The 69,367-nt window shown below is 52.4% G+C and overlaps 5 protein-coding genes and 1 pseudogene across 11 annotated transcripts; 1 reads left to right on the top strand and 5 right to left on the bottom strand.

The window, feature by feature from the left end:
* Nucleotides 1–1,728: 1,728 nt before the first annotated feature.
* Nucleotides 1,729–3,893, bottom strand: LOC103652366 (receptor-like protein 2). The gene is given in 3 exon segments (XM_023302101.2): nt 1,729–2,668; nt 2,670–2,893; nt 2,895–3,893. Coding segments are annotated over 3 exon segments (2,163 nt in total).
* Nucleotides 3,894–12,755: 8,862 nt separating this feature from the next.
* On the top strand, nt 12,756–17,272 carry LOC100501448 (uncharacterized). Its single transcript, NM_001362580.1, has 9 exons — nt 12,756–13,275; nt 13,970–14,026; nt 14,115–14,205; nt 14,294–14,454; nt 14,532–14,659; nt 14,765–14,902; nt 15,481–15,573; nt 16,754–16,859; nt 16,948–17,272. The coding sequence occupies exons 1-9, from the start codon at nt 13,104–13,106 to the stop codon at nt 17,079–17,081; spliced, it is 1,080 nt and encodes a 359-aa protein (NP_001349509.1). The 5' UTR covers nt 12,756–13,103; the 3' UTR covers nt 17,082–17,272.
* A 573-nt stretch (nt 17,273–17,845) lies between these two features.
* LOC100192546 (uncharacterized) lies at nt 17,846–19,276 on the bottom strand. Its single transcript, NM_001361515.1, has 4 exons — nt 18,856–19,276; nt 18,369–18,485; nt 18,171–18,256; nt 17,846–18,065 (listed from the first exon to the last, which is right to left on the bottom strand). Exons 1-4 carry the CDS (start codon nt 19,207–19,209, stop codon nt 17,996–17,998), a joined length of 627 nt encoding a protein of 208 aa, NP_001348444.1. The 5' UTR covers nt 19,210–19,276; the 3' UTR covers nt 17,846–17,995.
* LOC112268477 (uncharacterized) lies at nt 18,971–21,838 on the bottom strand (annotated as a pseudogene). Of its 2 annotated transcripts, NR_154995.1 has the most exons (4): nt 21,581–21,733; nt 20,778–20,892; nt 20,643–20,698; nt 19,110–19,398 (listed from the first exon to the last, which is right to left on the bottom strand). The product of NR_154995.1 is annotated as an uncharacterized protein, transcript variant 2 (transcript). The 2 variants fall into 2 exon arrangements; NR_154994.1 differs by lacking the exon at nt 20,778–20,892 and having other exon boundaries at nt 18,971–19,398; nt 21,581–21,838.
* A 1,087-nt stretch (nt 21,839–22,925) lies between these two features.
* Nucleotides 22,926–26,357, bottom strand: LOC100274520 (Amino acid permease 2). Of its 5 annotated transcripts, none has more exons than XM_008674316.3 (6): nt 25,739–26,357; nt 25,488–25,629; nt 24,615–24,848; nt 24,396–24,489; nt 24,076–24,290; nt 22,926–23,961 (listed from the first exon to the last, which is right to left on the bottom strand). In XM_008674316.3, the coding sequence occupies exons 2-6, from the start codon at nt 25,621–25,623 to the stop codon at nt 23,156–23,158; spliced, it is 1,485 nt and encodes a 494-aa protein (XP_008672538.1). In that variant the 5' UTR covers nt 25,624–25,629; nt 25,739–26,357; the 3' UTR covers nt 22,926–23,155. The 5 variants fall into 5 exon arrangements, with proteins under 5 accessions (XP_008672538.1, XP_020405191.1, XP_008672539.1 ...); XM_020549602.2 differs by having other exon boundaries at nt 26,023–26,357; XM_008674317.2 differs by having other exon boundaries at nt 26,118–26,357.
* Nucleotides 26,358–31,073: 4,716 nt separating this feature from the next.
* LOC542019 (MADS16) lies at nt 31,074–33,461 on the bottom strand. Its single transcript, NM_001111666.1, is given in 7 exon segments — nt 31,074–31,489; nt 31,741–31,785; nt 31,902–31,931; nt 32,031–32,130; nt 32,303–32,364; nt 32,490–32,556; nt 33,178–33,461. Coding segments are annotated over 7 exon segments (630 nt in total). The 5' UTR covers nt 33,366–33,461; the 3' UTR covers nt 31,074–31,351.
* Between the last annotated feature and the right edge of the window lie 35,906 nt (nt 33,462–69,367).

Genomic DNA, 69,367 nt, shown 5'->3' with positions numbered 1-69,367 from the left:
TTCGTCAGTCCGTCCTCCCGCGCGACCACCCTCCTCGTATGAGGGCCCTGGACCTTCCTTTTATAGATGTAAGGAGAGGGTCCAGGTGTACAATGGGGGTGTAGTAATATGCTAACGTGTCCGCAGAGAGGAGCCAGAGCCCTATGTACATGCCAACGTGGCTGTCAGAGAGGTGCTAGAGCCCTGTGCATGCGATGTCGTGGCCGTCGGAGGAGCGCTTGAGCCCTGTAGAAGCACAGTTGTCGGGGCTGCCGGGACCTTGCTGACGTCTCCTTGCTTCCGTAGGGAGCTAAGAACCGCCGTCGTCATGGGCGCACGCGGGGTGCCATCATTACTTGTTTACCGGGGCGAGCCAGATGGGACGCGGGTCTTGTTCCCCGTAGCCTGAGCTAGCTAGGGGTAGGGTAATGATGATCCCCCTTGTGTCATGGTCGGTCCGAGCCCAAGATCGGACGAGGCGGAGACTCCTCCGAGGTCGAGGTTCAGGCCGAGCCCTGGGGTCGGGCGAGGCGAAGATCATCCTCCGAGGTCGAGGTTGAGGCCAAGCCCTAGGGTCGGGCGAGGCGGAGACCATCCTCCGAGGTCGAGGTTGAGGCCGAGCCCTGGGGTCGAGCGAGGCGGAGACCATCTTCCGAGGCCGAGGCGGGGGCCGAGCCTTGAGGTCGGGCGAGGCGGAGACCTCCTATTGCGCCTGAGGCTGGACTTAGCTGTTGTCAGCCTTGCCCTGGCGGGTGGCACAGCAGTCGGAGCGGGACAGGCGGCACTGTTTTCCTGTCAGGTCAGTCACCATCTTGCGCGAGAACCCTGTTAACGTCACTATTCACCCCCGTTGGATCCCCTTGCAACAGAGAGCAAGTTCCAACAGGGCGAAGTGACTGCGGTCACTTCGGCCCTGCCAACTGAGGAACGTGCGTCAGGATAAGGTGTCAGGCGATCCTCGCATTGAATGCTCCTGCGATACGGTTGGTTGGCGAGGCGATCTGGCCAAGGTTGCTTCACTGCGAAGCCTGCCCGAGCTGGGCCTCGGGCGAGTCGAGGGTGCGCCCGTTGCTTGAGGAGGCCCTCGGGCGAGGCGTGAATCCGCCTAGGTCTACTGTTCCTGCCCGAGGCTGGGCTCGAGCGATGCGAGATCGCGTCCCTTGAGTGGACGGAGCCTTGACCTGAATTGCGTCCATCAGTCTCTGCAGCTTGTGCTGATGGTGATTACCAGCCGAGTTTAGGAGTGTTGGGGGTACCCCTAATTATGGTACCCGACACTAAGCACCATAGAATCTAACAACAACAACATCATTACTGAGCAGTCATAAGATCTTGAACATAGTAAATGAAGAAAAATCTACAGACGAAGTTTTAAAACTCTAACATATCTAAGATTACCTACTATACTAAGTACTAATACAACATACAAAATAAAGAGGTAATGATTACGGGAAACAGGAGTTCATGTAAAGAGTCAGCCCGTGACATTTATCCATCACCATCAGGTTAGACACCAACTAATACACAAGCCTCAATCTTAGTCTCCCAAAGTATATTCTCACTCTTTAGAAAAAATAATAACCTTGTCGAAATAATACTACTAAATTAATTACAGGACTCGTGTATTCAGATAACTCCGGAAGACCAAAGAAAACTGATGCTCCTTGGAGATTTTATCTGTACATTCATGCAAATCTCTACTAATCCTTAAGACGATAGTGTAGACCAGGCACAACCGTGCCCCCGCCTCTATCCCGACCGTCCGATTGCGTCCATCCCCACCGTCCAATTGCGATGCCATCCTCGCTCGCGAGTCGCGCCTAGCGCCGGATCCGCTCCCGCTCCCGCAGCCGCCTCCATACCCGGGTTCCCCGCGAAGCTAGAGCTCGGGAACGTGCAGAACTGGCCTCCTACCGGAACAGGCTCGTCCAAGTCGTTGTTGGAGACGTTGAAGTAGGAGAGGAAGCGGAGGCTCTCCAGCGCCCTGAGGATCTCGCCCGTCAGGCGGTTGCTGGACAGGTCCAGCACCTCCAGGTTCATGAGGTTGCCGACGGCCTGCGAAACCTCCCCGCGCAGGCTGTTCAAGCTCAGGTTGAGCTGCGTGAGTCCCTTCAGGCGGCCGATCTCCGGCGGCACCGCGCCGGTGAGCCTGTTGTCGCCGAGGTTCAGCAGCTTAGGGCAGTAGTTCGCCCTGTGGTACTGGAGCGACGCGGCCATGTAGACGGGAAACGGGAACGTGGCCTGGCTCGAAGACCCACCGTGGTCGCCCACGGTCGTCTCGGACCTCAACATCGGTAGACCCGCCAGCGCTGTTGGGATCTCCCCCGCGAGGCTGTTGTTGGACACGTCCAGAACGAACAGGAGGCTCAGGCCGCTGACCCAGGCCGGGATCGGGCCGGTGAGCCGGTTGCTGGACAGGAACAGCTCTCGCAGGTTCTCGAGCCCTGACACCCAGCGAGGGATTTCTCCTGACAGCGAGCAGTCCGCCAGGGACAGGACCTGGAGGCTCCGATAGCCGTCGTTCGTCTCGTCCTTCGGCATCGCCTCGCCTCTGAAGTTGACGCCGATCAGCAGAGTCGTGAGGCTCGGAACGCTCTTGAGGACCTGGAGCGCGTTCGTGACGTTCGTGAACGAGTTGTTTGTCAGGGACAGGAACCTGAGCGACTTGAGCCTGCCGATCCCCGGAGAGCTGGCGGTGAAAGCCGTTGGAGGACAGTCGGAGCGCGATGAGGCCGTTGCACGAGTACAGGCTCCCAGGGACTATGCCGGTGAAGTTGTTGTCCATGAAATCTAGAACTTTTAGCCTGGGCAAGGAGGAGAAGTCGACGTTGTTCAGGTCTCCATGGAAACCGTTGCTCCGGAGAATGGCGGTTCTGAGACTCGAGCACCTGCTCAGACCCGGTGGCAGCTGGCAGCTCGCCGGACATGCTGTTGTGCTCTAGGCGAAGCTCCTCCAGCCTCTCGAGTCGCCCGATAGAGTCTGAGATGCCGCCCGTGATGAGTTTGTTCTCCGCGAGGTCGAGGACGACCAGACTCCTGAGCTCGGCTAGACGCTCGGCGCTGAGCGCTCCCTGCAGACTGTTGTTTGGGAAGGAGATGTGCTCGAGAGAGGTCACGTCGTGGAGCTCGTCCGGTAGAGTCCCGTGGAGTTCATTGTGGTTGGCCTTGAGCACTCGTAGCGCGGAGCAACGACCGAGGTCCATGGGCACGCTTCCGTTGAGCTGGTTGAAGCTGAGGTCGAGCGCCGACAGGAACGGCGTTCTGGCGCAGATGGTGCTGGGGATCTCTCCGGTGAGGCTGTTGTTGCTCACGTTGAGAGCGACGAGGTTGGTCATGCCCGCCAGTGTGAGCGGCGGGATTTGCCTCTGAGCTGGTTGCTTGAGAGTTGAGACGTTGAGTAACTTGATAGGCTGTCGTCCCTGTCCGGCGGACGTAGATGGTAGCTCGGGGAGATCACCGTTCAGGTTCTTGAAGCTGACGTCGAGGACGAGTACGCTTCTGGACAGCAGTAGCTCCGCGGGGAGGCCGCCGGAGAGGGAGTTGAGCGACAGGTTGAGGCGCAGCAGGCTAGGCATCTCACCGAGCGCCGGCAAGATGCGGCCCTCGAGGCCCAGGGAAGCCAGCGAGACTTCTGTGACAGCGCCGTCGGCGTCGCAAGTGATGCCCTTCCACGTGCACTAGTCTGTGTCGTTCCTCCAAGAAGTGGCGAGGCCAGAGTCCTGCGAGAGCCCCTGGAGAAACAAAAACTTGAGGAGGGAGACCCCGTCCTGCTCCGTGCTGCTCGCACAGCCGGTGGGAGAGAGCAGGGAGAGCAGTGGCAGCAAAGCAAGAGCAAGAGCAAGCGATCGTGCCGACCATGGTCCACCTGCTGCTCTGCTGTTGTTCCGTGAGGAGTGGCAGTGGAGTGGCCGCATGGTGTCTATCTTATTCTTCCATGGACCAGCCGGCACAGAGCTCAAAATGCTTTGATCAACTCCAGCATCTCGAAGCTCTAGCCGCACCCTGTTCATAGGTCGTGGAAGATGAGAGGAAGCAGGTTGGTTGGTCTTTCAATTATTGGATACCTTTTCTAAAGCGTGGATATTGTGTTATCGATGTCGAATCTGGATTCCCGATGCAGTCTCTGAGCTTTCACCACCATAGACAAGTTAACTTTTTCATCAGGTTCCTGTTTTCTTAATGATGTAACCTACTTATTTTTTTATAACCTACTTATTCTTTTTGTTAGACAGGAGATCTCACCTTCCATCAATGAGTCCTGTAATCTCGTGTGATTGATTTGGTGATTGATTTGGTTGCCCTCTCGGGTTCTATTTCTATAAACCGGGATGAGGCTTTGCCTATATAAATGTAACCTGTACGCATGATTCAATCAAGCAGTACTATTCTCCCACATATCTGTCTTCATGGTATCAGATTAGTTCTTTCCTCTCCTCGCTTCCGCTCTCCTTCCATGGCTACCGAAGTTCCCATGACCTCTGATGTCGTTGATGCTAGCACCACGTCACCTGCAGCAGCAGCAGGAATGCTCCCACTCGTCCCGGACAGCACCACGGTCGCCGCCGCGGCTGCTGTTCGCCAGAAGCTCCAGGACGCCATCGCTCGTCACGAGCGTGACCTCGCTGACGCACGTCGCCAGCTTGAGGAAGCTGATGCCGCTGCTGACGGCGCCTTCGACGGCGCCGTGGACGACGACGCTGCTCCACCCACTGGTGACGCCACCGCTGTCGCTGCTCTCCATACGCAGGCTCTCGGTATCCTCAATATCCGCGCCCTCGTCCCGGTCGTCCTCGACCTCGCCACGCCTTCCTTCTCCAAGTGGCGCCGCCTCATGCTCCTCGCCCTCGGCAAGTATGCGCTTGCTGACCACGTCCTATGCGATGCCTCGTTTCATGTTGTCCCGCACTGGGTGCGAATGGACCTCCATGTCTTGTCGTGGCTCTATGGCTCCGTCACCGGCGACCTCTACGAGATCGTCACAACACGGACTCCCTCTGCCCGCGGCGCCTGGATCGCTCTGGAGCAACAGTTCACCGGCAACCGTGAAACTCGTGTCCTTCTCGTGGATACTGAGTTTCGCACTCTTCAGCAAGGCGCCCTCTCCGTCTCCGACTACTGCCGTCGGATGAAGACCTTGGCGGATTCGCTCACCGAGCTCGGCGAGACCGTCACCGACCGCGCCCTCGCCATGAATGTTCTCTGCGGCCTCTCCGACCGGTTCAGCTCTCTCCGCCTCCTCCTCAAGCGCCAGCGGCCTTTCCCCTCCTTCGTCGAGATCCGCTCCGAGCTGCTGTTGGAGGAACTCACCACGGCGCCAACGTCGCTTGCCGCTCCTCCGACGGTCCTCGCCGCAACCACTGCGGCAGCGCCCTCTGCCCTCATCGCGGGGCACTCCACCCCGCCCCATGCTGGCTCTGGTGGCAGCTCCAAGAACCGCCGCCGTCGCAACCACAGTGGCCGTTCCGGCAGCGCAGGGCCCTCGGCTGGCGGCGGCGCCTCTGCATCCGGCCCGCGCCCTTCTGCCCTCGGCACCGGCGGGGCTGCCTGGCCCACGATGTATAACCCTTGGACCGGGACCCTTCAGATGTGGCCCGGTCCGGTCCAGGGGCCTCGCGCTACTGGATCATCTCGCCAGGCTGGGCCGCAGACTGCCTTCGTCGCTACTGCGCCAGGGCTGTGGCCTTCTCCCTGGTCCTCTCCCGTGGGCTGGCCCACCACTGGTGCCCCCGAGCCGGTCCCTCAAATGCCGCCTGCTGGTGGGCCGCCAGCTCCGCCCACGCTTGCCCCCTTACCACTGTAGCCCGTTGGGGGGGGTCTTGGGCCCTGGGACCAAAATGCTCTGGCGGGTGCTTTCAGCACTGTGTCTCTCACTCCTCCAGCTCCTTACGGTGATTGGTACATGGACTCGGGTGCCACATCCCACATGGCCACCCACCCTGGTATTCTCTCACTTCCCATCCACCCTCACCTTCCAGTCCATCTTCTATTATTGTTGGCAATGGCGCTCCATTACCTGTAACCACCACTGGCTCCGCGTCCGTTGGCCAACTTCGCCTGGATAATGTTCTTATTTCTCCCAAACTTATTACCAACCTTGTTTCCGTTCGTCAATTCACCATCGATAATTCTTGCTCTGTTGAATTTGACCCCTTTGGTTTTTCTGTGAAGGACCTCAGGACCCAACACGTGATCACCAGGTGCAATAGCTCTGGTCCCCTCTACCCGCTTCGCCCCTCAACAGCTGCCACTGCCTTCCTCACCACTGCGTCTCCAGAGCTCTGGCACCAACGCCTTGGTCATCCTAGTTCTGAAGCCCTCTCCCGCTTAGCCAGCACTGCTTCCATTACTTGTAATAAAAATATCAATAATGTTGACCTCTGCCATGCATGTCAGTTAGGTCGCCATGTCCGTCTTCCCTTTTCCTCTTCCCAGTCTCGTGCTCGGCACCCTTTTGATCTTATTCATTGTGATCTCTGGACCTCCCCAGTTCCCAGTATGTCTGGTTTTAAGTATTATCTTGCAATCCTCGATGACTGCTCGCACCACTTGTGGACATTTCCTCTTCGTCTCAAATCCGACACGTTCTCCACTATTGCTCACTTTTTCTCCTACGTTGCCACGCAATTTCGCACTACCATTAAGAGTGTGCAATGTGACAATGGTCGTGAATTTGACAATTCATCTTCACGCGCCTTCTTTCTCTCCCATGGTGTTATCCTTCGCATGTCTTGTCCATACACGTCCCAACAGAATGGCAAGGCTGAGCGTGTCCTCCGGACTATAAACAACATTATTCGTTCCCTCCTTTTTCATGCACATCTCCCTCCTGTCTTCTGGGTTGAGGCTCTTCATACCGCCACCTATCTTTTCAACCGTCACCCCACTAAAACCCTCTCCTTTTCCACCCCTTACCAGGCCTTGCACGGTACTCCTCCCGACTACACCCACCTCCGTGTCTTTGGCTGTCAATGTTATCCCAATCTCTCTGCCACCACGCCTCATAAACTTGCTCCCCGGTCTTCTCTCTGTGTGTTTCTTGGATACTCCAACAACCACAAAGGTTACCGTTGCCTTGACCTTGCCACCAATCGCATCATAATCTCTCGACATGTCACCTTCGACGAGTCCTCTTTCCCTCTCGCTACTGCGGCCCCCGCCCCAGCAGCTTCTCCCTCTAACCTTGATTTTTTGGATGAGTTTTCCACTGTGCAGGTACCTCTACGTATTCTCTCTAGCGCTGGGTCGCCTGGTGCTCGGGATCCCCCATCCCTGGCCTCGTTGACTCGGCCATCGGCTGGCAGTGCTGGGCCGCCTGGTGCTCAGGCTCCCCCATCCACGGCTTCAACGGCTAGGCCGTCTGCGGCCTCCCCTGGATCTGGCGCCAGAGCATCTGAGGATACCACACCTTCTGGGCCTCCGGCTGGGTCACCGCTCCAACCATCTTCACCGCCTACTGTGCCTGGTGTCGCTCCACTCGTTGTGGACGCCTGGCGCTGGGCCGGGGCTGGCCAGCGCTCTGCCCGTGTGCCTCGGGCACTCGACGTCGATACTCGTCTCCCTGTTGGCGCTCTACCTGCTGCGCCAGTCAATAACCTTCATGGCATGCGCACTCGGGCTAAGAGTGGGTTTCGGCAACCTCGCCTCAACCTTCAGGCGGTTGTTGTCTCCCCCATACCCACCTCTTATCGACGTGCCCTTGATGATCCACATTGGAGGCGCGCGATGGAGGACGAGTACCAGGCCCTCATCGACAATCATACCTGGTCACTCGTCCCGCGCCCTCCAAACACCAACGTCGTCACTGGGAAGTGGATTTTCCGCCACAAGCTACATTCTGATGGTACTCTTGATCGCTACAAAGCTCGTTGGGTCCTTCGCGGCTTCACCCAACAGCCCGGGGTTGATTTTGATGAGACTTTCAGTCCGGTCGTGAAGCCTGCCACCATCCGCATGGTCCTCAGCATCGCCCTCTCTCGCCAATGGTCAGTTCACCAACTCGACGTCAAGAACGCCTTCTTGCACGGTACCCTCTCCGAGACAGTTTACTGCTCCCAGCCCTTAGGTTTTGTGGATACAGCTCGCCCCGATTATGTCTGTCGTCTCCATAAATCTCTCTACGGGCTCAAGCAGGCTCCTCGTGCTTGGTACAGCTGTTTTGCCACTCACTTGCAGTCCTTGGGATTTCTCGAAGCTAAGTCAGACACCTCTCTGTTTGTCTACCGCCATGGCTCGCACACTGCATACCTGCTGCTGTACGTGGATGACATTATTCTCACTGCCTCCTCCGATGACCTGTTGTGCCGGATCATTGCTTCCATGCAGGCTTCCTTTCCTATGAAAGATATGGGACCTCTTCAGCATTTCCTTGGGATCGCCGTCACTCGCTCACCTGCTGGGATGCTGCTCTCTCAGCGACAATACATCATCGACATTCTCGACCGTGCTAGGATGACTGATTGTAAGCCGTGCAATACACCTGTTGACACACAGGCAAAACTCTCCTCGGATAGTGAGCCTGTCAAGGATCCCACTCTCTACCGCAGTCTTGTTGGAGCTTTGCAGTATCTGACGTTCACTCGCCCAGACATCACCTATGCAGTTCAGCAGGTATGTCTCCATATGCATGATCCTCGGGAGCCGCATCTCACTGCTGTCAAGCGTATTCTTCGATACCTTCATGGCACCGTTGATCTTGGGCTCTCCCTCAGTTGCACTTCACCCGTCGCCCTCACTGTCTACACTGATGCTAACTGGGCCGGATGTCCCGATACTCGTCGTTCGACCTCGGGCTATGCAGTGTTCCTCGGTGACAACCTCATCTCTTGGAACAGCAAGCGCCAACAAACTGTCTCCCGCTCCAGTGCCGAAGCTGAATATCGTGCTGTTGCCAACGGTGTTGCTGAAGCCTCCTGGCTTCGCCTGCTTATACAGGAGTTGCATCAGCCCGTGCAGCATACCACACTGGTCTACTGTGACAATGTGAGTGCCGTCTACCTCTCGTCTAATCCGGTGCAGCACCAACGCACTAAACACATCGAGATTGACCTCCATTTTGTCCGGGAGCGTGTGGCTGCTGGGGCTGTCCGTGTTCTCCATGTTCCAACGACTTCCCAATACGCCGATATTTTCACCAAAGGCCTGCCATCTTCTGTATTTTTGGAGTTTCGGTCCAGTCTAAACGTTTGTTCCACCGACGTTCCTACTGCGGGGGGGTGTTAGACAGGAGATCTCACCTTCCATCAATGAGTCCTGTAATCTCGTGTGATTGATTTGGTGATTGATTTGGTTGCCCTCCTGGGTTCTGTTTCTATAAACCGGGATGAGGATTTGCCTATATAAATGTAACCTGTACGCATGATTCAATCAAGCAGTACTATTCTCCCACATATCTGTCTTCACTTTTATATATCCAGACAATTGCTAATGTTGGTAGTGGTGTCAGCCTCCCTGATCTGTCCTGAAGCGATAAAATGAAGGACAAAGGCAAGCACTATTTCTAGGTGATGTTTTAGAGATTTATTTACTGACGATGTGTTATTGTTGCTAATTTTTTTGGGGTGTCCTTGAATCATGTTCTCAGAGATGTTATCAGAGAATCATGTTTGCCGGCTCTCTGTCTGGGACAGTGCAGAACACGCACTGGCAGTCTCTAGAGCAACCATGAATCTGTCCCATCTCCGGTCAGTTAGAATATGCAACATTGGAGACTGGCTCGTGCCTGCTCTTCTAGACTTACCTGTCCTTCGAGTGTTAGATCTAGAGGGATGCCGTGATCTGAGGATCGACGAACCTGACTGCATTCTAAGCTTGTTTCATCTGAGATACCTAGGTTTCCGCAGCGCAAGTGGTTATGGGCTGAACCAAACTCAAGCAACATCTTCACATAGCTTAAGTTCACAGAGCAACTTCAATCTCTCCAATGCATAACGGTCTGCAGCAGCTGGACCAAAGTATTTGCCACTGTATTTATTTCACGAAGGGAATGCTGGACCAAATGCATCATGATCCTGATCCACTCCTCGTGACCCTTCGGAACATATCTTTGATGTTCTTGGATCCTACCTCTGTCTTTGCTTTCTTCGCTGGCCTCCCTTTGCTTGACTTGGCACCACCATTCGCAGTCTTACTCTGTAGGGTCATCTTACAAGAGATTAGAGGTTATATATGGGCACTGAGAAGAGGTCAAGTGTTATCAAGGGGCTCACCTCAGAGGGGAGAGCAGGTGTCAGACAACTGTCCGCATAAACCGAAGCTTCAACAGTTTTGGTGGTCGCATCAACAGTGATCACATTGATATCCAGCCTGCAGCGAAATAGATTGTCTGGAGCTTGAGCAGACAACCAGAAACACATTTTGATGTAAAAATTAAAGGGTGAAGAAGGAAATCTTACTGCAACTTCTTGCATAGTAATCCTCATGTGGTCATGTATATATATTTATATTTATCCAGAAAATGTTTGGTTTTGGTAAACTGCCAAAGTACCATGAGGACCCTACAGCAGAAGAGTTAACAAAAACACTCGATTGTTGGCCATCAATGAACTATTATATTACGGCTTCATTTCAAATGTATTTATAAAGGTGTTGGGGGACTTCGGCTTCCGAAGGTCCTCAAAAACATGATTTAACAATGTTTCTGGAGTAAAATACATTAACAGGTATCTTCGGACTCGGATCAGAGCCACGGTACGAAGTAGCACAAAGAACACGAAGGTTGGCGCAGAGCCGAAGCTGTGTGTAGAAGAGCTTCGGAATAGCGGCGGAAAAGGAAACCGACTTAAAGATGAAAAGCCAGATTAGACCTCGAAGAATTATCATAGAGTTATTGATAAATGTAAAGGGCATTAATGTAATTTTGCGTGGGCTGCGACTCATGCCTATAAATAGGTGAACAGTATCCCCGTACTGTTCACGTTGATTTGGCATTGACTTTTGCGTCACACTTGTGCTTTTACCTTCTCACGAGCTGAAGGTACACTTATGATTTGATATCATTTTTATCTTTCCATCATAATAAAATGGAAATGAGTCGACAATAATACACAACTGTTTATGTTATCTTTATGTTTCATATGATTCCTTCTTCATTATTATATTTTATGCTGATGAAGGTATGTCCTTCATAACCTTCGTCCGAGAATCATTATATCCTTAGGGAAATAATGCTTTGAAGGACGAAGGATATTAACATTTATCATTTTGTGTTGCCTTGTTCTTGATTCAAAGCATTTGAGAACAAGTCCCCAACAAAAGGGCACTTCTTTGCAATCCTAATGACTGATATTTTATAGGTTCTTATGCCATAGAAATTCAACGGTTGCTACGCCCTTTTCGTAATAGATCATGGTAAAAAACACGTCACTTTTATTGTCTTTGCACCTATTCAAGATTGGTGTAAGCATATGTCATACAAGAGGTTCGCAGAAGCGATTATCATCGCCTCAAAGAAATATAATATTGCCTATAGCAAGAAACGTATTGGATGGACAGAGGATATTTTTAAGTGGCAACATACAATTCAACCTGGTGTTCCAATTGACTTAAAAGAGTATTTTCTCCGTACCATCTTCTTAGCAATTTCATTTTTTTCTATGATTTCTATTGTATATAACTTAGTTGGCAAAACATTATTCTATAGGCTTAACACCAGCTACCTTATCCTACAAGCTATGGCCATGTGGGGCAATGATAGTCGAATGAAATTTGTTAGGGTGAGTGGAGTACATTCCTTTCATATTCAAACATACATTCCAGTTACATAATAAAAAATTGATGTTTTGTTCTCTTATATGTCTTATGTGTAGGATGCAAAGATTCTTCGGAGGAACTTTATTATCGAACTGTTAAGTTACGAGAAAAATTCGTGCAAATATGTCTTCCCGGCAAATATACAACAGAGAGTTAACAATATTGTTAAAAAAGATTAGTTAGTGTACAAGGTGTCAACATATTTACTTATGATTAAACATTATATATTTACTCTTTAGAAATTATTTGTGTGATTCCATTTCAATCTATTTGGGTAGACATATTTATATCATTCTATATCTATGTTTAATAATCACATATTTTGCCGTCACTATTGTACTGACGCCGCCCGTCGCCACGGTCCTAAGTCCATTGGAGGGTCGCAATTTGTGTTCCGTGGCATCGCACGGACACGTAAAATGCAACGCAAATGGTAATGGTAATGGTTTCGGCTCGATTACTGGCGGTAACAAATTTGAATAGGCTGGTATCAAATTTTAGTGTGGTATCTGATTACGGTTGGACTAAAACAAACATGATTTAACGTTATCCGTTACCCATTACGTTACAAATATGTGAACCAAACGGCACCCTAGTGATTTCATATATATTCAAGCAATTCCGTAAAATGACAAAAAGTCATGGTTGTATCTTAGCTCAGTTCAAACCAAAAATGTATTAAACTGTTCCTAGTCCGTGTGAATATTGAAAACCGCACCAAACATCAATTAAAGCTAAAATGCAAACTGCACAAAATACTAAAACTAAATAAACTACGAATTTCGGTGTATGGTGTTTGGTTCGAGTGTTTGTTGTTTGGTAAATTTTTGCCCACTCCCCTAGTCGCACTACCCCCAATCGCACGTGAGACTTTTAGGTGCCGTTTACCAGGCGAGCAAATTCACCGACGCTCCGGCCCGTTGCCTCAATGCCAAGGAAGCCTCGAGTCGGGAGCCAGCAGCAAGCTGCAACTCGCTCGCCACCCACCCTGACCCAGAGTCCACACCGAAATATCCGCGTGGCGTGGACTCGGGCACCACTCTCCATTCCTGCATCCCATTCCCATCTCTTCTTCGCCTCCTCCGCCTCGCCGGCGTCACCGTCCGGCCCCGCCTCTTCCCCCCGCTCGAAGCTCGATCTCTCCTCCCGTTCTCCGCCCACGCAATCCCTGCCACCGCCGAATGCGGAACACTCGCCTTTGGTGACCGACTGACCTACCCTGCTTCTGCCGGGTTAGTTGAGTGTCCGCGCCTACCGGACCCCGCGCCGCGTCCGGATCTCGAATGCGCCGCCGCCGCCGTCGCGCGATCTAGCGGCTGCGCGCTGCCCCGCAGGAGGGTAGAGCTCCAGGGGCCCGGTGTGGTCAGGCGGCGGATATGGCAACGGAGGCGTCTACCTCTGCGGCGGGCGGGATCTGGGTGGAGGGGATGTCCGCGGACAACATCAAGGGGCTGGTGCTCGCGCTCTCCTCCAGCTTCTTCATCGGGGCCAGCTTCATCGTCAAGAAGAAGGGGCTTAAGAAGGCCGGTGCGTCCGGCGTCCGCGCAGGTGACTTGCTGCGTCTCGCCCCTTTCCATCCCCATCGATCATGTGTGTTGCTCCGTAGATCGTGGTGGCTTGGCTGTCTGCTGTTGCGTTTTCGCTTTGATCTTCGAGGCGCTACCTGAGCGCGCAGAGGGCTGGCCTCGAGGTTCGGTTTTTTATTCAGCGTGGAATCTCCTTTCTCGTTGAGCCTTGAATGCCGGATGCATGCCCCGGATCTGTTTTAGAGCGACAATTATACAGTGTATATCTGAAGTTAGTTCAAGTATTGTAATAAATTGTGTTGGCTAGGGAGTTGACCTGATTCGACGTAAGTAGCTGTGACTTGCGCGGCTGTTATATTCATGGTGTCACACTATGCATTGCATTTTGGTCATTTTTCTTATGCCATGCATTTGTTAGTTCAACAAAAGTTTGTTTAGTGACGGTTGCTTATCCACTGAGTACACAAATTCTCGATGAACTCCATTTCATGTCGGTTGGACTGTAGAAGGGTGTGTGGTACTGGATAAGGTGAAAAAATGGATTATTTGTTGGCTTGACTTTTATGAGGTTTCCGTTGATGGAAAATATGGCGGTGGATGTTCGACATGCAGTGCTTTTGAAGAGTTGGGGTTGAGTCACTCCATTTTAAGGCTGTAGCTCTGAGATTTATTTGCAGATGTTCTGTTCTCAGCCTTTGGCTTTGTTTACATTGCAGGTGTTGGTGGTTACTCTTACTTGTATGAACCATTATGGTGGGCAGGAATGATTACAAGTAGGTCACCTCTCATGTGAATAGGCCTGCTTTTGTTCTATTGCTGAATAATGTAATAGTATTGACGATTCTTGCTGCTATTTTCCAGTGATTGTTGGAGAAGTGGCTAACTTTGCAGCATATGCTTTTGCTCCTGCTATCTTGGTCACACCACTTGGTGCACTTAGCATCATAATTAGGTAAGAAATATAATTCATACTGTCTTGATGCTGCTTATATCAAAATGTCCTTTTGTTCCTTCTTTTTTCTAACATGCTTCTCTCACAGTGCTGCTCTTGCAGACATTATGTTGAAGGAAAAGCTGCATATATTTGGTATACTTGGGTGTGTTCTTTGTGTTGTGGGTTCAACAACTATTGTACTTCATGCCCCTCAGGAGCGCACAATTGAATCTGTAGCAGAAGTGTGGGATCTTGCTACTGAACCAGGTACCCTCCTTTTTTACCCTATCAGTTGTTATCAAATATCTCAGTAAGAGCTAATGTCATAAGTTTTGGTCTTGCAGCCTTTCTATCTTATGCTGCCATCGTTCTTGCTGCAACATTTGTCCTCATATACTACTTTATTCCACGATATGGTCAGACACACATCATGGTCTATATTGGTGTTTGTTCCCTTGTAGGATCTCTGTCGGTATGTGTTTTACACATTCACTTGGCACTAGTTCTCTCAATATGTATTTGTGTGAGTGATTATGCTCTAATTCTCTTTCCCTTCAAAATGTGCTGGTGTTGGCAGGTCATGAGTGTGAAAGCTCTTGGAATAGCCTTGAAACTGACCTTTTCTGGCATGAATCAGCTAATTTATCCACAAACATGGTTGTTCACCATTGTTGTTGTTGCATGTATAGTAACACAGATGAACTACCTGAACAAGGTAATACTGAATTACTGATTTTTCATTTTATTAATGGACAGTCCAATGGTGTGCATATATAGTGAGTATTGAGTACAGCAATTACTTTTGCGCCACATGTTTTTTCATGTTCTGCATGGAAGTAAGTGGCACTGTGCTGGCAGGAATGCAGGGTATACCCATGCTTATTGAACTTTTGCTTGTTACATGAGTCATAATGAACTGTCGATGTGAAACTACAATGCATATTGTGAATTTATCATACTTGGCCCGTTGAGTAGTTTGATACTTGGGTACCTTGATCATCTCCTGCTATTGTAATTGTTTTCTTTCTTGAGTTATCTTAAATGCAAAAGTTGTGGATGTACTACCAGATGTTTTCACATTGCATATTGTGGTTAGTTAGGTCTAATATACATCCATGCAATACCCATTGTTGTTACCTGCAGAGCATGCGCTATTACTACTTTCTATAATATGCCATAATAGACATTAACATGATGTTAGGATTAATATTTCTCAACACCTGATTCTACTTTTATAGAAATTTGGTGTGATACTTTTCAGTAAAGCAACTAAATTTAGTTTTTTTTTGGTAGGCTCTTGATACTTTCAACACAGCAGTTGTATCACCGATATACTATACAATGTTCACGTCACTAACCATTTTGGCTAGCGTGATAATGTTCAAGGTAACATTTGTTTTCTATTTTTGGTAACATTCAGTGCAATACATTATACATCTATTGCTTGCTTTTCTATGTGCAAGTTGTTTGAAATGGAATGGAATGTTCTTGTTTAGACTAAAAGTATAAATGGAAGCAGCTTCTAGTGGTTGTTACCTACAGCTTCTAGTGGCAAAATTAGATTATCCTATTCAAATTTTATCCTTATACTCAACATATCAAATTTTATGCTCAACATTTTTTCAAGTGTAATCTTCATGTACAGATAGAATAAAAGAAATATTACAAGGGATAAATGGGCCCTGTAAGGACAGGTAGAAGTTAGGAGTTGAATGGTTAAACACTTTGGTTGTTTCTCATTAATTTCTCAAGTCCTTCAATATTAACATCATATGCTGGGCCCTAGACCCCAGTGTCTTTCCACTTATCTGTAGTATGGCAGATCATGCTGAAACACTTCTGCTTGCTTCAATATGAACCTGCTACAGCTTTTTTTTAAGCTAGTGTGCACCTCATTTCCATTATCACAATGAAAATACAGAAGTCTGATACCCAGAAACAGATAAGAAAGAAACACAATGAAAGCTCTCCTAGAACTAATCTACCCGATTCAAGTGACCAGCTTAGGCCAGATGGTTGCTCGAACTTGTAACTGTGTTATTTTCTGGGAAGAGACTTGTGTGCACACCGAAAAGAAAAGGTGTTGGAATTCTGTTAATCTATATATGCTTGATTTCAGTTTGCCTTACTTTTTAAGAAGAGTACAGAAGATACTCTTCTTCAGGGTAGGACTTTTTTTTATATATTTGCTGCACGATGGCGGAAAGAAGGATGGTTGATGGAAATGTGATGTTAGTGGTAGTTGTTGATTGATGAAGAGGTCACAGCAGAGGATGACAGGGGTTTATGGTCGCTGGCGGAGAAATAGAGATAAGGGTGTGTTGGATGAGTCATGTGCTACTGTACTGCTGAAATTAACATGGTCTTCACAGATTGGTTACGAGATCCATTAGTTTGTGACAGATATTTTTAAGCTTGTGCTCCAATAAATGACCGTGTAACTTGAGTCATGTACTTATCCAGTTCAAGGCTTTCGGGCATGGTTGTCCGTATTCTCTCATACCGTTGTCATAGTTTCTGCTGTAACTTTCAACATTATTATTGACAACTGAAGTACTTGCATCAGGACTGGGATCGTCAAAATCCAACTCAAATTGTAACAGAGATGTGTGGTTTTGTTACCATTCTTTCGGGGACGTTTCTTCTCCACAAGACAAAAGACATGGTTGATGGTATGGCATAATGCTCTCCACTTTTTTGTAGTTTTACATGTGCCTAAAGCACACTAAATTTTTGTAACCTTTCACTCTGGTTTTACAGGCCTCCCGCCAACTCTACCTGTCCGGATTCCTAAACATGAGGACGATGGAGCTGAAGGAATCCCTCTCAGATCCGCTGAAGGCATCCCGCTCAGATCACCGAGGGCAACGGAATCGTTTCGATCAACGCTATAATGGTTGGTGATCCTTCTTCAAAGGCCATGGTCAGCCATTCTTTCATTTGATAACACACCTTTGTAGATTGTATTTTAGGATTCCAAAAGGTAAAGGCACCGCTCCCCATGTAATTTTTTTGAGACACCGGTGTAGAGTATTGGGGGAACTTATGTTATACATCTCGAAATGCCCAGAATGGGCTTAGATCCAGTTTTTGATACACACCAGACACCACGGTGGCATACAAGACCCGTTATCAGCGACACAGTTACTGTTGTATTCTTTTGGATAGAAAATTAGAAGATAGGGGAAGAATCTGAAGAAGGCTCCTCGAAGAAACTTCTTTACCTCCCATCCACATGTGGTGTTCTAGTTTCTGATATGCGTTTTTTTTTTGGGTTAATTCATTCATCTTATGTTCGTTGCTTCTGTGTGAGGGGAAAGCACTTCCTCGCTCTACTCGTGCGGAAGCGATCCATTCTTTCGTGTCCAACTCACACGTCAAGAATATCGAAATGTGGACCCTTTTCAGCGCGCTCTTTAATTCAGCTTACCTGAGCATCAATGGTGAAGGAAGAATGCAAGCTCATTGACCAAGGTGGCAATGATGTCGCCGATCCACAACGCGATGGAGACGAGGACAGTGATCTCGTGTGCCTGCGCTCTCGTGTTCGGCTGTGCGCCTGGGTTCTGAGAATCCTAAACGCGTCGCGGCCGTGAACTATTCACATGTATGGAAATCTGTACATGGTTCGCATTCTTTCTCTTCTGACACTCGTGCCAAAAAAATGTATGTATATCTTTATTAATTGCCTCTCTCATTCAGTGCAAAGCTGCAGGAATGGCAGGGAGAGATGTCCCAGAAGCAATTGGAGAGTGTAGCAGTAGCAGTAGCCAGTCTGGTAGACAACTAGCTAGACCTGCTTGCTTGATCATTCCTCCGCGTCCGGGTCCGGCTCGAGGCCTGCGATCTGCTTCAGTGGCTTCCAAACAAAGCTTCTCCTGCACGCGTGCAACAGGGCCACACGTACGTAATCAGGCCTTAGCCACAAGTGGTCCCGTGTGGGAAATTTAGACATGGAGGGAGGTAGAAGGAAGCGCATGTACCAGTTGCCGCATTCTGCGATCACCCTGACTTTGGGGCGGATGTCCGGGAGCATGGCCAGGAACTGCAGCTCAGCCTTGGACAGAACCTGCACGTAGACCAGACGAGAGGCCCGAAGAAGAGGTTCAGGAACAGAGCACTCGTCAGTGGTGTGCCGATCGATGGAGGCGCGTGCATGTAGATGTAAGCAGGCACCTCACCTTGGCTTCGATGATCCAGACGACGAGGCCTTTGGCGTCCGGGTGCAGCAGGCTGAGCCTGTAGTCCACCTCCGGCGGGAAGTACCACCGCGCCACCGGCTGCCTGCCGAGGCTAGGCTGCAGTCACCGCACCGCCACTCCAATCGAGTCAGTTCGTCGATCGACCGCTCGGTTCCCGCACGCGACGAAAGGACACGGCACAGCCACAGCAGCAACAACAAGCAAAGAAAGAGAGAAGGGAACGTATGTCGTGCTCACGTGATGTCCGTGCTCATGTGAGCACTTTAAATCGTGAGTGTTCTTTCTTAATCCAACGATTAGTGCTTTTTATTCACTTAAGTCCTCTCACCTTAACGATGAGTGTTCCTGGCCAGCAGCATGATCGTTAGATTAAGAAGGAACACTCACGATTTAAAGTGCTCACATGAGCACGGACGTCGCGTGAGCACGAGATACGTTCCCAAGAAACTAAAGGCGTGCTACGTACCGGGCAGACGGGGTGGACCTTGGTGAGCGTGGTCTCCGGGTCGCCGAGCCCCCGCGCGGAGAGGTCGAGGAAGTAGTAGCCCTGGTAACGGAGGCGGTTCAGGTAGCGGCCCTCGTAGCCGCCCTCGTGCGGCGGGTAGATGGCCAGCGCCTTGTGCTTCTCCACGTCGTCCAGCCACTTGCCCAGGTCCGGCCGCACCAGGTCGCCGCCCACGAAGTCCCACACCGTGCTGCGCACCGACACCGACCCCCGGCCGCCCCGCGACCCGCCGCGCCGGCCGCTGAGGAGCGAAGGCGCCGGGACTGGGGACACGGACACCGCGCGCGCCGCCGCCGCCGTTGCTGCCGACCACATGGTGCTGCTGCCTGCGGCCGTGCGTGTGGGTGGGTGGGAGTGGAAGTGGGACTGTGGGAGGAGTCGCTTGATTGCTTTTGAGCCTGTGGCGGGAAGATGGCTTGCGCTGAAGCTGAAGTGGGGAGGAGGGGTCGCGGATAAGTCTCCAATCCAGGCCGTAGGTTGGTCTGTCAGCCGAACTGCCCAAGACTGAAAGAGCAGAGTACATGTGTTACCACTTACCAATCTGTATTCAGATTCTACTCAGAGATCGCACACAGTACGGATACGTGAATTTTCTTTAGATCCAAACAAAATATTAAAATGCATTAAAAGTTACATAGATCATTAATCCTGTTAAGGCCTATTTTAGAAACTTTAGTTTATTCAGACCCGCCAATTCTGAAGGTGATTTGTGTTTCCAAAGTCTAAACTGTCCCAAAAGAATGTCATCAACTGGAAACCCACGTAAATGCATTTGTTTTAGAACGGAGGGAGTAAAATTTCGGTGTGGATCACGTTGACTTCAGAAGTTATTTGAAAAATTAAAATATAAAGAACTTAAATAAATATTTAGGCATATAACGATTTGAGGACACCAGCTTAAAAAACCTTTTAAATTAAACAGTTAGTAAAGTAGGTCACGCGCTCTTTTTGCTTTTTTTAAAGAAAGATGGATGTTGTGCATCATTTGTTGGGATGGTCGTGCTTAGTCTGTCCCAGCAGGGTTCCAAAATTTTATCCACTAAGATAATATTTCTAGTCTTTCACATCACCATTTAAAAGATTCTATCATGTATATTTTTCATGCCTTCAGCAGCAGCAACCTCTAAATTTTATCATCTATATCTCATCATCTATTTTTTTCCAGCCATATTAATGAGAAAAAATTCAAACGATATTTTTTCCATTCACCAATTGTGTACTCCCTCCGGTCCTGAAAAAGATGTCGTTTTAGACAAGGTTTGAGTGAAACATATAAAACTTTGACTATAAATAATAGTTTTGAAATCTAATATATATATACATATATATATATCTTAAAAATCACTTTTACAAAAGTATAAATATATTAAGAGTTTATTTGTATTTACAAAAATATTGGTCAAAGCTATATTTTGAAGACCGTGTTTATGTTCTAAATGACTAGCTTCTGTTGCATCGGACACTGGTCACTAGAAAAACAATCCTCTTTTAGTTTGTTCCTTATCCGCCACTAGGCAAGGCTATAGAGGAAGTTCGCGGTGGTGACAACATAAGAGGAAAAAGATGGCGCGCATGACAGGACGGTCGTGGAGACCAGTGGCGAACGCAGGATAAAATTATAGGTGGAGCAACATTATAAAAGCTAAATCACTAGATTAGATCACAACTCACAAGATAAAACTAGTTTTATGATGACAATATGGAGGATAAGTAATAATACTAGAAATGTTTCATAATAACATGCATACCGAAATTTCTCTCTTAATCTGCAGTGCGGCACCAAAATCACCGACAAAAATCCAATCTACAGTTAGAAAAGATGTATATTAGATGAACATCAATACAAGAAAAGTACATTGATGAAAATAGTGCAGTGAATATACCACTAAGTTGTTAATCTTGTAGTTATGACTCGAGGCAAGTGCATTCTTCTAGTTTTAAGACGCTGGAATCTTCTAGTAATAGTCTCATCATCAAGGGATTTGAATATCTCTTTGTCTGTATAGCAAACCATCAAATCATTCATCCAATCATCTTCAACTTTGTTACGCAATTCTCTCTTAATGATGTTCATTGCCAAAAATATTCTCTCAACACTTTGTTGAGACGGGTAATAACAAGGCCTCTTTAAAAGGCCTTGAACTTTGTCCATACTGTCAACAAGAGAAATCTAAACCCTTTGATTGGCATGGACCATTCAGAACATATGCCCTTCTCACTTGGTCTTGGACATCTTTATCATATTCATCAATTTATCTTTTTAAAGCGGGATCTATAACTATGTCATCCGGATTGAACGTCCCTCCAACAGTTGGTGTGTTATTCACATTATTATTAGCACCAGTGCCAGAGCCTCTTGAAAGTGGCTAGAAAAACCTTCGCATTTGCTGAAAATTATAGAAACAATATTTGATAACACACAACAGTTACCAGTTGTTAACTGAAATTCTATGGGCTGGTGTATTTCGTCGAACATCTTACGCGGAACAACAGACTGCTGCCCCCATTCGGCTAATCGGCTCTAAGAATCGAACTCTGCTTTGGTGCTACAGGACGCCAGGTCGCCAGTGCTAGCAGCCTGCAGCCTGCCTAGCTACAAGTGCGAGTGGGAGAGTGGCCGACGGGCCGAGCATAGAGCACAGAGCGAAAGCGGGAGAAAGAAGAAGGGGCAGGGGAGGGGGTTTACCTGTGGGGCGGTGCCGCGGTGGGATGTGGGGCGGCGGTCGGCGATGCGATGGAACGGTGGCCGATGCCAGCCGACGGAAGACCTGAGACTCCCTGGGTGAACAACGAATGGGTGGCCGCTGCTCAGACGCTGCGCTCGGCGGCTGAGATCTCCTGCTCCCTCTAATCTTCTATGGTATTATGAATATTATAAAATCTGAGGTGGGGTTATGACCCACGTTGCCCACACTGTAGATCCACCTCTAGTGGAGACGGCGATGGCAACCACGGAATGCGACAGGGTGGCATGGCTCGCGAAGACGGCCGGGAGACCGGGGCAAATTTAGCTAGGTTTGTCGGGATTAGCTGACCTTGATAAAATTTTTAAATCCTTTAACAAAATACTGTTAAAGTTTAAAAAAGTTTATATTAAATAGTAAAGTTAACACTATTGATCTCAATAATATTCTCGGTTAGATTTGCCACGAACGGAGAAGGCCTAGAGCCTAGGTCCGCCACATGCTCAGCAGCTAGAACGCGCCAATGCTCAGCTAAGCCTCGATCATGCTGACGGACAACAGAATCGCGCTGGCCTCGATGGCTCGATCCAATAGTGGAGCCATGGCCCATGGGCCTCTGATGATGCCAGCAACACACGCACCCAAGTTTCAAGCCTAGCCTTGAGTATGAATAGATGGCCAATAAGCACGAGGCTAGTGAGCCCGGCACGAAGCCTGCTTTTTAGGTCCGGTCCGAGCCCGGCACGGTACGAATAAGCGGGCGGGCTTGGACAGGAAACTAGGCACGGCGGGCTAAACCGGTCCGGCCTAAGCCCGTTAAGCCCGTTTTTTACACTAAAACGTGTTTACCTGCCCGTTTAGCCCGCTTTTCGGCTCGATTTTTTCGTGCTAAACGGGCCGGCCCGGCCTGTTTAGGCCCGCTGTGGGCCAGACTTGGACAGAAAATTAAGCCCGCGGGCTCAGCAGGCCCGACCCGGTTTTTAGCCAGGCTTCACCGGGCCCGAGCCGGGCGGCCCGTTTGGCCATCTCTAATGATAGTTGATACCGGGTCTACTACATGAGCCTCCGTTGTTGAAGATAGATACTATCGTTACGCTCTTCTGGATTATCAAGATTTCCAGATTTAAATGGAATATAAGCGGCCGCATGTCATAACTGTTCATCACATTTTTTCCCCCAAACGGTGAGACACTGTATTGTATTTGAGTGCTTTTCATGAGAATTTCTATCATCTTGATGTCTAATATTGAAGATCTATTTTTTCATCCTCCTTACGTTTTTTTACGTTCAAAATTATGCTCTCGTATTTTATATAACTTATATTTATACGAATTAAAAAAGCCCATGTTTAGCGACTATCGGTACGAGATCTTTTATATTTCAATATATATTGTGTTGCATCCTTTTCATATGTAATTGGGACTCATGAATCATGCGTATACAAGTTAAAAAAACTCGCGTTTAGCAATGATGCAGAGTCTGATTTAAGTACTTATGAGTTGCAACTCACGAACATGGTTGCTAGTATATGCCTATATACCACATGCTGCTGCGTCTCCCGTAGGCCGTGAATCTGATCAGTAGGACTTGAACGGGCGGTAGACTTTGAGGTCGGACGCGATGCCGGCGATGGACCCGGCTGCGGCGGCGATGGAGATGACGAGGCAGCCGAGGCTGAGCATCTGCAGGCACACCCACCGGGAGCTCCACCGCGGCACCTTCTTCTGCACCACGTACATCTCGACGGGGAAGTAGACGGTGAGCGGCCAGAAGCCGAGCGCGCCCAGGAAGCCCACCACGTCGTTGAAGAAGGGCAGCAGCATGGACACGACCGTCGTGGCCACGACGAACGCCGTCCGCCACGTCGCCCGGAACAGGTTCACCTTGCAGCACCGCCGCCGGCTCGCCGGGAGCGGGAGCGGGACCTCGACCTCCCCGGTGATGTACGCCGAGTCCGGCCACCGCTGCGCGGCCCACTTCTCCACGAAGGCGAACAGCGGCTGGCAGTAGACCTGGTAGGCGCCGACCAGGTGGACCACGATGGCGGCGTTGGCCACGTCCAGGAGCCAGAAGGGCTCGTAGAAGCCGAAGCCCGTGAGGAGGTTCCCGGGCGCGCCGTCGCCGAACGCCGCGTACCCCATGCAGCCGCACAGCATGTAGAAGAGCGTGGTGACCGCCACGCTCACCACCGTGGCGCGCTTCATCACCGTCGACTCCGACGGCGGCGGCGCCCGGATGGTGTCCTGGATCTCGATCAGGATGAGGGAGTAGGAGTAGGCGAAGGCGACGTCGCCGAACGCCTGGAGGCTGCGCCACACCTTGTCCATCGGGGTCACCACGCCGATGGTGATGCCGGTCAGGCTGCCCTGCACGCCTCTGTTCGCTGCGTTGCATCGCACTCATGGTAAGTCCTAGTGGCACTGCCTGCTGATGACCTGATGTTTGCCAGAGCGAAAAAAAAAGGCATCATGCGTCACGGCGTGTGCCTGCAGCGTACCGATGACTTGGACGACGCCCAGGCCGAGCCCAATGGAGGAGTAGGTGAAGGACATGACGGCGGCGAGGATGGAGAGCCAGGAGATCTGGTCGAAGTCCGGGATCTGCGAGAAGAAGATCTCCGCCACGCCGAAGATGATCATGTAGGGCGTGCTGGAGATCTTGCAGGGGTTGCCGTGTCCCTTCTGGTGGAAGCAGTTGGCCCTCCTGATCGCGCTGCATGCGGTTGCGGCGCACCAACACGACACCATATGTATATCAAGTCACAGGAGGTACGACATTCATGCATCACTGTCCAGATGAAAGGCTGCGTTCACTCACAGCATGCTAATGGAGGCAGCGATGGTGTAGCCGATGGCCACGCCCACGATGTTGGCGTACTGCAGGAACCCGCAGATCTGGACCTTGATGCCACCTGCTCGACGAAATTCCAGTCCACGGGATGCACAGAGTAAGCTCTAGCTAATGGGTCTCCAACTCTCGCAAAGTCGCAATGCAGAGACGTGGGAAGGAGGGGGACGAAGGCGGAGGGGCACGCACTGAGGTTCGCGTTGACGGCGTCCATGTAGGTGTAGTTCCGCTTGCCGGTGCTGGGGTCGCCGGAGCGGTAGCAGTCTGCGAGCAGCGACGAGGTGTAGTAGGTGACGAGCGAGAAGAGCAGCATGACGACGGGTCCGGCCACCCAGCCGAGCTGCGCGATGGCCCACCCCAGCGAGAGCACCCCGGAGCCGATCACCGCCGTGATGATGTGCGCGCTCGCCGTCCACATCGTCCCTGTAGCACATGCATGCAGCCCAATACGTCGGAATGCACATCAGCACTCAACGTTAACACGGCAGCAAGCGGGAAAAAAAATCATGGTCCCTCCCAGGGCGTGCATCCGCTAGACGCCTAGACCCGAGATGATTTGCTGACACGTCGACGGACGTTCCCTCGCTAGCCTACGGGCCGTGCAATCGAGCGAGCCGATTTTATTAAATTGGAATTGTTCGGTGTGCGCCTGCAGCGGGAAAATTTCCATCGTAGAATAGCGGCACTCCGGTCTCCGTTCCCGCGGGGAGAAAAAAATTTCGTCCAATTTCGCAGAAACACTCAAGCATGTTTAGGAGCAAAAATACCGAAGAAATTTGATGGACAAAAATTCTCTTTCTATTCAGTTTTAAATAGCACGAGGATTTTAGCTCCTTTGACCTCCTCTATATTTAGAAAATTAGAGGTAAATACAAATTAATTGTACCAAATCGATATAAATTGAACAAACAATATTTAAATTTTTAAGAGACATTCACTTTAGAGTTCAGTTTAATATTTTAAAATAGACTATGCATTGAAATTAGCAGGATAATAGACACATCACGAATCGAATGGAGCCTACATCGTTACCTCCAATTAGTTGAAATCAAACCTACGTACCATTGCGCTTGGGGCGGCCATCGTCGTCGAAGCACTTGTCGGGCTTGCCCTGGCCGAGCTCCGCGCCGCAGACCTCCATGGCCGCCGGCGCTGCCGTCGGGTAGTAGTACGTGGCCACGACGTTGTTCTCCGCCATGTCAATCTGCGGAGTGTCCAAGGAGGCAACAGGTCAGAATCGAAGCGGCGGTTCACTCTGCACCCCCATACCGTAGTGTCTTGTAGTACGTGACGGCAGGCAGCGATGCCCTGACCTGTCACTGTCAGTGATCACTAGCTCCTGCCAGATCTGCTGCTGCTGCTCCTGCTGCGTGGCTGGCTGCCTGGCTGCGAGCACGACGTGCCATTTTATAAAGGCCCGCGCCCGCTCCCGCGGTCCCGCCCCGACCAGTCGCCATCGAGGCCGCGCGCGCCGGGGAGCTTGGGTTGAGCATGCAAGCGCGCAGTGCAGTGCAGTGCAAGGCATCAGACGACGGGCGGGGCGCGTGACCGACTCGCGCAGTGGCGGCACGCGGTGTCAACGGGAAACAGCGTCTACCTAAACTGCACGCGCCGCCGCTTTTGATGCCACCCTCACATAGTCGTCGCCGTCGTCGCATACACACACATCCTACGTATGTACGCAACAGTCACCTGAGCAAGGCCGGATCGTCGTGGAATTTAACCCAGCACAGCAAATACGATGCGATAAGATCGCAACAGGGTTCTGAAAACCACTTGCCTTCCCTAGGTTAGGTGCTGTTCTTTTTTTTTTCTCTGTTCGAGGAAGTTGCTGGGCCGTCGTCGTCGTACTCTCGCTGCCCTTGCTTACTGCAAGGAGATAGATTACAGCTGGGAGTTCAGTTCAGTGGTGTGTTACTAGTTGCACCCGCTGGTTCCTGTTTATTTATAGCTGCTGCTGCTGCTGCTGCATTGAGCTAGGCTGCTCTCCGTGCATCATCATGCAGGCAGCAGAGAGATGCAGGACGAGCGGGCAGGGAGTCTCAGGACCCCACGGCCAGCACGCCATTCCGAGCTACTCTCGTCCATTCTTTGCTTCATTCCCGCGCGCGCATGTGCATGTGCATCTATGCATCGAATAGGTTCGCTAGTCGCTATGCGTTTGATTCTCATTCATTCCGACCCCACCATGCATCATCCGAGAGAATCACAGCCTATGTACTTGAGCTCTGAACCTGTGTTTCAATTCTAAACACACAGCCAGCCAGCCAGCCTTCATGCGTGCATGTGCATGTGCCTGGCTGATGGAGCAAGCTAAGTCTCAAATATGACGCACATCGTCCATCGTGCATCTTTAGCTTTGAACCTGTCTCATTTAGCCGCCGATGCTTGTTATAACATCGATCTGCATATATTTCAAAATGAATCAGAAAGTTTCCAAGAACAAGTCCTGATAACACTATTGTTCTGACATATCTCTAGCATAATCCATAGGTAATAACCTTCGACCATATATATATATGAGGCATCCCTATTTATCATCTAGCTAGGTAGATAATTACCTACCCTGAAATGACTTAACAAATATAAATAACTTAAATTTGTTAAGTTATTTCACCCGATCATCACCTAAAGCCACGAATTATATATATACACACACGCAAGTTAGTTACCCATACATCACTACGATTTCTTTGTAAGACGCGCATGGAGACCCTTAGATGCATGTCAGGATTTGAATGGTGGTCTCTACTCCCTAGAAAGAGAGCACTCACCTCTAACCACTGCAGCTCATGTTGGTTTGTGTTGTAAAAAAAACTATATATATATATCTTATATAGAAACTATATACCGATGCAGGGTGTAACTAACTAGTAACAAACAAAACGACCGGTGTGCAAGCATTACATACTGTATTAGATGATGCTTTCGCTTAAGCTTGATTATGGACTCGGTTAGTGACGAATTTCGGTACCTTATATTCCGTTTGACTGGCCCTGCACCAAAGAAGAAAGGAAAGGTACACAATAAGCAAAAAAGCAGCGGTCAAGAACGTACATATAGGAGTACGTAACGGAGGGCCGTTCTTTGGTTTTTGTGATCATCATCATGGAGATGCACACCAATATTTTTTGTAGTCATGTCATGTAAGCATGAAGCAAAACATGCATAGATTGTAGACTAGAACTTAGTATACGAACAAGCGCTGCATGTTATAGTGTGACCTGTCCTAGCTAGGAATCATATGCTGATAGCCTAACAACTGAACAAATAAACGCTTTTTCTTCTTCTCCTTTTCCTTAAGAAAACGCTCTTCCTGCTTAGTTCAATGATTCCTTGAAGACACTATAATGATGATGGGCATATATGTGAAGTAAGCTCTGAGGTGATCATAACGTCAGAGAAAAAAGTCAGGGGCCCTCTCTGGTGTTTAGACAAAGCGCATGGCGGCATGGGGCCGTCTTCCATTGACGTGGTCTTTCTTTTAATGGAGGGACGAAGCCTATTGTGCTTGATTCACAGAACTGAGGTACAAGAGCGAGCAGGGAGAAGATGCGAATGTGGAAGAGAAAGGGCGCTAGACCACGTACCTGCGCAACAGAAAGCTACTACCAAACAGAACCAATCATCTGTCTTAACACGCCAAAACAGAACTAAGTATGTTCCACACCCAAGAATGACAATCAGCATGTTTGCATCGCTTTAATCCGTACCGCTACTGCTTTGACAATATTTTTGTCTCTATAGGTTGCAGTAATTCAAACAGCCGGCGTTAATCTGAAGCAAATAGTCCCAATATATTGTCAGGAGAGGAACTGAACACATGACAGCAAACAACCATACTACTAGCTTCAGCAGCACGCCAAAAGCTCCGAGCCAAATTTCTTCAGCGGAAAGATTCGATCGGACTGAAAATCCATCACTTATTACCAAGTTTCATATTTTTCGTGCACAAACATATACTCTAGAAAATCTTTAAAAGCATGTAGAAACTTCGGAGCTCAATTCCTCCAACTTTTAAACCGAAATAGGAAACGATCGCTAATGGGCTTGACCGCTTGAGACTCACTCAACGTGTGCGGCTCTATGGATGAAGCCCAGATCCACCGCATTGCCAGGAAGCCCAATTCATTGATACATCTGAACAGTCAGCCAACTTCTTTAGGTTTCACAGTCAACTTGCCTTTTAGGGCTCAAGATTATAGATGGCCAAACAAATCGCCCGGCGCGGCACGACAATGGCCCATCACGACACAACCTGATTAGCTCGTTTAATAATCGTGTCATGTCGGCACGGCACTAACACCTTTTAGTCATGTCGTGCCGACACGATAGGCCCGGGCAGCCCACAGGGACAGGGCCGGCCTGAGCACTACAGTAGTATTCAATACACAATCCCACAATACACAGTTAAAGCATTGAAAAAACCAAATAATACATTGTTTAGTGCAATGTCTGCCTCATTAAAACCCTATCTAGGTGAAAACTAACCCTTGCAAGAAACTCCTGGATAGAAAAAAGAGTATATCATGTTAGTGTCGGTGTTTCGAACCTCGCTCCTACAAGTAAATTTATTGTGTGTGTTCTAGGCTTCGGACGGCGTGCACGGTGGACGCATAATTTATACTGGTTTGGGCAGAACATCACTACATCCATTGATGATCAAAACTAGTAGTAGGAGTTACAAGCGGACGAGAGAGAAATGAGAAGCTCTCAAGTCTCTTATTCGTGGTAGAAGTGGTTACAAAGTGGAGTCCTAGCTAAGTCTTGGCTCAGCGACAGAGCTTCGACCTATGGGTCCTCCTCATGTTCATCGGTCTTTTGGCCATCGTCTCGTATGGGGTCCGTCCTTCTGGGTGTGTATCCGAAAGAACTCAACCCTTGTCGGGCCAACCCCTCCTTTCATAGGTCGGGAGAGGGATCGGTCAGAAGTGGCTTCCCTAGAAAGGACCCACAAGGAAGGTAAAACCAAACGTTCTACCCGGGGTAAAGCCACGCGAGTCCGTGGGCCCCGTGGTTGTCTGGTTGTCTCGTATTTATTATGACAGACAACATGGGTTGTATGGGTTCTAGCCGCCATCATTCAGGCTATGACGACCCTGGCCTTCATGGCCGGGGGCTCGGCGTGGCTCGTTGTGTTGTGCCCTGCCATCGGCCTGCACACTTAGGCCTAGTCGTGATAGGTCATGAGTGTGCCGCAGGCCGAGGGCGTGTAAGCCATAAATGCACCAGTTCGAGGGGTTCAAAGGTCATGGTGCTATGTGGCCTGAGGGGTTTGTAGGTCATCAGCGAGAGACGGACTGACGCCCCTATTGTTGCTCATGTCAGGCGTAATAGAAAGCACAAGCACCACCTTACCTCAGCCGGAGCATCGAAGTAAATCTCGACAGGTCGACAGACAGGAACACGGTTAGGGTCTTAGGGGAACAAAGGAAGAAGAACAAAGATAGGAGACAGTCAGGAAGAAGAGCATAAGTGGGAGAACCGAAGGTGGGAGAACCGGAGGTGGAAGAACAATACAAACTTAGGGTTAATAACCACAATCCACCACAACTAGATCGAGAGAAGATAAGAGCACAACAAGTCCATAACAAACAGCTTATCGTCTTACCAGGAGTGTTAACCTCGTCAGATGTTGGCTAAAGGAAGAAGACGACGGAACACCAAATCATGTTATCGTCTCTTACCAAAATCGTGATCGAGCCACTGAGGTGAGGGGAAGATGGGAGAGGAACGTGAGGTGGAGGATCCTATCAAAGCTCGAAGCTCAGAGGTGATGTGGCGGCGGAGTGGAACTGGCGGTGGCGACACGGATCTGGAGGAACGGGGAATCACCCCAAATCACCAAACGCTAGAGAGCGAAGAGAACGAGATGGTTTGAGAGAGAGCGTGAGAACGGGCGGCTGACGAGGCAGAGCCAGGGGGAGAGGGCGACGGGTTAGGGTTCTAAAGGAGCTAGGTTTAATTGTGACTGAGAGCTAATCAGGTTGTGCTCATGCCAGCACAGGCATAGCACTAGCCACATGCCATGTCGGCACGGGCCTGGCACTGACCATGTCATATCGTGCCCAGGCACTATAGGCTGTGTCGTGCCCCGAGTCGGCCCGATTAGCCGCACTGTTGGCCATCTATACCCAAGATTGACAACCAGTGACCTGGTGTGGTGTAGTACTGTAGTTTTCCCCTTCAGGCTCCAACGAGGTGGCACCGGAACCTGGTGCCGCTCCGCGGGTGCTGCATTGCCGACGCCGACGAAGGCAAGCAGATGTTCCTCGTGTACGACTACATGCCCAATGGCTCGCTAGACCAGGACGGTGGCAAGCAGGTGTTGTCGGGATCCTGTGCGCCCACGTCACGGTGGTGTTCTGCCCGAGCATGCCGGAGGCACTGAGTATGCTGGAGGGGGGCATGGACGTGTTCCCGGCCTGCTGGACCGGCCGCAACCGCTCGGCCAGAGGATTGCGTTCGACGAAGGCGAAACCAATTTCAGCGCTTCATCGATCCTGAGCGGCGGCGGCCCATTCGTGGACTTCGGAGACATGCTCAGGTCTGCACGACGGCAGCGGCGACAAATGGATGTATATCCCTTCATATGTAACGTGTAGTGAAAATCCAAATACGTGCCATTGACAGTTCGACACAAATACTACACATTATGGTTTGACCCACTCACATAAACTATTCACTGTCCGGCAGATCATACGGTACCAATTAAGTTACTCACGGTGCAGAGTTCCGCTGCTCTGGCAGAGAGAGAGAGAGATGCACGACATCGGCACGTCATGCGACCGACACTGACACACATTATACGTTCATCCAAACATACCGGAAAGATAAAGATACAGTTGCCAGCGCACGAGGGCATACAAGCCAGCGGTGGTGGCTGGGTGAAATCCTCGGCGAGTGGAACGAGGGCATCCAGCAGTCTAATTGTTCTCCTGCAAGTTGGGATGGCTGGGCTGCACGCGGAAGGTGATTGGCATCTGGGCCGCCAGGTCCCGGTCAGGATGGTAACCCAGCTCAAGCTCTCTCATGCTGCCGCTCAGCGCGATATCTTGCTGGTGCTGCAGACAACCAAGGAAAACGGTGGCTTAGGCAAGCATTCTAAGTGTCAGACAGTTAAACAGCAGTAAAGCGGTAACTAGAGAATTAACTTGGTCTCTGAAAACTGTATGTCTGTATGCGGCACGCGTGATTTAAGCATCAAAGTAAAGGTAGTCTTAAATTCCAAAATGTTTTTTTCAGAGTGACGGAGTGGTCAGCCTTTTCAAGTACAAATTCAGCTCGCGGGATTCAACTCTGCAAGGACACTTACGAGTTTGAAGGCCAGCAATTTGTTCTCGTCTTCCATCATCTTAGTCTACAACAAACCAACAAGCAACAAAGCAGTGGATGAGGGAAAGAACTGAAAAGAACCATACACATGTTCAAATAAAATTCACAAGTACAGAATCATTAGCCAGATTACGGTCGTACGTTTGTCACACGCCTTTCCCAGTGCTCCATCTGCATCAGCAAAGCAACCGATATCAGAAATTAGTACACGGATGGCAATACCTGCAGCGTCAACCGCATTGATATCGACTGACTGGGTGGATTTGTTACCAGTTTCTCATTCAGGTTCGTCAGTCCATTATCAAGTGCCTCCTCGATCATGATCAGGTCTTTGGGTTGCAGCGAGTTTAGATCTTCACCTTTCAGGTGCCTGTACCATTAATAGGAGGAACTGAAGAGTTAATTTCCACAAAAAAAAGACCAATTATTCTAGCTTAAAATAACTATGAGGCCGCACTTTCTCTTTAAATAGAAACTTGATATGAAGATGGAAATTTTCCAAAAACAAAGAGTGGACAATTTATTCAAGTTTAAGCATTCACCTGAGCTCGATCTGCATGGTGTCGTTCTCTTTCTTTATACGGTCAATCTCTGCACTAAGGCTCTGAAACGGTTCGTGTGCGCATCAAATAGTCAGTCAGTATGTTCAACAAATTTAGGAGGCCAGCAAACTGATTGTTAAGCTCTATAGAAGAGGGGTTTCCGTTGTGTCCGGAGACCAAATATCACCTTGTGCTTCTCACCCCACAGTATCTTTCCAGAGTTGGTCTGGTACTTCTCCAGGATTTTTGATAGCCTACGTCATACCAGAATGGCATCAGTCACAGATAGAGGCGTGAGTGTTGCTAGTGTGTCGGTTCAACATCAGATACAGAACGCCAGTCATAACTATTTTAATAAAGAGAGGTATAGGTGGTTTACCTATACAAATAGAAAAAATATATACTTTAAACCGACAAGAAGCCACTCAGGCAAAAAAAAAAAAAAAAAAAAAAATTCCTAGACCTCATATAAGGTCGTTCTTGAGAAATAGACAAGAACAGTCACAGTACCGGCAAAAATCTTAATCCTGCACCTAATTGCACTGTCTGTTCCCCTATCCGAACCAACTTAAAATTCCATAGTAGTCACAGTAATGGAAAATATAACAGTATCCAAATCCAACCAAAAATAGAACAGTGCAGAGCAGACTAAGGGGGAGTTTGGTTTCGATTAATTTTTAGTCCCCCGTTTTATTTTATTTTAGTCTCTAAATTGTCAAATACAAAACTAAAAGTCTATTTTAGTTTCAAATGGATTAGTCGCCCCGATATAGATCCTTTCTCTAGTCCGGCAAAACCCGGAACAATATACTATGGCACAGCGAAAAGATAAACAGACACCGCAAGCAAACCAGGGAGTAGGAAACGGCACGCACGATGTCTTCGGGGAGCAGTAGTCGTAAAGCTTGCCGGCGCTGGAGAAGACGACGACGCCGACCTCGGCGTCGCAGAGCACGCTGATCTCCCGCGCCTTCTTGAGGATCCCGTTGCGGCGCTTGGAGAAGGTCACCTGGCGGTTGGTGGAGTTCTCGATCCGCTTGATCTCGATCTTGCCGCGCCCCATCTTTGTTCCCCTTCTCTCCTCCTGCGACTTCCCAAGGAAGGCTCGCCTCTTCTCCCCTTCCTGAGCAGGAGCCTGGAGCCGCTCGGTTGGTGGTGGTGCCGGTGCGGTGTGGTGTAGTTGGGAGGGGCGGTGGTGGTGGGAGGGGAGGAGTAAAGAGGATCGCCATGGCAGGAAGAGGAATGGCGATGAGGGGGGCTTTCGGGTTTGTTCAGAGGCGCGCGCCGGAAACGGCAAAATGGCCTGTATGCTTTGCGTCCGCGGGGCAACTTGGCTTCACCTCGCTGTCCGGTTGGGGTTGATGGCAAAGCCGAAAGCAGGGGAAGAGGTACTGTACTTGGTGCGGTATAATGGCGTTGTGTACTTCCATGGCCTCGTGTCGTGTCGTGTCGACGACTTTGAGAATGACGAGATTGACAAGACAATAAAAGAATATGATAAATTTATCATATATTTAAAGATTTAAACTTGAACACGAGCGTATGAAAAACGATTACCCACGTGATTGAACTCTGAATTATGGTTTTTGTTAGGCATTAACTCTAACTAAGGATGGCAATGAATCATGATCCAAATATTTATTTATAATTTGTTTGAGCTTTAAATTAATTTAGTTTAAAACTAAATATAAATAGAGTTGGATTCTAATCTGATCTTTAAATTATATAGTATAAAGTTTAGAGCTCCTTATCATCTCTAAGATCAACTTCAATAGTTCTCTAAACAACTCACTAAATTTTGAATTTAAGAAGTAAACAAAAAAATTGTTCTCCAATAGTTCTCTAAATAAACTTACTAAATGTAGTTACTAATGTAGCAATTGTATGTCTAGATAGCCACTCTGCGTGCCAGTTGGCGCTATTTTTTCAAACACCGTCGTCCGGGAGATGGAAACTGTCAACAGGAAAGGAAATCTCATCAGATCTTCAATGGTTTCATGTGTAGGACACTTAAGTTTCTATATTGAAGTTCTAAGATTTCATGTGTAGGGCACTTAGGTTTCTGCACATAGTGCGTGACAACTTTCTCGAAACAGCCTCAAATTTTTTACCATAGGCTCTACATATGATACCATGGCATGTGGATAAATTTCATGATTTTCTGACTTTGCTTATATTTTATACAATTTTAAAACAGTTGGATGACAAGTTCACGGTCATGTTTCGTGAGCATGGTGCTCGACAATTCCGATATGTTCCTAAAATAGGCCGTAACTTGTGCTAAATAACATGAATAGCATTTTTCACTAGTAGAAAAAGGCTCAAAACCTGCGGTGCGGTATATTTTTATAGGCGGATTCGGTTATCAACCGCCTATGCTATCTTTAGTGGCGGTTTCTTAAGAAAACCGCCACTAGAAATCGTATTTCTAGAGGCGGTTCCTTATGAAAACCGTCTGTAGAAATCCATGATTTCTAGTGGCGATTTTTTTAAGAACCCGCCTGTAGAAATCGATTTCTAGTGGCGGTTTTCTTAAGGAACCGCCACTAGAAATCATTTTTATCCTTAATTTTTCGAGTTTTTCAAACGACATCGTATGACAAAACCATCAAAATAAAAGTTGTAGATTTCTAAAAGTTATAAAATTTTGTAGTTGACAACTTTTTTATTTGAAATCATTTCGGCTCTAAAAATTGTATCTAAATTTGTTAAATTTAAAATTCAAATTTTGCAAACGACCTCGGATGAAAAAATGTCAAAATGAAAGTTTTAGAACTTCAAAAATTATTCAACTTTGTAGTTGACAACTGCTTTATTTGAATTCGTTTACGGTCTCAAACAAGCAATTTACACTCAGTTGGTTGTAATATGTGGGCAACAAAACTAAAAACTAGACACAAAACATGTCATAGCCGGAGTGATAGAGGAGGGTAAGCATGAGGGTGAGGTCAGTGGTTCGATTCCTAACAACCGCGTAGTGCACAAAAAATTCCGCGACTTGCGACTTCGACGAAGATAGACAGGTGGGGGTGGGTGGGCCGCGAGGCCTGCCTAATAAAAATATTTTTCTTGCTATTTTTAAAATCCGTTTTATGTTTCTTGGAAACGATTTTCATTGGCGGTTTTATTACACCGACCGTCGGTGAAAATCGATTTTCGACTTCGACGAAGACAGACAGGTGGGGGTGGGTGGGCCGCGAGGCCTCCCTAATAAAAATATTTTTCTTGCTATTTTTAAAATCCGTTTTATGTTTCCTGGAAACGATTTTCATTGGCGGTTTTATTACACCGACCGTCAGTGAAAATCGATTTTCGGTTCTCAGTTACCCGCCTATAAAAATGATAATTTCTACTGGCCCCTAGCACTAGCGGTTACGAAAAACGTCACTGTAAATAGGTTTACAACCGCCACTATAGAGCTTATCTGTACTAGTGTTTGTATTCATAGTTTTCTATTTTCGAGTGACTTGCAGTTCAAATCTAAATTATTCGAAGGAATTCAATTAAACGAACAAAATCTAATAGGTATAGCAAAAAAGTTTATAACTGTGCCAAATTTGAACATGTAGATCTACATAGTGTAGGAACACACCACAAAAAGTTTGGTGCAAAAAGAAAAGAATAAAAACATACTTTGCCGAGTGTCAAAGGAAGACACACGTCAAAGTATTCTTTGTCGAGTGTCGGTCGGGGGACGATCGGCAAAGTTTTTTTTTTAAAAAAATAAAACATTTTTTACTGAGTGCTTGTCAGTGGACGCTCGGCTAATAATTCATTGCCGAGTGTCAGATCCAGGACACTCCGCAAAAAAATTAAAATAAAAACAACTTTGTTGAGTGCGAGATCGCGAACACTTGGCAAAGAACGTTACATTAATAGACCAGCGCGGGCCCTCTCCTTCTCCTTTCACTCTCTCACTCACCGCACGCCACAGAGCGCTGCCGCCTCGGTCGCTGCCTCTGTCAGCGCCCCGTCGCCTCGGTCGCCGTGCCACGCCACCTCCATCGTCGCCCCGCGCCACCATCATCGTCGTCGGACTCGAGCCATGTGACTCCACGCCCCGCGCCGCCATTTAGCCAGCACCGGAACCAAGCTCTCTCCTAATCCGCGCTTCGTTCCCTACACAGGTGAGAACCTCTCTTGTCATCTAGACTTGTGATGTAGTGATATGAGGGTAGAACCTTACTAGAATAAAGATTGACAGTGTCGGGGAGGAAATCTCCGGCCGGGTGGCAGAATGCACCCGCCCTAAATCCTTAGATGAGGAGGGGCCTAAGTGTTTTGCCTGTTAGGTGGAAACGGGAAGAACACAAGAACACACAAGGGTTTAGAATGGTTCGGGCCGCCGGAGCGTAATACCTGAGAGCTTGTATGAACTTGTGAGTGTGAGAGTCTAAGTGAGTCTGAGTCTCTTGTAGTGTTGCATGCCCTCCCTTTTATAGCTCAAGGGGGACACGTAAAAGGATGCTGAGCCCCGACATGTGGGCCCAGGAACATAACGAATGGAACACCCGGAGTCACTAACGCCGGGCCGGGTGCAATCTCCTTGCGCCCTGATATCCGCGGCTTGCGTAGTATTGGCGTGCAGGGGAAGCTTCCCTAGCCACATACGAGTGATGATGATCATGGCGCATGCGACAGTATGGTCGCGTCGCCTGCCACGGGAATGGACAGGCACGCCGCCTGTGGGATGGTCTGGTCACCGTCCGCCAGCAGAGCGACAGTGCACATTAAATGCTGAGGCGGCACATCGCCTATCAGGCGGCGCGTCCTATCCGTAATAAATGCAGAGACCGCGCGGCCCAGAGGCCTTACGTCAGGCTCTGCCCGCTGGCTTACGTCACGGGCAGTAGGCCGCGTGGCAGCATCGGGTCTCCGCCTGAGCGGGGAGCAGGAGCTTATGCGGCATGGTCTGGACACGTGTCGGTTCTGGACCCCCGCCCGACCTTGATCAAGGCCTAGGTATCCTTTGCGCCAGAACCTTGGGACCTTGCTGCGAGTGGCCCGGACCCTTCCCAGGGGGTCCGGGGGCTCGTCCCAGGGGTCCAGGCACGCTTGTGGCGATTCTGGACCTTACCCGGGGGTCTGGTCCGTACACACAGGGGTCCGACACTTTCCCATGGGAGTCCAGACCCGCTGTTGATATCCTAGGTTATATCGTCTTTTCTCCGACCACGTGGCGGTCCTGGGACCGACCACACGAAGGGGTCTGGCGCTGTTTACGACGTGACTAGAGATAGCTGCGTTGGCACCGTGCCTTCACACTGTAGTAAGAGGTACCCCTGATTCAGGGTACCGACAGTGGCCCCCGGGCCCGCCTCAAGGGAGGAAACGAGCCTGCAGGTGGGGCCAAAGCTTGATTGGCACGTTGCTTCTGTGCGCTTGCTGACATAATTAATGCCCAAGGAGGCCGGTGGCCCTATCCCTGGGGATCCGCCAACTCCTGGTGAAGGAAGACTCCGCTTGATGATACCGAGGAGCCATGTGTCATACCTTTAGAAATGGAGCTAGGACTCCGCTTGAGGGTGGATGTAATAACTTTGATTTTGTAAGGTACTTTTGAGTACTATTTATCGAGCAGTATTAGCGCTTATCCGCATACTATTTGTCCCTGTTGTGTGTGGCGTTACCGACTCCTCCCTGGTACCTGGCCCCCCTGGAATGTAGGCTCGACGTGTCGAGATTGGATACCAGCATACCTAAAAGAGTTGGAAACGACCCCCAGGAGGCAGCCTCGACTGGGACCTGGACCTGAACACAACTTTGGCTAGGGAGCGTTAGTATCACACCCATAGGACCCATCGTCTGACATTAGCCATCCTTTGACACATGCACGGGACCTGCAGGATCTAGTCTGGGAAGCCAAGTTGTGCGTCCGGACCTCCTGGACCGCGGTTCTAAATACTAGGACACCCGTCGCAGAGTGGTGAGCGTGCAGGCTCACGGTACGGGACCAGGCTGAGCGGCTACACGACTCCGGACCACCCCAGGAGACAAGTGTCCATTCTCTAGAGCCGGAACCAGGCTAAGCGGCCACACAGCTCCGGACCACCCCATGGAACGGGCTCCCGTTCTTTAGAACCGGCCCCTAGGCTATCGGACCCTTCTGCTTTCACAGAGGGGTCCTAAACTGCAAGTCTGGCTATTTGTAATACCCACTTTGTAAAAAAAGGTCTAAAAAGAGAAATTATGTTACTCTATATCTATATGTGTTACCAGTGTTTATCATTTCATGTGGACACATCACTTACCCCAATAAATAAGCAACAAAAGACACTCAACTAAATCATGCATCATGCTGGGATTTTTATTTATGTGCATTTGATGACAATATAATGATAATAATAATAATGTGACCAGAAATATATTAAAAAGCCCAAAAGTGGAATTTAAATTCTAAAGGAAATTTAGAATTTGAGATGTGAGAAAAGAGAAGGAAATACTATACAAATGAGATAAAATAGATATATAAAATAACTAGATTCAGTTATTTAAATTTAACCTAAGTACGAACTCCACAAATATAAACTCAAATTTTGAATTTGAATTTGTAAAGGGAAGAGAAAGAGAAAAGAAAAATGGAAATGAAAAAGAAAAGCCTGAAACGTCTCTTGGGCCGAATTTTCCCTTCCTCGGCCCACCTAAGCAACTATCCCTAGCCAGCTCGCGCACGCTTGTGCCTTTGCACTCACGGACGGGCGGGGCCCACCGCTCAGCCATACCATCTCCGCACCGCTCGCTCTTCTGCTACACTGTCGGATGGGCCCTACTGGCCAGTGGGCGGCCGTCGCGAGTTCACGGACTCCGTCTTCCCCGTGCAGTCGGGCGCAACAGCTCAACCGAGCTCGGCGGATCGCGCCCAGCAAAATCGGATCGCGTTGACCGCGCGGGAGTCATATAAGCGCTCGGTCGTCGACCCGATTCACCCGTCCCCTTTCATCCCGCCTTCCCTACTACAAACGCAAGTGTTGCTCGCCGTCGCGGAAGGAACGGTGGCCGCCGCCTTTCGGCCCTATTATCTTCCCCGATTGGCCACTGGAAAGTACTCGTGGAGTGTCGCGGGACTGTGGGGGTTGTTGTCGCGGCGTCCTTGGGCGATCCGGAGTCTCCGTCGGCGAGTAATTCCTCACCGGAATTTGGTGTGCCTGGCGGATCTTCCCCGCGTCGTCACCGGGGTCTTGCGGCTTCGAAAACCACGGTGAGAACCCCCTCATTTGATTCCTGGTTGCGCGTACTCGTCGTGGGACATGTGGATTGAAGTTTGGGCTCCGGTGTGCGGCGATTGGGTGACTCCGGTGAGTGCACCAACGCGGAACCATGGTGGCGCCGCCCTGGTTCGGCCGTCAGCGGGGAGGGGTTTCGATGGTTGGTGCTGACCGTCGATCATGGGGTGAACGGTTGGGATGGCTCTGCGCGTACCCCTTTCGCATAGGTTAACCGGGACCGTAGGATCGGAAGCGTTCGGGTGCGATTGGATCTAGGTTAATTAAATCTGAGCCGTTGGCGCGCGATCAAGCGGTATCTGGGAGCGTCAGTCCTGAACCAGGGAAGATCTAATCCGGGCCATCCGCGCCTGATCGGACGGCCGTTAACACTTCGTACCCCTTCGTTTGCGCAGTTGCGGAAAGAACCTTATGATTTTAGAGAATCAACCCACGGTCCACAGGAACTATTCTCTGTGTCTTAGGAAACTTACCCCGAGGCCCCTGCTTTTCTCAGTAATGTTGCGCCCAGACCAGAGAGTAGAAAAATCAGAGAAATTAAATTATAAATGGATTTTCGATATATAAATAATTGTTATAACTTGCTAAATTCATAGAAAATTCATTTTTGGTCCAAATTACTCCATTCCACTTTCTAAAATTTTGTAATATTATTCTCTATCACTTAGAGTCTTTGTTTTATCATGAAAACAGTAAGAAAAGTTATTTCTCACTTAATCTTATTTAAAACACATGAAACCTTTGAAAATTCATAACTTAAATTCTATAACTCCAAAAATTATGATTCCTGTTCTTAGAATTTTATTTTAATGTGTATATTATTACTGTGTATTTTGTTTATATGTTTGGTGTAATGTTAATTTCTCTATATGCACTGTGCTTGTTTGTATTGTGGCGAGTAGAAGAACACGTGACTGAGGATCCTTGTGAGCAGCAGGTTGAAGTAGCTGAGCATGAGCTCATTGAAGGCAAGTTGTGCCCTTGATCACTTTTTACTCAATAATGTTCTTTAATATCATTTATTCATGCATAGGTTAATTTTGATGGGACCCAATAGGTTACCCTAGATTGTTTATCTCATTACCTTGTTTACCCCTGAATCACTTGGGTAGTTTGCTATTGCTTTACATGGATTTGGGATAATTATTTATCATATCTATGTTCCAATTATTTTGTTATTCTATTTATGTTCATGTCAAGATCATTAATGTTAATTGGAACATAGAGCTTAACTTGAGAAACACGTGCCACCACAAGGGTTTATGGACGCCCTTGGCTGATTAATTAGGAAAGCTAGTGGAGGACTACCTTACCCGAAAGGGGCAAGGGCAGTAGGGGAGTGGTCAGTGTAGGGAGGTCCTTGGTTGATCTTGCTGCGATGGCGGTCAGGCAAGAACCCTGCATTGGAGCTTCCTATAAACTGTAGCGGGTTTTCTGAAGCTAGTGGAACTTTGTAAAGGCCTCGTAGTGTTACCCTGCCTCGCCTCCTCGGTAGAGGTGTATGGGAAGTCGCGATCCCTTGGCAGATGGGTAACATGACTTGTGGGTAAAGGGTACCACCTCTGCAGAGTGTAAAACTGGTATACTAGCCAAGCTCACGGTCATGAGCAGCTCAGGACTCTCTGATGATTAATTTGTGGAACTAAATTCAATTTGTCATATGCATTGCATTGCAGGTGATGTTGTTACTTTTGTTCTACTATTTAATTGGGTTGGTATTTACTTATACTTAGTAACTGCTAATAAAATTTTGACCAACTTTAAAAGCAATGCTCAGCTCTAACCATCCTCTTTGGTAAGCCTTACACTTCAAGTGAGCTCCCACCTTTGACGAGTTCATACACATTATTCCCCACAACTTGTTGAGCGATGAACGTATGTGAGCTCACTCTTGCTGTCTCACACTCCCCCACAGGTCAAGAACAGGTACCACAGGATGAGGCGCATGGAGGATGCTGTGACGAGTTCGTGAGAGGTCTAGGCCGTCGTCTCCCAGTCAACTTTGGGTTGCTGGACCGTTGTCTCCTTATAATGTAATTACTTATTTATTTTGTATAGAACTCCCATTATATAGTAAAGTTGTGACATTCGATCCTGTGCCATGATTCATCATATGTGTGAGACTTGGTCCCAGCACACCTGGTGATTATGTTCGCGCCCGGGTCTTGGTGCCCCTAAAACCCGGGTGTGACACTATTCAATTTGGATGTCATCATGTCGGACGGGATGGGAACTGTATGAGTGGGTTAGATAAAAATTAATATATGGAAACTGCAGGGTAAGACCATGGAGCAGGAGGATAAAACTATCATAGAAGCACATCTGAGGGGGTAAATCTTCTCTTTATAACTTGGCATGCATGGGTGCCGACCAACGGGCCGGGTTTATGAGGGCGGACCTCACCGGGCTGGCGTACACGTATGCACAACCTAGTTACAAAAGGGAGAAAAACTCAACCCCTCAGGCTTGCTCCTATGGATAGAACTTACAAAGATGCTCCAGGGGTTAGGAAGTGAAAGTCGCCTAGAGGGGGGTGTCAATGTTTTGGGTCCGACCGCACACCCGGGGTTGCCCCACAAGGTGTTTTTAGGAGTAGGATGATGTTGCCGACTGTAGCTCGATGGTTCGTGCTGGACGCACGAGAAACTATGAACAATGATGTACAGGTTCGGGCCGCTTAGAGATGCGTAACACCCTACGTCCTGGCGGGAATGCTTTATGTGGTGGATTACAAGGGAACTCTCTAGTATAGGGAACGTAGAGAGTTGAGGTGGGTGGCTGAGTAGTGAGATCGATCGTTCTGAAGGGGTGCCCCCTAGGCCTTATATATTCGACCATGAGGCAATACATGCAGATATGATAACAATGCGCACCTAAGAAATAGTGAACTGATTGAGTCTATCTTCCTATAGTTCTGCCGACTCATCCTCGCTTGGTTCCGTTGTACGGGGCTCCAGCGCGGGAAAGTCGGGTCTCTGTTGTGGTTACTCGCTCGACGTTGTTGGGCCGTCTGGGCTCGCACCGATCCGGCCTTGTGTCGATCTGCTTCACTGGTCATTCTTCCCCAGGCCCACGAAGGGATGACCTTACGATTTATTAGGCCCTCGGGCCTTTCGTGAGGTCTTTTATCCTTCCAGTGGACCCGGGGGATATCTGTCCCCCACAAGCCCTCGATCTTTGGGTTGATTTTGAAATAATCGGCCCAAAGATCCTAGGTCCAGCTTGTGGTCTTTGTTTATGACATGAATTGCTTTCCGGGTATTCTGGTAAAAACGATTTCTTACTGTCTCCTTCTGCTTTTATCACTCGAAAACTGGTGTTATGTCTCAAACTCGCGCTTTGGAGGTCAGCATTTCGTACCGTAGGACCTTGAACTTCATTGGGTGCACCCAATGGGTGTAGCCCCCGAGCTTCGAGTGGATTCTTGACAATAATCCACTCGAAGGTCTTCACTTCGAGTATTATCAGAAATCATTTTTATTTTCCGCTTGCACTTTGTTGGAGGTCAGCCTTGCTTTTGATCTTGCCATATGCTTTAGAAGTTAGCATTATCTTGACTTGAAATGACGATTCATTGGTGCACCGAAGGTGCACCCAATGGGTGTAGCCCCCGAGCTTCGAGTGGATTCTTGAAAATAATCCACTCGAAGGTCTTCACTTCGTGCCCTTTTTGCTGAGAATCATCCTCTCTTTTTCCGAATTCCTTAGAGGTCAGCATTATGTCATTGATATTATGCTTTAGAGGTCAGCATGTATTTTGTCTTTGAGGCCGAGTTCATGATCTACCCATATCTTGCTAGGTGGTGCAATTTATTTGATCTGCGACTGATTGGACGTTCGATGGACGTCCCCTGGCTAGTCTTCATGTCGCTTCTGTCGGTCAGACTTGTACTTCACCGGCTATATTTGGCTTTCCTTTGATCCTTACTGATATCTCATTTTTGTCTTGAGGTATTCATTGCATGCCCTGCACGGATGTGACAGTTTTGAAAAATATACTGATAATTCCTGGGCGTCCCCCCCCAATGGGTGTGGGCAAGGGACGGCTTGGTACGCTGAGTGTTTTAGCAGACTGCTTCTGAGTAGTAATTTGACGTGACCGCGGGTGTAATCATATTGCCCGCGCAGTTGACTGGAGTCCCAATGGGTGTTGCGTTGCGTGAAGCGGCGTCAGCCGCCTGACGTATCTTCAGAAGGTTTGAAGTGCATATTGAATTTTTGCGACTGTTCAGTGACCGTGGTAGGAGGTGAGCGGTTGCCTTCTTCTTCTATAAATAGTGCCTTTGCCTCTCCGGTTTTTTCACATCTCTTGCTGCTTGTTTACTCTCCTCTTCTTCTCCCCTATGCCACCATGGGTAAAAGTAAGAAGGGTAGCGGTTCTTCTCCTCGCTCTGGCGATAAACGCAAACGTGAGCCGACTCCTCCTTCGGAGGACTTCGGCGACTCAGAGTACTCGGAGGAGGAGTTCTCCTCCGAGTCCGAGGGATCCCCGGCTCCCGTCTCTCCCCCGGCGTCGTCTGATGATTTAGACGACTCCCAAGGGATTGCCGCGGAGGTCTGGACCTACATCCGGGCCGTCGAGCGCTCCGGGCTCGAAGGCTCGGATGAGTCGGAGTACTCCTCGGATGAGGAGGACTCCTCGGACTCGTCCAAGGAGGACAGCGGCAGCGACGATGGTGATGGCGGCGACGACGGGGGCGACGGTGACGGCGGCGGCGGCAAGGGCAGCGACGGCGGCAGTAAGGGCGACCATGGCAGCGGCAGCAAGGGCAGCAACAAGACCAATGGCTAGATGCCACTGGTTTTTTAGATGTTAGTATAGATTAGAAGTAGTATAATGAAATAATGTAGTAGTAGTTAGTAGTATAGAGTAGTGTAGTGTAATGTAGTAGTAGGGAGGTCATCAACTCATAATGAGTTGGTTTGTAAGTTCGGTAGCTTCCCTTTATAATGAAAAGTGATTTCGCTCCACTTCTGCATGTGTCATGTTGCTTTCTCGTTGTACGCCAGTCAATGCGCGAGGAGTATCTGTGATCATCAGATCGCCTTTCTGACTGCCTTATTTGTAATGATGGAGCTTCGGTGGTCGCGGCCGAGTCATCCGAAATTCCCTCGTTGCTTTAGGAATGACGGTCGAGTTACGGTGGGGCGTGTCAGTGTTTTAGATGTAATCAGCCGAGTGATTTATGGCAACATCAGTGTTTTTAGAGGTAACAGCCGAGTGACTGACAGTGGTGTCGGCGTTTTAGAGGTAACAGTCGAGCGATTAATGGCAATATCGGCATTTTAGAAGTAACAGCCGAGTGACTGACGGTGACGTCGGTGTTTTAGAGGTAACGTCCGAGTTAGAACGGGCCGCGTCGGCCGTTTTGGAAATAACGGCCAAGCGATGACATGGCACGACAGCGTTTTTAGAAATAACCGCTGGGTGATGACTGGACGCTTTTTGGAAACGGTATCTGGCCGAGAAAAACCCCATATGTACTGCATCGTTGCGCGCTTCCGCTTTCTGTGCCCTAATTCTTGCTTTTCTGCATCCAAGCTTTCCTTGAGCTCGTGCGATACTGCCTCCGTCCTGCTCGCCGGCGAGATTGAGATGGCGCCCAAGCGGAAAGCATCAGGTTCATCCGCTGCTGTCATTCCGCCCATCGATCCCAACAGCCAGTTGCCTTTCGCAGGTAACCATATGTCAGTTGTTTCTGAGTCTGATCTTCTCCACCTCACGTCCATCGGGGTTCTTCCCCCGAAGGAGCTCTTGTCGGGGACCATAATTAGGGGTACCCTCAAGTCTCCTAATTCTCAGCTGGTAACCCCCATCAGCATAAAGCTGCAAAGGCCTGATGGGTGCGATTAAGTCAGGGATCGGTCCATTCGAGGGACTCGATCACGCCTCGCCCAAGCCTAGCCTCGGACAAGGGCAGCCGACCCCGGAGGATCTCCGTCTCGCCCGAGGCCCCCTCCAGCGACGAACATACTTCCGGCTCGCCCGAGGCCCTGTCTTCGCCAAGAAGCAACCCTGACCAAATCGCTGCACCGACCGACCAAATCGCAAGAGCATTTAATGCAAAGGTGGCCTGGCACCTTTATCCTGACGCGCGCCCTTCAGTCGACAGAGCCGAAGTGACCGCCGTCACTTCGCCGCTCCGCTGACCGGCCTGACAGAAAGACAGCGCCGCCTGCGCCGCTCCGACTACAGTGCCACTTGACAGAGTGAGGCTGACAGGCAGTCAGGCCTGGCCGCAGGCACCATAGGAAGCTCCGCTTCGCCCGACCCAGGGCTCGGACTCGGGCTCAGCCCCGGAAGACGGCGAACTCCGCTCTGCCCGACCCAGGGCTCGGACTCGGGCTAAGCCCCGGAAGACGGCGAACTCCGCTCCGCCCGACCCAGGGCTCGGACTCGAGCTAAGCCCCGGAAGACGGCGAACTCCGCTCCGCCCGACCCAGGGCTCGGACTCGGGCTAAGCCCCGGAAGACGGCGAACTCCGCTCCGCCCGACCCAGGGCTCGGACTCGGGCTAAGCCCCGGAAGACGGCGAACTCCGCTCCATCCGACCCAGGGCTCGGACTTGGGCTCAGCCCTGGAAGACGACGAACTCCGCTTCGCCCGACCCCAAGGCTCGGACTCCGCCCTAGCCTTAGCCGATGGTCTCCGCCTCGCCTGACCCAGGGGCGCGGACTCGACCTCGGCCACGGAAGACAGACTCGACCTCGACTTCGGAGGAGCCTCCACATCGCCCAACCTAGGGCGTGGACCGGCCACATCGACAGGAGGCGCCATCATTACCCTACCCCAAGCTGACTCAAGCTGCGGGAAACGAGACTGGCGTCCCATCTGGCTCGCTCCGCCAGATAGGCAATGATGGCTCCCCGCACGCTCCCTGATGACGGCGGCTCTCAGCCCCCTTACGGAAGCACGAGGACGTCAGCAAGGACTCGATAGCTTCGACAGCTGTCCTTCCGCCAGGCTCCAGCGCTCCTCCGATGGCCACGACACCACACGAACCGGGTGCTAAAACCTCTCCGGCTGCCACGACGGCATGTACTTAGGGCGCTAGATCTCCTCCGCTAGACACGTAGCACTTCGCTACACCCCCATTGTACACCTGGATCCTCTCCTTACGCCTATAAAGGGAAGGACCAGGGCCCTCTTACAGAGGGTTGGCCGCGCGGAGACGAGGACGAGACAGGCGCTTGCGTGAGGCCGCTCGCTCCCTCTCCCGCGTGGACGCTTATAACCCCCTACTGCGAGCACACCCGACCTGGGCGCGGGACGAACACGAAGGCCGCGGGATTTCCACCTCTCTCACGCCCGTCTCCGGCCACCTTTCTCCCCCCTTCGCGCTCGGCCTCGCGCCGACCCATCTGGGCTGGGGCACGCGGCGACATTTCACTCGTCGGCCCAGGGACCCCCCGGTCTCGAAACGCCGACAGTTGGCGCGCCAGGTAGGGGCCTGCTGCGTGTTGACGAACAGCTTCCCGTCAAGCTCCAGATGGGCAGTCTCCAGCAACCTCTCCGGCCCGGGACGGTGCTCCGTTTCGGGAGTCTTGAGTTCATGTCCCTCGACGACAGCTACGACATGATACTCCTTCCACCGCCGTGCGACAGCGACACTGGCGGCCGACAGCCCGCCCGCCGGCGGCGGAATCGGCGACGTCTTCCCCGCGTGGTGGAAGAACAACATTCGAGCTCACCCCGTCCTCTCCCCCGCCGACGGAGGAGGAGGCGAGGCAACCAAGGCCAAGCAGGAGGCAGCGCCTCGTCGGCTGTCGAGCGAGTCGACGGCGCCAGCGCCCCAACGGGGGGCACGTCGGGCATCGACCTCGCGCTTGAGACGAAGACGAGCGCCGTCTCCCCGCAACACGCCGATTTCGAGCAAACGGACGACGCCAGCACGCTCGCGAAAGGCTTGCTGGACGTCACCCTCGTACCTGAGACGACGGTGCAGTCAGTCCCCGACGTGACTTCATCACCGCCCATCGACTAAGAGGTACCGACCGATTCCCATCTCACGCCTTTCAGATCCAGCCTCGACCCGCCAAGCGGCTTCGCTTTGGCGGACGCTCTCGTAGAGGCGAGTCCAAACCCTCTGGGGTTTCGTGTGCGGTCACCCTGGGACAGGCTGACGGACGTCTCGACCTACGGGCCCTCGGGGCCCGAGGAAGATGACGAGCCCGACTTCTGTTGGGATTTCTCTGGACTTGGTGACCCCAGTGCCATACGGGACTTCATGACCGCATGCGACTACTGCCTTTCCAACTGTTCCGACCGTAGCCGCAGCCTCGGCGACGAGGACTGCGGCCCAAGCCGCGAATGTTTCCACGTCGATCTAGGGGGTCCCTCCGAAGGCAACCATCTCGGCATGCCGGAGGACGGTGATCTCCCTAGGCCGGTGCCTCGCGTTGACATCCCACGGGAGCTAGCTGTGGTCCCCGTTCAGGCGGGGGGCCATGACCCACAGCTCGAGCAAATCTGCGGGGTGCAGGCCAGGCTCGACGAGGGAGCAGGAGCGCTTGAGCCAATCCGCTGGGACGTCGGGCAGGCATGGGCGGGCCAACCTCCGGCCGGATAAATGCGTCATCTACCCCAGGGCTTCCAGCACCGCATCGCCGACGATGTCAGGGTCAGGCCGCCACCTGCATCCAGTGGGGTCGGCCAGAACCTGGCAGCAGCAGCAATGCTTCTCCGTGCGATGCCAGAGCCATCAACCACCGAGGGGCGGCGAATCCAGGGAGAGCTCAAGAATCTCCTGGAAGGCGCCGCGGTCCGACGGGCCGAGAGCTCCGCCTCCCAAAGGCAGGGGTACCCCTCGGAACATCATGCCGCGACTTCCCGATTCATGCGGGAAGCCTCGGTCTACACCGGGCGCACGCGCAACACAGCGCCTGCGGCCCCGGGACGCCTCGGCAACGAGCACCATCACCACGACCGTCGGGCCCACCTCGACGAGAGGGTGCGCCGAGGCTACCACCCAGGCGTGGAGGACGCTACGACAGCGGGGAGGATCGGAGTCCCTCGCCCGAACCACCTGGTCCGCAGGCCTTTAGCCGGGCCATACGACGGGCGCCGTTCCCGACCCGGTTCCGACCCCCGACTACTATCACAAAGTACTCGGGGGAGACGAGACCGGAGCTGTGGCTCGCGGACTACCGGCTGGCCTGCCAACTGGGTGGAACGGACGATGACAACCTCATCATCCACAACCTCCCCCTGTTCCTCTTCGACACTGCTCGCGCCTGGTTGGAGCACCTGCCTCCGGGGCAGATCTCCAACTAGGACGACCTGGTCCAAGCCTTCGCCGGCAATTTCCAGGGCACGTACGTGCGCCCTGGGAATTCCTGGGACCTCCGAAGCTACCGACAGCAGCCGGGAGAGTTTCTCCGGGACTACATCCGGCGATTCTCGAAGCAGCGACCGAGCTGCCCAACATCACCGACTCGGATGTCATCGGCGCGTTCCTCGCCGGCACCACCTGCCGCGACCTGGTGAGCAAGCTGGGTCGCAAGACCCCCACCAGGGCGAGCGAGCTGATGGACATCGCCACCAAGTTCGCCTCTGGCCAGGAGGCGGTCGAGGCTATCTTCCGGAAGGACAAGCAGCCCCAGGGCCGCCCACCGGAAGATGCCCCCGGGGCGTCAACTCAGCGCGGCGCCAAGAAGAAGAGCAAGAAGAAGTCGCAAGCGAAACGCGACACCGCCGATGCGGACCTTGTCGCCGCCGCCGAGTACAAGAACCCTCAGAAACCCCCCGGAGGTGCCAACCTCTTCGACAAGATGCTCAAGGAGCCGTGCCCCTATCACCAGGGGCCCGTCAAGCACACCCTTGAGGAGTGTGTCATGCTTCGGCGCCACTTCCACAGGGTCGGGCCACCCGCGGAGGGTGGCAGGGCCCACGACGAAGACAACAAGGAAGATCACCAGGCAGGAGAATTCCCCGAGGTCCGCGACTGCTTCATGATCTACGGTGGGCAGGCGGCGAACGCCTCGGCTCAGCTCCGCAAGCAAGAGCGCCGGGAGGTCTGTTCGGTGAAGGTGGCGGCGCCAGTCTACCTAGACTGGTCCGACAAGCCCATCACCTTCGACCAAGCCGACCACCCCGACCACGTGCCGAGCCCGGGGAAATACCCGCTCGTCGTCGACCCCGTCATCGGCGACGTCAGGCTCACCAAGGTCCTCATGGACAGAGGCAGCAGCCTCAACATCATCTACGCCGAGACCCTCAGGCTCCTGCGTGTCGATCTGTCCTCGGTCCGGGCAGGCGCTGCGCCTTTCCACGGGATCATCCCCGGGAAGCGTGTCCAGCCCCTCGGACAACTCGACCTTCCTGTCTGCTTCGGAACACCCTCCAACTTCTGAAGGGAAACCCTGACGTTCGAGGTGGTCGGGTTCCGAGGAACCTACCACATGGTACTGGGAAGGCCATGCTACGCGAAGTTTATGGCCGTCCCCAACTACACCTACCTCAAGCTCAAGATGCCGGGCCCCAACGGGGTCATCACCGTCGGCCCCACGTACAAACACGCGTTCGAATGCGACGTGGAGTGCGTGGAGTACGCCGAGGCCCTCATCGCCGACCTGGAAAGCCTCTCTAAGGAGGTGCCAGACGTGAAGCGTCATGCCGGCAACTTCGAGCCAGCGGAGACAGTTAAGTCCGTCCCCCTCGACCCCAACGGCGATACCTCCAAGCAAGTCCGGATCGGCTCCGAGCTCGATCCCAAATAGGAAGCAGTGCTCATCGACTTTCTCCACGCGAACGCCGACGTCTTCACGTGGAGTCCCTCAGACATGCCCGGCATACCGAGGGATGTCGCCGAGCACTCGCTGGACATCCGAGCCGGAGCCCGACCCGTCAAGCAGCCTCTGCGCCGATTCGACGAAGAGAAGCGCAGAGCCATAGGCGAGGAGATCCACAAGCTAATGGCGGCAGGGTTCATCAAAGAGGTATTCCATCCCGAATGGCTTGCCAATCCTGTGCTTGTGAGAAAGAAAGGAGGGAAATGGCGGATGTGTGTAGACTACACTTGTCTAAACAAAGCATGTCCGAAGGTTCCCTACCCTCTGCCTCGCATCGATCAGATCGTGGATTCCACTGCTAGGTGTGAAACCCTGTCTTTCCTCGATGCCTACTCAGGGTATCACCAAATCAGGATGAAAGAGTCCGACCAGCTCGCGACTTCTTTCATCACACCCTTCGGCATGTACTGCTATGTCACCATGCCGTTCGGCTTGAGGAATGCGGGTGCGACGTACCAGCGGTGCATGAACCATGTGTTCAGCGAACACATTGGCCGGACGGTCGAGGCCTACGTCGATGACATCGTAGTCAAGACGAGGAGAGCCTCCAACCTCCTTTCTGACCTTGAAGTGACATTCCGATGTCTCAAGGCGAAAGGCGTGAAGCTTAATCCCGAGAAGTGTGTCTTCGGGGTACCCCGAGGCATGCTCTTGGGGTTCATCGTCTCCGAGCGGGGCATCGAAGCCAACCCGGAGAAGATCGCAGCCATCACCAGCATGGGACCCATCAAGGACTTGAAGGGCGTATAGAGGGTCATGGGATGTCTCGCGGCACTGAGCCGCTTCATCTCACGCCTCGGCGAAAGAGGTCTGCCTCTGTACCGCCTCTTAAGGAAGGCCGAGTGCTTCACTTGGACCCCTGAGGCAGAGGAAGCCCTCAGGAACCTGAAGGTGCTCCTCACGAATGCGCCTATCTTGGTGCCCCCATCTGCCGGAGAAGCCCTCTTGATCTACGTCGCCGCGACCACTCAGGTGGTTAGCGCCGCGATTGTGGTCGAGAGGCAAGAAGAGGGGCATGCATTGCCCGTTCAGAGGCCAGTCTACTTCATCAGCGAGGTACTGTCCGAAACCAAGATCCGCTACCCACAAGTTCAGAAGTTGCTGTACGCGGTGATCCTGACGCGGCGGAAGCTGCGACACTACTTCGAGTCTCATCCGGCAACTGTGGTGTCATCCTTCCCCCTGGGGGAGATCATCCAGTGCCGAGAGGCCTCGGGTAGGATCGCAAAGTGGGCGGTGGAAATCATGGGCGAAACAATATCGTTCGCCCCTCGGAAGGCCATCAAGTCCCAGGTCTTGGCGGACTTCATGGCTGAATGGGTCGACACCCAGCTCCCAACAGCTCCGATCCAACCGGAGCTCTGGACCATGTTCTTCGACGGGTCGCTGATGAAGACAGGAGCCGGCGCAGACCTACTCTTCATCTCACCCCTCGGGAAGCACCTACGCTACGTGCTACGCCTCCATTTCCCGGCGTCCAACAATGTGGCTGAGTACGAGGCTCTGGTCAACGGGTTGCGGATCGCCATCGAGCTAGGGGTCCGACGCCTCGACACTCGTGGTGACTCGCAGCTCGTCATCGACCAAGTCATGAAGAACTCTCACTGCCGCGACCCGAAGATGGAGGCCTACTGCGATGAGGTTCGGCGCCTGGAAGACAAGGTCTACGGGCTCGAGCTCAACCACATCGCCCGGCGCTACAACGAGACTACGGATGAGCTGGCTAAAATAGCCTCGGAGCGAACAACGGTTCCCCCGGACGTCTTCTCCCGAGACCTGCATCAACCCTCCATCAAGATCGACGACACGGCCGAGCCCCAGGCACCCTCGACCCAGCCCGAGGTACCCTCGGCTCAGTCCGAGGCATCCTCGGCACGGCCCGAGGCACCGTCAGCTCGGCCCGAGGCACCCTCGACACCCGAGGGTGAGGCACTGCGCGTCGAGGAGGAGCGAAGCGGGGTCACGCCTAATCAAGACTGGCAGACCCCATACCTGAAATATCTCCACCGAGGAGAGCTACCCCTCGACCGAGCCGAGGCTCGGCGGTTGGCGCGACGCGCCAAGTCGTTCGTCTTGCTGGGAGATGAGAAGGAGCTCTACCACCGCAGCCCCTCGGGCATCCTCCAGTGATGCATTTCCATCGCCAAAGGCCAGGAGCCCCTATGAGAGGTACACTCGAGGGCTTGCGACCATCGCGCAGCACCCCAAGCCCTTGTTGGAGACACCCGGGGGCTACGCGCACCCCTGGGAAGGGCCGCTCGTCGTCGCCAAAGTTCTGAAGCCCGGAACAAACGAACTGGCCGACAGTCAAGGTGAGGTCTGCACCAACACTTCGAATGTCTAATAGCTACGTCGCCTCTACCCTTAAGATGCTTTCAAGTTGTTCGCATACCTCGCCCCCACGCAAGTTTTAGTCATCAAGGAAGGGTCAGCGTTGCCTCGGCAGAGCCCGACCCTCCCTCGGGGGCTAAAAAGGGGGGAACCCCTCTGCGTCAAAATTTTCAATCGAAAAGGGAAAAGGCTTTTGCGTTCCCCCGGCTATGTCGGAAGCAGGACCCCAAAGAGCGAACGCGGGTGCATGTAAGTGGCAAGGCTGACTGAGCCGAGGGACTCCTACGCCTCTGGGTTACGGACACCTCACTCGTCACCTACCACGAAAAGTGACTCCTACTTGGGGAAGCCACCCTGCTACTGACAGGCGGGGCCGGACACGCAAAATGAAAGGGAAAGGAGCACGACTTTATGCAACGGTAATAAAGTGTTCAGGCCTCAGCGGCCGCAGAAAGACACACGTGCGTTCAACAGAAACTGCTCCGACAGAGTTAGGTGTCGCCCAGGGAAGGAGCCGCGCCTTCGGCTTCATCCCCGCCCTCGGCAAAGTCCATCCCGGCTTCGGACGACGGCGCAGGCGGGAGGATCTCTGCCTCGAAGGTGGTCGCCAACACTGCGCTCGGACCCGCGGCGGCCGCATCGAGCCTCTGGACTTCTGCCAGGGCGGCTTCATCTTCGTCAGGAAGGCAATACCCTTCGCTGACCCGCTCCAGGTCCACGACATAGTGGGAAGCGAGCACGGCGAAGGCCCGCCTGCGCCGTGGTGTAGCGCCTCGCGGAGTCTGCCGCGCACATGATCGCCCAAGGCCAGCATGCGACTTTGAGGGGAGCTTCCTGAGGGGACGTCACCGAAGCCAAGGACTCGGCAGAAGTCCGAGACGGCCTTGGACATGGCCGCGTGGTCGGCCTCTCTCTGCTCGGCCGCCCCGGCAAGCGCCTCGGCAAGCGCCTTGGCGGACTCATCGAGGGCGGACTCGAGCTCTGCGAACAGCCAGAACGGAAGATCTCAAGCGCAAGCGGAGGAAACAAACTGAAACGGAAACCGAAAATGGCCAGGGCGTACCTCTGGCTCGGGCATGCTGTTCCGAGGCTGCGACCTGGGCTACGGCTAGGTCGGCTGCAAGGGCTCCAGCCCGGCTTTCGGCCTCGGCAGCCCGACCCCGAGATTGGTCTCGCTCATTGACGACCTGGTCGAACTCCGACTGCTATCGTCGCATCTCTACGCGTGCCGCTGCCGCCTCTGCGCGTGCCGCTGCCGCCTCGGTTCTCAGATCGGTGCAGAGCAACCGAAGGTCCGCCACCTCGGCGCCCTGCTGAGAGAGGCGCGCAGTAGCCCTGGCAAGCGAGGTCCTCAGGGATCACAGCGAGCCCCAGACGTCAACCTCGTGGCGGATGAACGACGACTTGGCGGCGCTCAGATCCGTCAGATCCTGAGGGAAAGAAGCGGGGCGTCACAAAAGACACCTTGGTCACAAAAAAGGTATGCCTGAAACCATTACCTGGAGGATTTTGGGGACATCCCTGCAGAAAACCTCCAGCGACGACCGGAGCGACCCCACCGTTGCTCCGGCACACTCGCGGAGCTCGTCCCAAGACTGCTCCTCCCGTTTGTCGTCAAGAACGAAGAAGGGGTCTGAAGCCTCACGGGTCCGGAACCAGAGCAACTGGCGCCGACCCTCGGAGCTCCGCCGCACAACGACAAGGCTGCCGCTCGGTGGGACGGATCGCGTTTCCGTGCCCCCTCCTCCGAGGCACCGAGCGCTGACGCCTCGGCCATCTCAGCGTCGGCAGCAACAGGTCGCTCCCCGACTGGGACGACAGCGGCTTCAGTAACCACAGGTGCTAGCACCGCCGGCACGTCCGGTGGGGCCGGGGCCACATCCGCGTCAGCCGCCTCCTCTAGCACGATGGCCACGTCGGCAGAAGAGCCGGCCTCGGGAACTTGCTCCACGGCGACTGGTGCCGCCTGAGCCCCCTGCTGTGGAGCGCCTTGCGAGAAGGCCAGCTGAACGGCAAGGCCCGGAGCGGCGCCGGCTGCGGAAGCCGACGCCGTCTTAAGGGCCTTTCGGGGAGCCAGATCGGTCAGGCCATGGCTTCGCTTGCTGAGGAGGAAAGAAAAATCGCGGTCAGGACATACAAATGAAAAGCTAGAACGAAGATGTTCCAAGATACTTACCCGCTACGGGCCATGATCAAACGTGCCTAAGGGGAGGTCTCTCGGATCTCGACCCCCGAAGACGCCGCCGAGGTCCGCCCCGCCGGCAGCTTTGGCACCACCCTAGCTTTAGGCGCCTTGGACGCCCGGGAGACGGACTGCCCGGGCACTGCCACGGCGACATGAGGGTCGCTCTCCTGCGCCGCCGGCGTAGGCGACGGCTCTCGGGGAACAGACGCCTCGGCCTGACTCCCCGAGGTCACCTCAACTCCCCCGGCCGAGGGGTCAAGTACCCTCTTGGTCTGCCCCCGCTCTTCGGACCGGGACCTCGGCGTCCCGACTCCGGGGACTGACGGTGCTAGCCCACTCGGGGGCTGGCTCGACGACTCCTGGCCTAGCCTCAAACCTGGGCTGAAGCCGAGGCGGGCAGCCATGTCGTCATCCTCGCCATCATCTTCATCATCGTCGTCATCGTGAGGCGTTTCCGGCGACGGCTCCCTCGGGAGCCCCTCCCTCTCCTGCCGACGATGGAGCTTTTCCAAGGCGTCTCGGGCCCGCATCCGCTCGCGGGCGCGGGCCTTCTCTGCGTCCTTCTTCTTCTTCTTCTCCTCCGTGGCAACCCGCCGCGCTGCTCAGTCCACCGCATCCTCCGGGACCCATGGCAGGGAAGGCTTGTGCCACCCTACCTCCTGGAAACAGATGGAAATCCCGACCGTAAGAATCAAGGGCAACCCGGCGCAAGGAGAAGGAGGGAGCGGACACTCACCAGGGTCACGCACCCTTGGTCGGGGCGCATTAAGGGCTGGGAGAAGGCGCTGGTGTCTGGTTTTCCCAACGCGACGACCACCCGCCCGTGGAGAACGTCGAAGGGAAGAGGATCCGAGGACATCCGCGAGCCCTCCAAGTCAGCCTCCGGCGTCATCTCCCAAAGCGGCAACCGTCGCTCTGCCAAGGGAAGCACCCTCCGGCGGTGGATGGCGGCAATCACTCCCGCGGCGGTGAGTCCCCCTTTTCGCAACGCCTCCAAGGCCTTGAGAAGGGGCTCGAGGTTCTTCTGTCTTTCGTGCGGGGTCCCATGGCGCCAAGCATCGGCGGCGATGGTGACCACTCGCTGGGAAAACGACGGGAGCAGCTCGCCGTCATTCCGGAGGTAGAACCACCGGCGCTGCCACCCTTTATTCGAGGACGCAAGGATGGCGGGAATGTACAGCAACGCTCGCGACTGCCTCAGCTGGAGGATGCAGCCGCCGGCCCGCACTGCCGCGCGGACCTTTCTCTCCCCCGTCGGCGAAGCAAAAAGCTCCGCGGAAAAGAGATGAGTCCACAAGTCCCAGTGGGGGGCGATCCCCAAATACCCTTCGCACACCGCTACGAAGATGGCGGCTTGCGAGATGGAGTTGGGGCTGAGGTTGTGCAACTCCACCCCATAGTGGTGCAGGATCGCTCGCATAAAGCGGCTCGCCGGCACACCGAATCCCCGCTCATGAAAGGAGACAAAGCTCACGACGTACCCCGGCGGCGGGGACGGAGTGGCTCCGCTCGCAGGAGGAATCCACTCTGGCCGCCTCTCATCAGAGAGAGGGCGAAGTAAACCCTTAGCAACAAGATCCTCCAGATCACCCGTCGTGACTATGGAGAAAGGCCATGGATCGCGCGGCGGGATGATGGTCACCTAGTCGGCCATCACCGAGCAAAAGGGGATGGCGGCGGAAAGAACTGGGGAAGCGGTTTCCTTTTCTCTGGCTAAACCTCTCGGGTTGCGAAAACCTAAGGGGGAGGCGAGAAGCGGAGCAAAGAACCGTCGCCAGACCCTCCTCCGAGTATATAAAGGCCAGGACGAGACCCGTTCAACGTTTTGTCCGGACCCGCCGCGTGATTCAAAAAACCCAAGGCGAAACGGCCGTTCCTCGAACGGCTCGCGCACGCGCAACGGCCGCCCCGCGAACCGCACGCCCCGTCGCATTAACTCCGCGGCGGGAAAGGCGGCGCCTCTGGCGGGGGAAGTGAGCGACGTTTCGCCTTCGCCATAATGACCGCGTCAAAAAAGGTACGCCGCGTCGTTCAATTTCGTATCCTTTTCCTTTTCCTCTTTCTCTCTCTTACAACAGGGACCGGGAAAGGGGGATACCCCGAAAAGGATCCTTCTCTACGAAGGAACCAGGCTCCGAGCCTCCCTACTGATCAGAGGTTTGAAGGCTGGCCCCACGAAGGGTTCAACAGCCGCCTCAGAGCGCGTGGGCTCCACACCCACTACTGGTCAGAGGTTTGAAGGCCGGCCCCTCGGAAGGGTTCAACGACCGCCTCAGGCTACTCGGGCTCCGCGCCCTCTACTGATCAGGGGTTCGAAGGCTGGCCCTCGAAGGGTTCATAGCTGCCTCAGACACAGAGCGAGGGATGACCATGGGTACGTTCGATACATAACCAAGGCTCGGGCTGCGCTCCCGAGGTACCCTAGGACATTTCCGAGACCAGCGGGAACGATCTTGTAACGAAATCCCATCAGAGGGAGGCATCGAGCCCTCGGACCCCGTCGACAGGGGACCGGGTCCGACAGATCACCCGCAGGTACTTTTGGGCGCGCCTCTAGGCCTCTAGCCGACCCCTAGCAAATGGGGCACGGACGTCCGCACGGATTACTTGCCAGCAGCTCACCGGAGACACCATGTTCGGCGCCCACCGAGGGCAACATGGCGCTTTCCCCCCCTCCTCCTTGCGGAAAGGCGACGCAGGGGCGTATGTAAAAAAAGTCGAGTCTGTCCCTGACCGTCCTCTCGCCCTGTGCAGAGGCTCGGGGGCTGCTCTCGCAAACCCGACTCCGGCCAAACCGTTGACAGCGTCAACATACCAGCCCGAGAACTTGGGACCCGACCGTGCACCCGGGCTACGGCCAGTTCGCATGATGGAACGACCAGACCAACCAAAGCATTGCGCGAGGCATTAAGACCTCGGAGGAGTCAAACCACTCCTCCGAGGCCTCGGGGGCTACACCCAGTGGGTGCGCTCGCGCGCACCCACCGGAACAAAACGCAACCGAGAAAGGCTGGTCCCCTTGCAAAAAAGTGCGATGAAAGCCTCCAAGCGAGTGCTAACACTCCCTTCGAGGCTCGGGGGCTACTGTCGGGGACCATAATTAGGGGTACCCTCAAGTCTCCTAATTCTCAGCTGGTAACCCCCATCAGCATAAAGCTGCAAAGGCCTGATGAGTGCGATTAAGTCAGGGATCGGTCCATTCGAGGGACTCGATCACGCCTCGCCCGAGCCTAGCCTCGGACAAGGGCAGCCAACCCCGGAGGATCTCTGTCTCGCCCGAGGCCCCCCTCCAGCGACGAACATACTTCCGGCTCGCCCGAGGCCCTGTCTTCGCCAAGAAGCAACCCTGACCAAATCGCCGCGCCGACCGACCAAATCGCAAGAGCATTTAATGCAAAGGTGGCCTGACACCTTTATCCTGACGCGCACCCTTCAGTCGACAGAGCCGAAGTGACCGCCGTCACTTCGCCGCTCCGCTGACCGGCCTGACAGAAAGACAACGCCGCCTGCGCCGCTCCGACTGCAGTGCCACTTGACAGAGTGAGGCTGACAGGCAGTCAGGCCTGGCCGCAGGCACCATAGGAAGCTCCGCTTTGCCCGACCCAGGGCTCGGACTCGGGCTCAGCCCTGGAAGATGGCGAACTCCGCTCCGCCTGACCCAGGGCTCGGACTCGGGCTAAGCCCCGGAAGACGGCGAACTCTGCTCCGCCTGACCCAGGGCTCGGCCTCGGGCTAAGCCCCGGAAGACGGCGAACTCCGCTCCGCCCGACCCAGGGCTCGGACTCGGGCTAAGCCCCGGAAGACGGCGAACTCCGCTCCGCCCGACCCAGGGCTCGGACTTGGGCTCAGCCCCGGAAGACGACGAACTCCGCTTCGCCCGACCCCAAGGCTCGGACTCCGCCCTGGCCTCAGCCGACGGTCTCCGCCTCGCCCGACCCAGGGGCGCGGACTCGACCTCGGCCACGGAAGACAGACTCGACCTCGACTTTGGAGGAGCCTCCACATCGCCCAACCTAGGGCGCGGACCGGCCACATCGATAGGAGGCGCCATCATTACCCTACCCCAAGCTGACTCAGGCTGCGGGAAACGAGACCGGCGTCCCATCTGGCTCGCTCTGCCAGATAGGCAATGATGGCTCCCCACACGCTCCCTGATGACGGCGGCTCTCAGCCCCCTTACGGAAGCACGAGGACGTCAGCAAGGACTCGACAGCTGTCCTTCCGCCAGGCTCCAGCGCTCCTCCGACGGCCACGACACCACACGAACCGGGTGCTAAAACCTCTCCAGCTGCCACGACGGCATGTACTTAGGGCGCTAGCTCTCCTCTGCTAGACACGTAGCACTTCGCTACACCCCCCATTGTACACCTGGATCCTCTCCTTACGCCTATAATGGGAAGGACCAGGGCCCTCTTACAGAGGGTTGGCCGTGCGGGGACGAGGACGAGACAGGCGCTCGCGTGAGGCCGCTCGCTCCCTCTCCCGCGTGGACGCTTGTAACCCCCTACTGCAAGCGCACCCGACCTGGGCGCGGGACAAACACGAAGGCCGCGGGATTTCCACCTCTCTCACGCCCGTCTCCGGCCACCTTTCTCCCCCCTTCGCGCTCGGCCTCGCGCCGACCCATCTGGGCTAGGGCACGCGGCGACATTTCACTCGTCGGCCCAGGGACCCCCCGGTCTCGAAACACCGACAGCTCTGTTCTTGGCGGGTTTGCCATGGGGTCACTGTTCCAACAGAGGACACCCACGAATCCGTCGTATATGTTCCTTTTCTTCTCCGCGGTCTTGCCCTTCCTGTTTCTCCTTTTTTCCGCGGCCTCCTTGATTTCTATCACTTGAATCTGACCCATCTGAACCCTAATTCCATTCTGCAAATCTCCATCTTTGTTCATTTATGTGAGGCCTTTCTTGGCATCCTGCCACACTTTGGGCTGTGGAAATACTTGTATCACTGTCGGCCTGGGATGGCCGGAGGACAACATCAGCTGGTGGGGGGCACGAGCTTAGAAATGCGCCACGGAAGAAAAACTGATTATCTCGATATCCCCCTCAAAGATAGCATTAAAGGATGGCGCTTGGAGTGGTTTATTGTTGAGAATCATAGAAATTCTCTCCCCCCGCGGTCAGGGAGACAGCCGGACGTTCGCACTCCGAGCTGGACTGAATCCCCCACGGACCAGGATGTGACTGAGGCAGGAGTTCTGCTAGCTGAAGTTGGATTGTTGAAGGAGAGGGTTCTGACTGCAGAAGCGGTGGTTGCTGACTTTGTCTTCAAGAACATTCAGCCATTGAAGGATAGGGCATACCCGGCCTACCTGTACTGAGGTCTAGCTGACTCCACCTGGGTCACCAATAGAAGAATTCCTGCTGTAGACTTGGTGAGCCGACTTGAAATGATACTTAGGGGCAAGGTGTCAAATGTTGGTGCCCCTGTTGCTTACTTGGCTTGGAACTTGCCTCCTTCCAAGGCCTTTACCCATTTCGTGTCAAGTCCTCCTGCTGGCGATGGTGGTTTGGGCCTTAGAGTGCGACCCTCTGCCGAAGAAGTTAGTGCGTTGGTTGCTTCGCTTGAAGAAATTCCTGATGATGAACGACAGGTTCATTTTGAGGTGCCTTTGTATCCCAGTGATGCAGAGATAAGTGCCATGCTTGATATGTTAGCCGAAGATTCTTCTGATGCCGCTCCTGCTGGGACATCGGTGGTGGCGCCTCTCCCAGAAGCTGGTAAAACCTTGGATATTCAGAGGCCTGTCAGTGTTCGCCCGAAGCGCCCTTGCCGAGTCAATCAACTTGATTCTCCTGCTGATGAGCAGAAAAAGAAAAAAGACGTCTTCGGCGAGTATCTAGCTTGGATCGGGATGTTGGTCCTTCGGTTCCTACTGTTGAGGAAGTGCCCGTGCCTGAGTTTACCTACGCTGACCCCAATGGGTATGATCCATCCGTCGCTGATCCCAATGGGTGTGCTCCATCTGTCGCTGATCCCCATGGGTGTGCTGTCTGTGTTGCTGATGAAAATGAGGAGGAGGAAGAAGATGAGATCCCTCTGACTCGGAAGAACAGTCGGCGATACGTAGCCAGTGGGGAAAGTAGTGGAGTTCCATCTCCTACTCTGTCTGCCCTCATTGGTCTACAAGAATTGTCTCTGGCGAACTTTGATCAGACTCTTGAAGATATGGTTCCAGAGGATCTGTTATCAGAGCCGGCGGATGGTGACGCGATGGATGTTTGTGCTGATGTGTTCGACGCCGGGTTGGGGTCATCTCGGGCAGCGTCCCGCGCCTCATCGACCTTGGAGCGCGGTCTTGAGGGTCAGGAAACTGACTTGGACTGTCCTGCTCCCATGGAAGTGACTGAGGGACCTTCAGCCTTAGAGGCGACTGCTGCAAAGGACTTGGCCCTCAAGGATGGTGTTGACACTTTCCCAGCCCCGAGGGTGTTGCCAGGGATGATTCGGCTCGGGTGGGAAGTGTAAGCCGCGACCCAGCCCCCGAGGGTATTGCCGGAGACGATCCGGCTCAAATGGGTAGCGCAAACTATGACCCAGCCCTCGAGGGTGTCCGAGCGGGGTCTCCCTCTTGTACTTCCATGGATGTTCACGCAGGATCTCCTCCACACTCTGGTTGCATGGTGGTAGCCCAAGCTTTTGGTCAAGGAGTCGCTTTAGAGGCTAGCGTTCCTGACGACAAAGTTTTGGGCTCTGCTGATGACACTGAATTGGTTTCTGCTGGTTCATTGCAAGTTGCTTCGGATGGTGATCCTACGCCAAGCCATCAATTGATTTCTCACGATTTGGGAGTCCCCTCATTCTTCTCCAACCTCCAGGTACTATGGTCTATTCTAGTCCGACTTTTACACCGGTTGAACTGCTGTCATTACACTCATCTTCTCTCAATATCAGGCATTGGTGGACGGGATGGCTAGTCAGCTGAAGTTGCAAGGTGCTTCTGTTCCAGAAAGAGCTTCGTCTCTGGCACGTTGGAATCTGGTGCTGCTTCAACAGCGTGTTTCTGACTTAGAGGCGGCGGATGCTGGTTAGTGCTTTTCTGCTTCCTTTCGTCTATCTTATGAACTGCTTCTTAATCTAAACTTTTTGCTTGACCGTTTCTCGCTAGATATGGCTCGGCAGTTTTCTGTTCTTGAAGAGAAACATTCTCAAAATCAGGCCGAATTGGTCCGACGGTGCTCTGATTTTGAAGAAAAGTATTCCCAAAGTCAGACTGAGCTGGCCCAAGTTTCTGCTACTCTAAACGATGCCAACGTGTTGAACTCTACTCTCCGCGCTCAGCTTGATTCTGAAAAGGTGACCTGAAAACCCGAGCTTTGTTTTGCCATGTTCTTATTGCTTGCTCGACGTTTGAAGAAGTTAATTCTTGTTTGCAGGAAGAAAAACGTGCCCTTGTTGCTTCTTGTGACAATCTTGACAAGCTATATCGTGACTCCAGCAACTCGTTGACCATCCTGGAGAGGAGTCATCGCTTCACCATGGAGGAGTTAGACAATCATCGCTGTAAGCTGCAGGAGTCTTCGGATGACGTGATTCGTCTCAGGCAGTTGATATCGGCTAAGGATGCTGTCATCAAGGAACTGCGTGCTTCCAAGAAGTCCATCACCCAGGAGCTAGAAACCGCTCAGTTGGCTGTCAAGGTTGCTGAAGAGACTTCCGTTACTCTGAGGGCCCAGCGCGACAGAGCCATGGATAAAGCCATTCGCGCAGGGCGGGTCTTGATGAGGAGACCCGGTGTGATTGTTCCTGACGATACAAGGGCTGATGTGAACGCTGCTCCTGATTCCTCAAGTCGCCCTTCTTCGTGGTAACGCCTCAAAGTTTGCTGGTACTGCGCTGATTGAATTACTGTGTTTAGCCGTTCTTCTTCGAGTATATCAATATCCTCCAGCCTAGTAGCCTCAGCTTCTGCTATGCTTTCAAAGATCAACCTTGGCGCCCCAAACTTGAGGTCAGCAGGTAGTACTGCCTCTGACCCGTAGACCATGAAGAAAGGAGTATTTCCATGCAGAGCTCGACTAGGTTGAGTTCTTAGGCTCCAAACGATGTAGGGCACTCCCTTATCCACTTTCCTGCAAACTTTTCATTTTTATCGAAGACTTTTTTCCTGAGTGCCTCCAATATCATCCCGTTAGCCCGTTCAACCTGCCCATTGGCTCTTGGGTGTGCCACCGAAGCATATTTGATCTGAATGCTTTTTTGCTCGCAGAAATCAAAGAACTCTGAACTTGTGAAGTTGGATCCTAGGTTAGTTATGATACTATTTGGTATCCCGAATCTGAATATTATGTCTTGTATGAATTCTACGACCTTAGCTGAGGTTAAAGAAGCGATGGGTTTGAATTCTATCCATTTAGTGAATTTGTCAATTGCTACCAGTATATGAGTGTATCCTCATTGAGCTTTCTGGAAAGGTCCAATCATATCCAATCCCCAGCATGCGAACGGCCAAGTTACTGGTATGGTCTGCAGTTGCTGTGCTGGTAGATGTTGCTGCTTTGACAAGTACTGGCAGGCTTCGCACCTCTGAACTAACTCGGCTGCATCACTTTTTGCTGTTGGCCAATAGAATCCCGACCTGAAGGCCTTCCCAACTAGTGTCTTGGATGCTGCGTGTATTCCACATTGCCCAGCATGGACCTCATCTAGAAGTTGCTTCCCGGTAGATGAGAGAATGCACTTCATGAGGATGCCCGATGCACCCCTTCTGTATAGTGTTTCCCCAATGAGTGTGTAGTGAGCTGACTGTCTAGCGATGCGCTCGGCTGCATTTTTGTCATCTGGTTTCTCTTCATTCTTTATATATCTGATGATCGGCCTTCTCCAGTCATCAGAATCTGACTCTGATTGGCTCACGGTATTACATTCTTCTGCTTGATCCAGCGAGATGCTTGGGTGTGGTATTTCTTGTACAAAGACTCCAGGTGGGACCTGAGTTCGACTGGATCCTAGCTTGGACAATACATCAGCTGCCGTGTTTTGATCTCTTTCTACATGGTGAAATTCCAGACCTTCGAATTTATCTTCTAGTTTCCGGACGGCGGTGCAGTACTTTCCCATTGAATCACTCGAACAGTCCCATTCTTTGTTTATCTGGTTTATGACTACCAAAGAATCTCCGTATACCATTAGTCTCTTGATGCCTAGTGACATAGCAATGTTCAGTCCATGAATCAAAGCTTCATATTCAGCTGCATTATTAGAGGCCGGAAATAACAGCTGGAGGGCATATCTGAGGTGCTCGCCTCCAGGTGCGGTAAAGAGGATCCCCGCGCCTGCTCCGTGCAATTTTAACGAGCCATCAAAATACATTCGCCATACTTTTGCAGTTTCTGGGTTATCTGGTATTTGTTGTTCAGTCCATTCTGATACGAAATCAACCAATGCTTGAGTCTTGATGGCAGTGCGAGGTCGAAATTCAATGTCATGAGATCCCAGCTCACAGGCCCACTTAGCTATTCGGCTAATGGCTTCCTTGTTATGAAGAATATCCCCTATTGGAAAACCAGCGACTACTATGACTTTGTGGTCGTCAAAGTAGTGACGCAGCTTGCGCGCAGTTAGAAGTACTGCATATAATAGCTTCTGAACCTGAGGGTATTTTTTCTTTGAGGGACCCAGAACTTCACTAATGAAATAAACGGGATGTTGCACTGGGTAAGCATGTCCTTCTTCTGCTCGCTTGACTACTAATGCGGTGCTCACCACGTGAGTCGTGCAAGAGATATATAGCAGCAAATCTTCAGTCGGTTGAGTTGACGTGGCTCGCCGTGGTGGCTTCAGCACTGGTGGTGTCGTCAGGATTTTTTTCAATGCGTCTAGGGCTTCCTGTGCTTCTGAAGTCCACTGAAATTTATCCACCTTCTTGAGTAGCTTATAAAATGTTAAGCCTTTTTCTCCCAGCCTGGATATGAATCTGCTCAGGGCTGCCATACACCCGGTAAGTCTCTGAACTTTCTTTTGTGATCGCGGCGCCTCCATTTTCATGATAGCTTCGATCTTATCCGGATTAGCTTCAATTCCCTGGTGGCTGACAATAAATCCGAGTAGCTTTCCTGCTGGTACCCCAAAGACACATTTTTCGGGATTAAGCTTCCATCGATATCGCCGTAGACTGTTGAAAACCAGCTGTAAGTCTTCGATGAAATTTTCCGAGTTCTCCGTTTTGATTACCACATCATCTACATAGGCTTCCACCCGCTTGCCCCAGTGATCGGCTAAGCATGTTTGAATGGCTCTCTTATAAGTCGCTCCAGCGTTTTTGAGGCCGAACGACATGGAGGTATAACAGAAAGCACCGAACGGAGTGATGAATGCTGTTTTTTCCTCGTCTTCTTTTGCCAAGCTAATCTGATGATATCCGGAGTAGTAATCCAGGAAAGACAGCACAGAACATCCAACAGTGGAATCTACCACCTGATATATCCTAGGAAGCCCGAAGGGATCCTTTGGACAGTGTTTGTTGAGATCCGTATAGTCGACGCACATGCGCCAATCTACTTTATTCTTTTTGAGTACAAGAACAGGGTTGGCTAACCACTCGGGATGTAACACCTCTCTAATAAATCCAGCCGCGACCAAGCGGGCCAGCTCAGCGCGAATGGCCTCTCTCTTATCGGGCGTGAAACGACGTAGTTTTTGCCGAATCGGCCTCGCCTGGGGATAGACCTTCAGTTTGTGCTCGGCCAGTTCTCTCGGGACTCCCGGCATATCTGCAGGTTGCCATGCGAATACGTCTCGGTTATCTTGCAGGAACTGGACGAGCGCGCTTTCCTATTTGTCATCCAAGCTGGAACTGATGATGGCAGTTTTGCGTTCATCAGCGAACCCGAGGTTGATCCTCTTGGTTTCTTCAGTCGGCCGCATAGAGTTCGCGGCTTGAGCTTCATTTGCAGGTGCTGCAAGGTCTTCCTCAGACTTAGAGTTTGCCTGTACCGAAGAGGTTGCCGGCGGTTTGGTGGAGAGGGCCGCCTGGATGGCCACTCAAAAACATTCTGCGGTGCCTTGGAAGTCAGCGCGCATAGTTATGATTCCTTGCGGTCCTGGCATCTTCAATATCATGTACGTGTAATGTGGAATGGCCATGAATTTTGCCAATCCCGGCCTCCCGATGATGGCGTTGTACCCGCAGTCGAAGTTTGCCACTTCGAACCTTAGGAACTCGGTTCTGTAGTTCTCCAGAGTTCCGAAGGTGACTGGCATGTAGATGTGGCCCAGCGGGTATTCTCCTTCAGTCGACATGATGTCGAAGAAGGGAGTATCTGACTCGTGGAGCTCTTTGAGGTGAACTCCCAAGCCTTGGAGTGTCCGGGGGAAGGTGACGTTGATGCTGCTCCCCCCGTCCACTAAAACCTTCTTCACCCTGCTCTCTCGGATCACCGGATCGACGAGGAGCGGGTATTTGCCTGGGTGGTCGAAGTTGAGCCATTGATCTGCCCGAGTGAAGGTGATCGGGTGCTCCGACCATCGGTACAGAGCGGGAGGACCGGTGGTCGCCACCAGTATTTGGCGATCGTTGAGCTTTTGCTGTCTTCTGTTCTCCTGCGATCCGTGTCCGCCGAAGATGACGTTGACCTCTCTGTCGATGCGCGGGAAGGCTCCACCTCCTCCCTCCTCCTGTTGCTGGGGTTGTCGCGGTTCTCCTGGTCCTCCCGGCGGCGGAGGAGGAGGTAGAGGTTGGAAGGGCCAGCCGTGTCCGACGGAGTGCTTGAAGTCTCTGCAGTTCCAAAGGATGTGGCGCATGTCCTTGTGGTACGGGCACTGGGCATCGAGGATGTCGTCCAGCGTGCGTTCGTCCCCACGAGGTCCTCCCCGGGCGCGAGAGGCGGGTGGTCCGGCGGCGTGAACTTCTTCGCAAGGCCTCTTTTCCCAGCGTTTGTCGGGTTGCTGGTTCGTATCGCGTCGCGGTGCTGCGGGCGCAGGCTTCGCTCCTCCGATGAGGTCCTGAGCTCGCTTGTCGGCGGTGATGTAGAGGTCGGCTTCCCGGAACAGTTGCTCAGAGGTAGTCGGCGCCTTCTGTAATATGGCTCGGACGAAGGCCGAGTCATTGGATCCTCTGTAGAAGTCCTCGATCACGGCCGCCTCCGTGACCTCGGGGATACGATTTCTCATGGTCTGGAACCTTTTGAGGTACGACCGGAGAGTTTCGTCCCCCCGACGCTTGATGGATTTGAGGTCCCATGGTTGCGCTGGTTTGTCGGAGAGGGACTGAAAGTTGGCGGTGAAGCGTCGACTGAAGTCGCTCCAGTCGTCAATTCAGTGTCGGGGTAGATGTCGCAGCCATTGCAGCGCGTCTTGCCCGAGGACAATGGGTAAGTACGCGGTCATCACGTCCCCGGATGCCCCAGCAGCTCGAGCAGCGGTGGTGTAGACGGCCAGCCAGCCTCCTGGATCCTTCTTAGGTTCGTATTTGTCGACATTGGATACCTTGAAGTTAGGGGGCCATTGAATGGCCCTAAGGCGTGTAGTAAGTGCAGACACTCCACACGTGTCTTCCTGTCGTCGGGGATGATGTCTGTCCCGGGGAGGGGAGTGGTTGTCGTGGTGCCTCGACCGTCCCCGGGTGGTATCGCCAGTCGAGGCCGTTGCCGACTCAGTTCTGGTGGCCTGACTCCGGGCTGGGATGTCGTGGTCCCTATCGTACTCTTCCTGGCGGCGGATCTCATTCTCATGTTGCCGTTCACGCGAGGCATTGATGGAGCTCCGCGCGTCCCGGCGACTGTTGATGGCGTGTCGTAGGTCGTTCGGCGGGTGAGCGAGAGGTAGAAGATGGTTGGCTGCTTGAGTGAACAGTCATCGATAGCCCTCGGCGTCGGGAGTCCGAGGGAGTCCATCAGCTATCCGAGCCAGTACCCCTCCGACTTCACTCGGCGTGTTCATGGCTCGGGCGAAGTCGGGGTTCAGGTTGCGCCCGAAGAGTGGATTTTCCCGACGCTGCCTTGCCTCCTGCTCGGCTTGTTCCTGAGCCCATCGGCGATCACGCCATCGGGAATTCCTCCATTCTCTGAAGACACATTCCTCCGGTGTTTCTCCTATCTCTGAGACCTCGTCTCGCGAGACAGGCTGCTCCGGGTCTCGCTCTCCGGCCTCGTGATGTCGCCGGATATTTCGGCGTCGGTTCCTTCGTCGGCGGGATTCCCGCTGAGGAGGTTCCTCTCCGGGAGCGGTCGGTTCGTCGTTGGAGACGGGGGGCGACTCCACTCTCCCGATGAAGAGGACGTCGGGGTAGAATGGTGCGGCTGTCAGGGCGATCTTCTTTCCGTTCTCTTTTGAGGGCAGAGGCACAGAAAGAACGACTTGCTTCCTCCCGGTTTTATTTGTTTCTTTCTTCCTTGCGATTTGTGTCCATTCTTTCGTCGGGGAGGTAGACAGTGGAGTTCTCCGGGTCGGCGGGCCCTCAGCCTCTGGCTTGCTGAAGGCGATCTTTTTTTGGAGCGCTGGAGGTTGCACTTTTCCCTGTCTTACTCCGACATTTTCAGAGGTTGTTGGAGGAGACTTCTTCCTGGGCAGGTCTGCGATGCGATGTAGAGTCCCTTCTTCATCTGCTACGGATGAGATAGTTCCGAAGCAGAACACGGATCCGGGGCGGAGGGTGATCTTGCGGTGGAAGGTGACGGCCATTGAACTAGCTTAGATCGGCGACACACCCCCTACCTGGCGCGCCAGCTGTCGGTGTTTTGGGTCCGACCGCACACCCGGGGTTGCCCCACAAGGTGTTTTTAAGAGTAGGACGATGTTGCCGACTGTAGCTCGATGGTTCGTGCTGGACGCACGAGAAACTATGAACAATGATGTACAGGTTCGGGCTGCTTAGAGATGCGTAACACCCTACGTCCTAGCGGGAATGCTTTATGTGGTGGATTACAAGGGAACTCTCTAGTATAGGGAACGTAGAGAGTTGAGGTGGGTGGCTGAGTAGTGAGATCGATCGTTCTGAAGGGGTGCCCCTAGGCCTTATATATTCGACCATGAGGCAATACATGCGGATATGATAACAATGCGCACCTAAGAAATAGTGAACTGATTAAGTCTATCTTCCTATAATTCTGCTGACTCATCCTCGCTTGGTTCCGTTGTACGGGGCTCCAGCGCGGGAAAGTCGGGTCTCTGTTGTGGTTACTTTCTCGACGTTGTTGGGCCGTCTGGGCTTGCACGGATCCGGCCTTGTGTCGATCTGCTTCACTGGTCATTCTTCCCCAGGCCCACGAAGGGATGACCTTACGATTTATTGGGCCCTCGGGCCTTTCGTGAGGTCTTTTATCCTTCCAGTGGACCCGGGGGATATCTGTCCCCCACAGGGGGTGAATAGGGCGAATATGAAATTTATAAACTTAAGCACAAGTACAAGCCGGGTTAGCGTTAGAAATATGAACGAGTCCGTGAGAGAGGGCGAAAAACAAATCGCAAGCAAATAAAGAGTGAGACACAAGGATTTGTTTTACCGAGGTTCGGTTCTTGCGAACCTACTCCCCGTTGAGGTGGTCACAAAGACCGGGTCTCTTTCAACCCTTTCCCTCTCTCAAACGGTCAC

Source organism: Zea mays, chromosome 3 (assembly GCF_902167145.1).
Source record: "Zea mays cultivar B73 chromosome 3, Zm-B73-REFERENCE-NAM-5.0, whole genome shotgun sequence".
In the NCBI taxonomy this organism is placed as follows: domain Eukaryota; kingdom Viridiplantae; phylum Streptophyta; class Magnoliopsida; order Poales; family Poaceae; genus Zea; species Zea mays.
Note: the sequence above shows the minus strand (reverse complement) of the source record. Positions and strands in the feature narration are given on the sequence as shown.

Coding starts and splice junctions, on each gene's coding strand:
- LOC100192546 (NM_001361515.1), bottom strand. CDS start 19,209: ATGTGGTCGGCAGCAACGGCGGCGGCGGCGCGCGCGGTGTCCGTGTCC. Junction 18,257..18,368: donor TCTGGATCATCGAAGCCAAG/GTGAGGTGCCTG, acceptor GTCTACGTGCAG/GTTCTGTCCAAGGCTGAGCT. Junction 18,066..18,170: donor ATCGCAGAATGCGGCAACTG/GTACATGCGCTT, acceptor GCACGCGTGCAG/GAGAAGCTTTGTTTGGAAGC.
- LOC100501448 (NM_001362580.1), top strand. CDS start 13,104: ATGGCAACGGAGGCGTCTACCTCTGCGGCGGGCGGGATCTGGGTGGAG. Junction 14,660..14,764: donor CCCTTGTAGGATCTCTGTCG/GTATGTGTTTTA, acceptor TGGTGTTGGCAG/GTCATGAGTGTGAAAGCTCT. Junction 14,903..15,480: donor AGATGAACTACCTGAACAAG/GTAATACTGAAT, acceptor TTTTTTTGGTAG/GCTCTTGATACTTTCAACAC.
- LOC100274520 (XM_008674316.3), bottom strand. CDS start 25,623: ATGGCGGAGAACAACGTCGTGGCCACGTACTACTACCCGACGGCAGCG. Junction 24,490..24,614: donor CGCCGTCAACGCGAACCTCA/GTGCGTGCCCCT, acceptor TTCGTCGAGCAG/GTGGCATCAAGGTCCAGATC. Junction 23,962..24,075: donor GGGCGTCGTCCAAGTCATCG/GTACGCTGCAGG, acceptor GATGCAACGCAG/CGAACAGAGGCGTGCAGGGC.